Raw genomic sequence first — 72089 nt, forward strand, 5'->3', positions numbered from 1 at the left:
CAGAGGCCTTTTCCAGGTACAACACTGAGGTCTCCACCGAGGAACCCATGCAGGTTGACATGACCCGGGGTAATCTTCGTCACAGATGCGGAGAGTGCTTCTACTGTGGAGATCCTGACCATTGGATCAACAAGTGTCCTAAGAGGGTCCTATCTGACAAGTCTAAAGACCAAGTACCCAGATTTTTCTAAATGTAAGCTTTTGGTACCCATAACAATTTCTCTGGGGGTTAATAATTGGCCGGGTAAGGCCTTTATTGATTCCGGTTCAGGGGCCAGCTTTATTGACTTTGAATATGCTAGTAAATTGGGTATTCCAATGTTTGCTTTCCCTACACCTATCCATGTCATGGCTATTGATGGTACTCCCCTGATTGGTGGTATGGTGAGGTCATGTACCTCTGAAATTTCTCTAACCGTGGGTGTGTGCCACTCTGAGAGATGTTCTCTTTTAGCCCTGGAGAAGCTACCAGTTGAGGTGGTACTAGGATTGCCTTGACTCCGTTTACATAACCCCACAATAGATTGGTCCAAAGGAGAGTTGGTGAAATGGGGACCTAAGTGTGACTCATGCTTGTCCGTGGTCCAGGCTGGGGTTTCAGTAAGGTCTAATACATTACCCTCAGTTATTAAGGGATATTCTGATGTATTCTCATCCCCTACTCCAGAGTTCTACCCCTTCCCCATAGACCTTATGATTGCGCCATAGAGCTAATAAATGGTGCCAAATTTCCTAAAGGGCAAATTTTAATCTTTCTAAGCCCGAACGCAGGGCTATGGAAGATTATATTAAGGAGAGCCTTGCTAAAGGGCATATTAGACCTTCAGTCTCTCCAATGGGAGCAGGGTTTTTCTTTGGGGGCAACCTGGTTTTCCAAGATTGACCTGAAAGGGGCATACAATCTAATCCGAATCAAGGAGGGAGACGAATGGAAGACAGCGTTCAATACTCCGATAGGACACTTTGAATATCAGGTGATGCCTTTTGGACTCATCAATGCCCCAGCTGTGTTCCAAAACTTAATGAACGATATTCTTAGTGAGTTCTTAGGTAAATTTATTATTGTCTATCTTGACGACATTTTGATATTCTCTACTGATTTCGAATCTAATGTGTCTCATGTCAAACAAGTATTAGAGGTGTTGAGGGAGAACCAGCTATCCGCTAAGCAAGAGAAATGTGTCTTTGGTGTACAGGAGATACTGATTCTAGGGCATGTTTTGACTCCTCACGCCTTTAACCACTTAAGGACCACAGGTTTATACCCCCCTAGTGACCAGGCCCTTTTTTACAAATCGGCACTCCACAACTTTAGCGGTTTATTGCTCGGTCATGCAACTTACCACCCAAATGAATTTTACCTCCTTTTCTTCTCACTAATAGAGCTTTCATTTGGTGGTATTTCATTGCTGCTGACATTTTTACTTTTTTTGTTATTAATCGAAATTTAACGATTTTTTTGCAAAAAAATGACATTTTTCACTTTCAGTTGTAAAATTTTGCAAAAAAAACAACATCCATATATCCATTTTTCACTAAATTTATTGTTCTACATGTCTTTGATAAAAAAAAAATGTTTGGGTAAAAAAAAAATGGTTTGGGTCAAAGTTATAGCGTTTACAAACTATGGTACAAAAATGTGAATTTCCGCTTTTTGAAGCAGCTCTGACTTTCTGAGCACCTGTCATGTTTCCTGAGGTTCTACAATGCCCAAACAGTAGAAAAACCCCACAAATGACCCCATTTCGGAAAGTAGACACCCTAAGTTATTCGCTGATGGGCATAGTGAGTTCATAGAACTTTTTATTTTTTGTCACAAGTTAGCAGAAAATGCTGAATTTTTTTTTAATTTTTTTTTTTCTTACTATGTCTCATATTCCACTAACTTGCGACAAAAAATAAAAAATTCTAGGAACTCGCCATGCCCCTCACGGAATACCTTGGGGTGTCTTCTTTCCAAAATGGGGTCACTTGTGGCGTAGTTATACTGCCCTGGCAATTTAGGGGCCCAAATGTGTGAGAAGTACTTTGCAATCAAAAGCTGTAAAAAATGACCGGTGAAATCCGAAAGGTGCACTTTGGAATGTGGGTCCCTTTGCCCACCTAGGCTGCAAAAAAGTGTCACACATCTGGTATCGCCGTACTCAGGAGAAGTTGGGGAATGTGTTTTGGGGTGTCATTTTACATATACCCATGCTGGGTGAGAGTAATATCTTGGCAAAAGACAACTTTTCCCATTTTTCTATACAAAGTTGGCATTTGACCAAGATATTTCTCTCACCCAGCATGGGTATATGTAAAATGACACCCCAAAACACATTCCCCAACTTCTCCTGAGTATGGCGATACCAGATGTGTCACACTTTATTGCAGCCAAGGTGGGCAAAGGGGCACATATTCCAAAGTCCACCTTTCGGATTTCGCAGGCCATTTTTTACACATTTTGATTGCAAAGTTCTTCTCACACATTTGGGCCCCTAAATTGCCAGGGCAGTATAACTACGCCACAAGTGACCCCATTTTGGAAAGAAGACACCCCAAGGTATTCCGTGAGGGGCACGGCGAGTTCCTAGAATTTTTTATTTTTTGTCACAAGTTAGCGGAAAATGATGATTTTTTTCTTTTTTTCTTTTTTTTCTTTCAAAGTCTCATATTCCACTAACTTGCGACAAAAAATAAAAAATTCTAGGAACTCGCCATGCCCCTCACAGAATACCTTGGGGTGTCTTCTTTCCAAAATGGGGTCACTTGTGGCGTAGTTATACTGCCCTGGCAATTTAGGGGCCCAAATGTGTGAGAAGTACTTTGCAATCAAAATCTGTAAAAAATGACCGGTGAAATCCGAAAGGTGCACTTTGGAATGTGTGCCCCTTTGCCCACCTTGGCTGCAAAAAAGTGTCACACATCTGGTATCAACGTACTCAGGAGAAGTTGGGGAATGTGTTTTGTGGTGTCATTTTACATATACCCATGCTGGGTGAGAGAAATATCTTGGCAAAAGACAACTTTTCCCATTTGTTTTATACAAAGTTGGCATTTGACCAATATATTTATCTCACCCAGCATGGGTATATGTAAAATGACACCCCAAAACACATTCCCCAACTTCTCCTGAGTACGGCGATACCAGATGTGTGACACTTTTTTGCAGCCTAGATGCGCAAAGCGTCCCAAATTCCTTTTAGGAGGGCATTTTTAGACATTTGGATCCCAGACTTCTTCTGGCTCTTTAGGGCCCCTAAAAAGCCAGGGCAGTATAAATACCCCACATGTGACCCCACTTTGGAAAGAAGACACCCGAAGGTATTCAATGAGGGGCCTGGCGAGTTCATCGAAATTTTTTTTTGGGCATAATTTAGCAAAAATTATTATTTTTTTGTTTTTTTTCTCACAAAGTGTCACTTTCCGCTAACTTAGGACAAAAATTTAAATCTTTCATGGACTCAATATGCCCCTCAGCAAATACCTTGGGGTGTCTTCTTTCCAAAATTGGGTCATTTGTGGGGTGTTTGTACTGCCCTGGCATTTGAGGGTCTCCGCAATCATTACATGTATGGCCAGCATTAGAGTTTCTGCTATTCTCCTTATATTGAGCATACAGGTAATGAGATTTTTTTTTCCGTTCAGCCTCTGGGCTGAAAGAAAAAAATGAACGGCACAGATTTCTTCATTCGCATCGATCAATGTGGATGAAAAAATCTCTGCCCAAAAAAAAAAAGGAGGGGAAAGGCGTCTGCCAGGACATAGGAGCTCCGCCCTACATCCATACCCACTTAGCTCGTATGCCCTGGCAAACCCGATTTCTCCATTCACATCAATCGATGTGGATGAATAAATCATTGCCGGGATTTTTTTTTTTTTACATACAAAGTGTTTGCCAAAGCATAGGAACGCCGCCTCCTCCTCAGCTCGTATGCCTCGGCAAACGTATCTGTTACTGCAGAGTAGAAATCTCGTCTTGCAGCGCCGCATACACCGACTTGCGTGTAATCTGACAGCAGCGCAATGCTTCTGTCAGAATGCACATCAGTGCTGCAGCTGCTTGATCGCTTGGTCCACCTGGAAGGTAAAAAACAAAAAACAAAAAAGAAAAAACCAGGCCGCAACGCAATAATTTTATTAACATTAACTTTAGAGAACATTAACTTTTCTAAACTTTTGAAACAGAACAATAACTTTTTTGCTTACCGGTGATTTTTTTTTTTTTTTTTTTTTTTTTACCTTTATTGGACAAACCTCTCCTTCCCCATGGGACAATGTGCAAAGCGCAAATCGCCCAAACATGTGGCGAAGTGCATTATGCACTTTGTCCCAGGTGAAAGGAGAGGTTTGTGGCAGCTCTGTGTGAAAGGGGCCTAAGACCCCTATGTGCCTGTCCTGTGTACGCAATCCCTATGCTAATAGTGTACCTGAGTGTGGAACTTGCGGAAACACTCCCTATGCATAGGGCAGGCTGGTCAGGACAGTCAGGACAAAAAAAGGTGGTGTCACGCCTTATTCCACCCCTGCTACAGACACGACATCTTTTTCTTGTGGAACGTTGAGTTGGGGTACCAGGATAGACAGACGGGAAGTGTCTGCCATGTAGCCGGCTCACTACATCAGGGCCTTGGGGCACGGACCCTCCTGGATACAGGATTTCCGAAATGATCTCTTCCTGGAATTTTAGGAAGGATCCTGTTCTCCCAGCCTTACTGTAGAGAACAAAACTATTGTACATCGCCAATTGGATCAAATAAACAGACACCTTCTTATACCAGCGTCTGGTTCTGCGGGAAACTAAATAGGGAGCCAACATCTGGTCATTGAAGTCCACCCCTCCCATGTGAAGGTTATAGTCGTGGACAGAGAGGGGTTTCACAATGACTCCAGTTGCCCGTTCAATTTGGACAGTCGTGTCTGCGTGAATGGTGGACAGAAGGTAAACGTCCCTCTTGTCCCTCCACTTCACCGCGAGCAGTTCTTGGTCACACAAGGCAGCCCTCTCCCCCCGTGCAAGTCGGGTACTAACGAGCCGTTGGGGGAAGCCCCGGCGACTAGGTCGCGCGGTACCACAGCATTGAATTCCGACTATATGTAAGTGCCGAAAGAGGGCCACGCTTGAGTAAAAATTGTCCACGTATAAGTGGTACCCCTTGTGGAATAAGGGTGACACCAAGTCCCAGACAATCTTGCCACTGCTCCCCAGGTAGTCAGGACATCCGACCGGCTCCAGTTTTGAGTCTTTTCCCTCATAGACCCTAAAACGATATGTATAGCCTGTGGCCCTTTCACAGAGCTTATACAGTTTGACCCCATACCGGGCGCGCTTGCTGGGGATGTACTGTTTTATGCCAAGGCGCCCGGTAAAATGTACTAGGGACTCGTCTATGCAGATGTTTTGATTAGGGGTATACGCATCTGCAAATCTGGATGACAAATGGTCTATGAGGGGCCGAATTTTGTGGAGCCGGTCATAAGCAGGGTGGCCTCTTGGATGACAGGTGCTATTGTCCGCGAAATGCATAAAGCACATGATGACCTCAAAACGTGCCCTAGACATTGCAGCAGAGAACATGGGCATGAAATGTATTGGGTCTTTAGACCAATATGACCGCAATACATTTTTTTTTGTTAGACCCATGCTGAGGATAAGGCCCAAAAAAATTTTAAACTCGGAAACTGTGACTGGTTTCCACCGGTAAGGCTGGGCATAGAAGCTTTCCGGATTGGCGGTAATAAACTGTGTGGCGTAGCGGTTGGTTTCAGCCACAACTAGGTCATAGAGATCCGCTGTGAAGAACAGCTCAAAAAACTGAAGGGCCGATCCTAAATGAGCCGTCTCCACGCGAACTCCAGACTGGGCGGTGAAAGGGGGCAGTACGGGTGCGGCGGAATCAGGGGATTGCCAATTAGGATTTGCCAGCACCTCTGGGAGACTAAGGGTTCTACGGACCTGTGAACGCGGTGGCTGTGACGGGGGAGTTATTGCACGTGCCACCGTACCAGCTGGAACTGCCCTTCTGGTGCTCGCCACTTCACCAGGGACTACGGCAGTGCTGGTAGAAGGTCCAGGCTGTGCTGCGCTGCTGGTGTATGCCGCACCATAAACAAGATCAGCGCTAGCACCACTCTGCTGCAAATGAGGATCATCATGCAGGGTAGGCAGAACTCTTACATGGGATCGGGTACGTCTGGCCGTAGCAGGGACCTCTACCTCGTCATCCTCACTAGCCGTTAGAGTGCCACTGCTGTCTACAGGTTCATATTCTGAACCACTGGATTCAGCGGATAAGGCGTCCCCATCGCTTTCATCCATCACGGTCAGAATCCTGTAGGCCTCTTCAGCGGAATACCCCTTGTTTGACATTTTGGGTTCACTAAATTTAGGGGGTATTCCTCTGAGACTACCCAGGAAAAAGAGCAAACCTGCTTAGTAAAAAGGAGTGCTTGCGAAGTAAAGCTGCGATCGCTAATAAAGATCCAAAAAGCTCAAAAGTGATCTTTTATAGCTGGCGCAGCGATTTTACGGTTTTTGCAGTGATCAGAAAAAAAAAAATTCTGTCACTGCGGTGGGGCGGACTGAACGCAAGTGTGCGCACAAGATCAGGCCTGATCGGGCGAACACTGCGTTTTTTGTAGAACCTAAGGTGACCCTAATGTACTTATATAGATCTGATTGCGATCAGTATTGATCACTTACAGATACTATATAGTACTAGTGCTGATTAGCGACAGCGATGACGCTAATCAGCGACTAATCGGTGACTGCGGTGCGGTGGGCGCTAACTACCTAACAAGTAGCTAACTACCTGGCGGTGATAAGGGACCCTAACAGGGGGGGTGATCAATGACAGGGGGGTGGATAAGGGGGTGATCAGGGTGATCAGGGTGTCTAATATGGGTGATCAGGAGCTAAATAAGGGGTTAAATAAATGACAGGGTAATATCTAATGTGTAGTGTGGTGTTTGGTGCTACTTACTGAGCTGCCTGTATCCTCTGGTGGTCGATCCAAGCAAAAGGGACCACCAGAGGACCAGGCAGGAGTTATATCAGACGCTATTTTCAAAATAGCGTCTGACATAACCATTTCATTGGCCGATTCAAAAATCCACAGCCTGCCAGCCAATGATCGCGGCCGGCAGGCTGCAGATGAACTTGTGAACTGCGCAATCCTGTGAACGCACGCTCCTGTGAGCGCGCGTTCACAGGAAATCTCGGCTCACGCGAGATGACGCCAATCGGCGTTAGTGTGACCTGGGAGCGCCGCAGAGATGACGCCTTTCGGCGTTAGTGTGACGGGAGGAGGTTAAGATGGATCCTGGTAAGGTTTTGGCAATTAAGGCATGGGTAAGGCCTTCATCCTTAAAGGCCTTACAACGGTTTTTGGGTTTCGTTAATTGCTATCGTAAATGTATCATTAATTTTTCTGTAATTGCTAAACCATTGACCGATCTTACAAAGAAAGGGGCGGATTTGGAGAATTGGTCTACCAAGGCCATTTCTTCATTTGAAACATTAAAAAAGGCATTTAGTAGCGCTCCCATTCTGATCCAGCCTGATCAGGAGAGACCCTTTATTGTGGAGGTGGATGTGTTCGAGGACGGCGCAGGAGCAGTCCTTTCACAGGGTCCTGCTAGCCTCACTAAACTGAGACCGTGTGCCTTCTTCTCCAGGAAATTCTCTCCCACAGAGAGAAACTACAACATAGGGAATAGGGAGCTGCTGGCTATTAAATGGGCATTTGAGGAGTGGAGGCATTTTTTTGGAGGGGCAAGGCACCGGGTAACAGTTGTCACTGACCATAAAAACCTAATGTTTCTTGAGTCTGCTAAGAGGTTGAATCCCCGGAAAGCCTGTTTTTTACCCGTTTTGATTTCTCCATTACGTTACAGCCGGGAAGTAAAAATGTCAAGGCAGATGCATTATCTCAGAGTTTCCATGCTTTTCAACCCACTGAGGCACCGCCTGAATCCATCCTACCAGCAAACATCTTCTTAGCAGCTCTAACCCAGGATATCTCGGCTCGCATTAAGGCTGAACAATATCTGGCACCGGCATCCACCCCAACAGATAAGTTGTTTGTTCTCGTACAATTTCGTCTCCAGCTGTTGGGTGAATGTCACGATTCTGTCTTTTGTGGACATCCGGGTTTTGAGGGCACTAAGGATCTGGTTTCTAGATCTTATTGGTGGCCCACTCTGACCAGGGATGTGAAGTCCTACGTGTCAGCCTGTGAAGTTTGTGCCAGGTCTAAGACACCTAGGACTCGCCCTGCTGGTAACCTACGACCCCTACCCATTCCCAGTAGACCCTGGTCCCATATCTCGATGGACTTTATAACTGAACTACCGCTGGTGGAGGGTAAGACTGTGGTTTGGGTAGTGGTCGATAGATTTAGCAAGATGGTTCATTTCATTCCCCTGTCTAAATTTCCGAATGCAAAAACCCTGGCGTCTATTTCTGTGAGAGAGATTGTTCGTTTACATGGCATCCCAGAAAATATTGTTTCTGACAGGGGTGTGCAGTTTGTGTCCAAATTCTGGAGGGCCTTCTGTCAAAGATGTAAAATGTCATTGTCTTTTTCTTCCACCTACCATCCTGAGAGTAATGGGCAAACTGAACGCCTTAATCAGTCTGTGGAACAATTCTTGAGGTTGTATGTTGCTGATGACCAGCAATTATGGGTCAAATTCCTTCCGTTGGCTGAATTTGCTTTGAATAACCGTGTCAATTCTTCTGCTGGGGTCTCCCCTTTCTTTTGTGACCATGGTTTTCATCCCCGTTTTCATTCTGGGTCGTTCGTCTCCTCCTCTAACCCTGAAGCGGATAAACTCTCCTCCGAACTGTGCACAGTTTGGGCCTGGGTTCAATCGAACCTAGAAAAGGCTCAAAGTTCTCAAAAACTCAAGGCCGATAGGAGACGTTACAAGGGGATGAACTTTCAGGTTGGGGATAAAGTGTAGTTGTCCTCCAAGAATCTATCTCTCAAGGTAGCTTCTAGAAAATTTGCTCCTCGCTTTATTGGACCGTATAAGGTCACGGAGGTGATTAATCCGGTATCGTTTAAGTTGGAGCTGCCCGAGTCATTCCACATTCATAATGTATTTCATAAATCTCTACTTAAATACAGGCAGCCTGCTGGCCACAGGTTGCCTGTTAATTCTAGGTTCCTGGCTATTTGTTGGACTACTAAATACTCACCTGATCCTGTTCCCTGACGATCCTTTGCCTGCTCCTCCTGTACTGCGCATCCCTCCTGGTATTGTGACCTCGACTCCCACCTGACTACTCTTTGCGGACTCCTGTGGTACTTCTCTACTCTCCTGGTATTTGTCCCTGGCTTTTCCTGACCATTCTTTGCTTAACCCTTTGTACTGTATAGCTCCCTTGGTTTTGACCCGGTCTGTTCACGTTCCGTATTTTATCTTGTCTGTCTTCCCTGGACATATCCTAAGTAATGGACTGTCGTCCAGTTGTTCCAGTTGTTCCCTGTCATCAGGACTCGTGAGGGAAGTAGGCAGGTCCAGGGGTGAGGGTGGAGCGCAGTGGTCACTATCCTTTCCCCTGTGTGTGTGTGGACGTGACCGTTACATATACTTGTCAGTCGAACAGATTGGTTGGATGGAAGGTAATAGAATGTCTGTAAAGTTCTGAATTACCATGGTAGAGTCCAGTAAAAGGCAAAGTCTTTGTAAGGAATAATCCAAGATGGCGGTGTGCCCGTGTCCAGCGGGTGGTCGTGATGTTAGTCGATGTCAGATGGTAGATGAAGGACGCAGGACCCGAGTGTGTCACTGTTTTTACCCACTCTGAAGCGGGGAGTGGTTATGACACTTCCAGGTCATAGAAACATAGAAACATAGAATGTGTCGGCAGATAAGAACCATTTGGCCCATCTAGTCTGCCCAATATATCTGAATCCTATGAATAGTCCCTGGCCCTATCTTATATGAAGGATAGCCTTATGCCTATCCCATGCATGCTTAAACTCCTTCACTGTATTTGCAGCTACCACTTCTGCAGGAAGGCTATTCCATGCATCCACTACTCTCTCAGTAAAGTAATACTTCCTTATATTACTTTTAAACCTTTGCCCCTCTAATTTAAAACTGTGTCCTCTTGTGGTAGTTTTTCTTCTTTTAAATATGCTCTCCTCCTTTACCGAGTTGATTCCCTTTATGTATTTAAAAGTTTCTATCATATCCCCTCTGTCTCTTCTTTCTTCCAAGCTATACATATTAAGGTCTTTTAACCTTTCCTGGTAAGTTTTATCCTGCAATCCATGTACTAGTTTAGTAGCTCTTCTCTGAACTCTCTCTAGAGTATCAGTATCCTTCTGGAGATATGGCCTCCAGTACTGCGCACAATACTCCAAGTGAGGTCTCACCAGTGATCTGTACAGCGGCATAAGCACTTCACTCTTTCTACTGCTTATACCTCTCCCTATGCATCCAAGCATTCTGCTGGCATTTCGTGCTGCTCTATTACATTGTCTTCCCACCTTTAAGTCTTCTGAAATAATTACTCCTAAATCCCTTTCCTCAGATACTGAGGTCAGGACTGTGTCAAATATTCTATATTCTGCCCTTGGGTTTTTACGCCCCAGGTGCATTATCTTGCACTTATCCACATTAAATTTCAGTTGCCAGTTCAGTTCTGACCATTCTTCTAGTTTTCCTAAATCCTTTTCCATCACACAAGGTCCAGCCTTGTGTGATTGGAACAGGTGCAGTCCTTTGCCCCATAGGTACAATCTTTGCTTTGCCAGTTTCTCCGTACCCGTAAGTCAAATTAAGAAGTAGAGTTCATATTGATAATCAGTACAATTTTACACATCATCTGATACCAAATACGACTGGATGACAATACAGTGTGCCTGAGAACCTTTATATCTCAGAGCGGAAATCTCTGATTTGCCCGCGGGTTTCCTGTCAGGTGGGTTAGAATAACTTGAACAATCTCTGAAGAGATGGTTCGTTTCCTATTTTCCTAACCCATTAAATATGAGGAAATATGGGAAGAATTATGAAATCGATGGAATGGAGGGTGCAAGGTCACCTTTCTCCCTGTATCATCCAGCTGTCTGATACAGATCTTTATTTATAGATTTGTGACAGCCCGAGGCGCTGTAACTCCACCTTTTGTATGTTTGATAAGCTGCTCCAGCAGCAATGTGTTATTAACGACAACCTTTACGAACTCTTGGGGGCTTGGTTTCTTTTCACCGCGCCAGTGGCTGCTCATGCGCGACGCATGCAGACTGCTGCGACCATTTGATGAGATCACCAAACTGGTCAATCGCAGCCAGGGCACCATCAGTGACATTGTACCTTACGCCTTTTTTCTGGAGCGTGCATTGCGTTGTGTGATTGATCAAGATGTCGAGGAGCAGGAACTGGAAGATGAGGAAGTCACAATGCTAAATGAATTCCCGGGGGGGGGGGGGGGCTACTCCATCTGAGACAAGTCAGCAGGAGTCTGAAGAGGAGTCAGTGGAGGATGGTTGCTGGGGGAGGAGGAGCAAGAAGAGCAGTCTTTGAGGGGGACTTTAAACTTTTCGGGGATCCCTGGTGTTGTCCGTGTCTGGAGGGAGGAGACCGAGGACGACATTATCCTGGGTGATAAGTAGGAGCCAGGGCGCTCCACCACTACCAATTTAGTGCAAATGGGGGCCTTCATGCTCCAGTGTTTGAAGGGGCCCCCATATAAAAAGCATAAAGGGCAAGAGACAAACACAAAATGGCAGACATGTTACCAGCATCACAGAGGGCTGGCAGAATGCAGCATTTCCAGGCCTTGCTGCAAGAGATTCTGCATTCTGCTGTTGCGGGCGATGGCAGAGGAATTTCCACCCACAGCGAAACAGGTGCGGGTACCAATCCTATCATGTCTACAAGAAGAGGGCGGTTTGAAGATTTGTTGGTCACTTCGGATATGAGAGCATTCTTGCAGAAAACCCATCGACAGCCGCCCTCCGGATCCAACCTCGGGAAACGCCTAGACCCACAGGTGTCCGAGTACATCAGGTTAACGGCCGATGTGGAACCTCTGAGAAGGGAGAAACCCCTGGACTGCTGGGTGTGCAGGCTTGACCTGTGGCCAGAGCTGGCACAATTTGCCATGGAATTCTTGGCTTGCCCCTCGTCTCGTCATCTGTCCGAAAGGACGTTCAGCGCAGCAGGGGGGATCTTGACCTATAAGCACACTCGCCTAGCTCACGAGAGTGTGGACTACCTCACATTTTTTAAAATGAATGAGGCATGCATCTCGGAGGAATTCAACACCTGTGGCGACCACGTGTAATTGAATTTCCTCATGCCAGCCCACACATATCCGCCACCACTAGAACAAAGAATGGTCCTTGTCTTATGTATATACAGCAGCATAAAAAGCCTTTTCTGTCAGGTGAATGCCTAATTTTTGTGGCCTCTACTCCAGTGGCCTACAGTAAAATTTTTATCCAGTGACCGCCTAATGTATCTCCAGCACATAATCACAAGTTCTTTTCTGTCAGATGAATGCCTCATTTTTGGGACCTGTACTGGCCTACAGTAAAATTTTTATCCAGTGACCGCCTAATGTACCTCCAGCCACATCATCACAAGTTATTTTCTGTCAGGTGAATACCGAATTTTTGGGGCCTGTACTCCCGTGGCCTAAAATAAAATTCTTCTAGGCTCCAGCAGGGCACATTTTTGAGAGTTTCCCTTTAAGACGCATAAAAATGGCCCCTGATTAAAATACATATTTTTTGTGGGAATTTTTGCCAATGGTTCCCCTCTGGTATGTTACTGTCCATGTTGTGGGACTATTTATGCACTTCTAGTAAGTATTTGGTGGCTGCAAATATGACCTGAAGGTTTTTCAGCTTCGTCTGCCATTAAAGTCAATGGGGCCCGCTGCAAAAGCACGGTTCGCAAACACTTGATCGCAAACGCGCCTTCGCAAACCGTCCCGGCCGGTGTTCGTCCATCACTATCGGCCATATCTTCCATAGAGAAAGCATACAAAATAAAAATTACTTATTTGATTTTGGTCAAACCCATACTTTCATATACATTACAAATCATATATAAATACTTACGGGCGCATGTCTATTATCTCACAAAGGAACATTAGTTGTTTCTTATAAATATAGGGCCTTTTTTTAAGTGGGCCTGACCCACTTCGGCTATGATGGGTCATTTCTTTTTGAAATTTGTCCCTGCAGCATCTCCATCTATTCTTGACTTCCTCAACTACAAAGAAATGTAAATAAACAATTTTTTAATACATTACATACAGTATCACTACCTTGTGCTAACCTAGGGGTGTCGTCTGTAGCATAGCACATGTCAAACAATGGCCTCTCTAGCATAGCACATGTCAAACAATGGCCTCTCTAGCATAGCACATGTCAAACAATGTCGTCAGTTAACATGTGCTATGTAATGGAGGACAACGTTAGTCATGTGCTATGCTACTTTACATAAACTAAATATCACACATATATATATATATATATATATATATATATATATATATATATATATATATCTCAACGGTGCACTTACTTAACCGCCTCCGGACCGCCCAACGCAGATTTGCGGTCCGGAGGCGGCAGCCCTGCGCAGAGTGACGCATATACGCGTCATCTCGCGAGGGCCGAGATTTCCTGTGAACGCGCGCACACAGGCGCGCGCGCTCACAGGAACTGAAGGTAAGCGAGTGGATCTCCAGCCTGCCAGCGGCGATCGCTCACTGGCAGGCTGGAGATGTGATTTTTTTTAACCCCTAACAGGTATATTAGATGCTGTTATCAAAACACCTGCTACCTGGTCCTCTGGTGGTCTCTTTTGTTTGGATCGACCACCAGAGGACACAGGTAGCTCAGTAAAGTCGCACCAAACACCACACTACACTACACCCCCCCCCTGTCACTTATTAACCCCTTATGAACCCCTGATCACCCATGATCACCCCATATAAACTTCCTGATCACTTCCCTGTCATTGATCACCCCCCTGTCATTGATCACCACCCTGTAAGGCTCCATTCAGACGTCCGTATGATTTTTACAGATCCACGGATACATGGATTGGATCCGCAAAACGCATATGGACGTCTGAATGCAGCCTTACAGGGGGGTGATCAATGACAGGCGGGTGAACACCCATATAGATTCCCTGATCACCCCCTGTCATTGATCAACCCCCTGTAAGACTCCATTCAGACGTCCGTATGCATTTTGCGGATCCGATCCATGTATCCGTGGATCCGTAAAAATCATACAGACGTCTGAATGGAGCCTTACAGGGGGGTGATCAATGACAGGGGGGTGATCAATGACAGGGGGGTGATCACCCCATATAGACTCCCTGATCACCCCCCTGTCATTGATCACCCCCTGTAAGGCTCCATTCAGACATTTTTTTTGGCCCAAGTTAGCGGAAATTTTTTTTTTTTTTTTTTTTTTTTTTTTCTTACTAAGTCTCATATTCCACTAACTTGTGTCAAAAAATAAAATCTCACATGGACGCACCATACCCCTCATGGAATCCAAATGCGTAACATTTTTTAGATATTTATATTCCAGACTTCTCACGCTTTCGGGCCCCTAACATGCCAGGGCAGTATAAATACCCCACAAGTGACCCCATTTCGGAAAGAAGACACCCCAAGGTATTCCGTGAGGGGCATATTGAGTCCATGAAAGATTGAAATTTTTGTCCCAAGTTAGCGGAAAGGGAGACTTTGTGAGAAAATACAAAAAAAAAAAAATCAATTTCCGCTAACTTGTGCCCAAAAAAAAAAATTCTATGAACTCTCCATGCCCCTCATTGAATACCTTGGGGTGTCTTCTTTCCAAAATGGGGTCACATGTGGGGTATTTATACTGCCCTGGCTTTTTAGGGGCCCGAAAGCGTGAGAAGAAGTCTGGGATCTAAATGGCTAAAAATGCCCTCCTAAAAGGAATTTGGGCCGCTTTGCGCATCTAGGCTGCAAAAAAGTGTCACACATCTGGTATTGCCGTACTCAGGAGAAGTTGGGGAATGTGTTTTGGGGTGTCATTTTACATATACCCATGCTGGGTGAGAGAAATATCTTGCCAAATTCCAACTTTGTATAAAAAAAATTGGAAAAGTTGTCTTTTGCCAAGATATTTCTCTCACCCAGCATGGGTATATGTAAAATGACACCCCAAAACACATTCCCCAACTTCTCCTGAGTACGGCGATACCAGATGTGTGACACTTTTTTGCAGCCTAGGTGGGCAAAGGGGCACATATTCCAAAGTGCACCTTTCGGATTTCACCGGACATTTTTTTACAGATTTTGATTGCAAACTACTTCTCACGCATTTGGGCCCCTAAATTGCCAGGGCAGTATAACTACGCCACAAGTGACCCCATTTTGGAAAGAAGACACCCCAAGGTATTCCCTGAGGGGCATGGCGAGTTCCTAGAATTTTTTATTTTTTGTCGCAAGTTAGTGGAATATGAGACTTTGTAAGAAAAAAAAAATAATAAAAATCATCATTTTCCGCTAACTTGTGACAAAAAATAAAAAGTTCTATGAACTCACTATGCCCATCAGTGAATACCTTAGGGTGTCTACTTTCTGAAATGGGGTCATTTGTGGGGTTTTTCTACTGTCTGGGCATTGTAGGACCTCAGGAAACATGACAGGTGCTCAGAAAGTCAGAGCTGCTTCAAAAAGTTGAAATTCACATTTTTGTACCATAGTTTGTAAACGCTATAACTTTTACACAAACATTTTTTTTTAATCAAAGACATGTAGAACAATAAATTTAGCGAAATTTTTTTATATGGATTTTTTTTTTTGCAAAATTTTACAGCTGAAAGTGAAAAATGTCATTTTTTTGCAAAAAAATCGTTACATTTCGATTAATAACAAAAAAAGTATGTCAGCAGCAATGAAATGCCACCAAATGAAAGCTCTATTAGTGAGAAGAAAAGGAGGTAAAATTCATTTGCAATAAGAAAGAGAAGAAAATCCAGCTCTCTCCGGCGAAAAAATGCAAAACTTTATTCCAGCGAGTTAAAATCCATACAGGTGTACAAACACAGTCAACATGTTTCAGACCTCAAAGGAATATGGGTCCTTCCTCATGACAAACGTGTTAATGAAATGGGAGCTCTCCCTTAAGACAAAAAATTCATTTGGGTGGTAAGTTGCATGACCGAGCAATAAACGGTGAAAGTAGTGTAGTGCAGAAGTGTAAAAAGTGGCCTGGTCATTAAAGGGGTTTCAGCTAGCGGGGCTGAAGTGGTTAAAGTCATGCGCTTTGGTTCAGGAGTTTTGGACCACACACTTGAAAACACCTCCTGTGTTACTTCCACATAGGCAGCATCCTTCTTGTATCTGTCATGATAGTCCCCTGACCTGGTGTCTCAAAGGCAGGGCCTCTCCTGGACCATCACGATCTTCTTCTCGACATCCATAGGCTTAGGCCTCTTTCACACTACCGTTTTTTTTTTTTCCGTCTTGCGGTCCGTTTTTTGCGGTCCGTATACGGAACCATTCATTTCAATGGTTCCGCAAAAATGGAATGTGTTCCGTATGCATTCCGTTTCCGTATTTCCGTTTTTCCGTTCCGTTGAAAGATAGAACATGTCCTATTATTGCCCGCAAATCACGGTCCGTGGCTCCATTCAAGTCAATGGGTCCGCAAAAAAACCGAATGCATACGGAAGGCATCCGTATGTCATCCGTTTTTTGCGGATCCGTCACTAACAAATGCTAGGCCCAGCCCACTGTGGCCATGTGTTTCTTGTTGCCAAACTTTTGCTGAGAACAAGTACAGGTGCTGAAACCGGTTTGAACCTGTCTGGCTTGGCTGCAAACCAAGAGAAAAGATGGATGTTGGAAAGCTTCTGGCCCTGATCCAAGAGCGCCCCCAGCTCTGGGACACCTGATGTGATCAATATCATGATAAAATGTTGAAGGAGCGTGGCTGGGATGAGGTCACCCAGGAGATGTTGGCCCGAGAGTGGGAGAAGGGCAATTCTGCCAAACGCAGAAAATTAGGTAAGGTAATAGTATGAAGAAAACAGAAGTATTGAGCAGCTCTCACCTGCCAGGGATTCCACTGGTATAGCACGGAACAGCTCCTTCACCCGAATCAGGAGAAATACGGAAGTATAGAGGAAAAGAGATTTTGTCCAGCTTGTAGTTGTGGTAATCCAAGGCTTCTTTATTGAAAATTCAGTATAAAATCCAGGTACAGAAAGCAGAGTCTACATGTTTCGGGCACAATGCAATCTTAGCCCTTACTTAAGACTGTTTCAGATACACTGTGAGTTACTTTTGTAGAGAGGAGGGGGAGGGTCTCTCACCTGAGATAATCAGGCTGAAAATTCAGCTGAAAATTCAACCCCTCCCTTCTACAAACGTGTACATAGGTAAAAACATGCCAAAAAGACAATTCATATGGTCCATAAAAAAATACACATAAGGCTACTTTCACACCAGCGCTTGATCGGATCCGTTCTGAACGGATCCGATCATATTAATGCAGACGGAGGCTCCGTTCAGTACGGATCCGTCTGCATTAATAACTTAGAAAAATTTCTAAGTGCGCAAGATGCCTGAGCGGATCCGTTCAGACTCCCAACGCAAAGTCAATGGGGGACGGATCCGCCCGAAGATTGAGCCATATGGTGTCATCCTCAAGCGGATCCGTTCACACCGACCTACACTGCAAGTCCGAACGGATCCGCTCGCCTCCGCACGGCCAGGCGGACAGCCGAACGCTGCAAGCAGCGACCACATTTATAGTTTCCTGTTGTTGACAGCCATGTGTTTTGTGTTGTTCGAGATTTGTCATTTTTGAAGAGAGATGGGCTGACGGAGCTAGCTATGGTGGGTGCCTTTCGGGCTGCACATTTAATGCCATTGTGTACCATAGATGCCCATGTTTTGTCACACGCTAGCACTGGGAAGTGTTTTCTGACAATGTCACAAATTTGAGTGTATTCCTTACTATATTGTGTGACAAAAATATTTTTTCTTTCTTGGTTAGATATCTCTCTAGTTTTTTGTCTCTTTGTTTCTATATGTGTGTTCAATAATGTATTCCTATTCATGTATTGAATGTCTCTGCTGCATTTCTTCATCTTTTTTTCCGAATATGCTCTATGTGTTAGTCTACTTATGATGTTTTGCGCCTCTGTTTCGTATGTCGACTCGTCACTGCAGTTTCTTCTAGCCCTAATTAGTTCTCCTTTTGGTATATTTCTGATGGTATGCATGGGATGGCATGATTGTGCATGTAGTATTGTATTGCCTGATGTTGGTTTTCTGTAGGTGCTAGTGTAAATGGAGGCTGAGGCGGAGTCTCCCCTGAGGCGGAGATCCAGGAACTCGATGCTCCTGGCGCTATGTTGAACGGTAAATTGGATACCTTTCACACATGTGTTCAGATAATCTGCAAATGATGGTATGGCCGCCACATCACCAGACCAGATAAAGATCAGGTCATCGATGTAACGGCCATACCATCTTATGCTATCCGAAAATGGGTTGGTGTCGATGAGGAGAAAGCCCCTCTCCCACCATGCCATAAATATATTGGCTATGGAGGGAGAGAACTTAGCCCCCATCGACACACCCGATGTCTGCAGGAAAAACTTTCCATCAAACATAAAATAATTCCGCCTCAGGAGGAAGTCCACCACGGCCACCACATACTCCATTAGCACCACAGAAAAATTTCCAAAATTCTCCAAAAACCATACCAGGGAGATATTCACCAATTTATGGGGAATGCTAGGGTAAAGTGCGACTACATCAGCTGTCACCCATAGATAATCTTGGGACCATTCCAGGTTTTGTACAGCCTGTAAAACTGATTTAGTGTCTCTGCGGCAAGTCTCCATTTTGCCATGGTACATGGTGGTGATGTCTCCTATATGTCAGTACAAGGCATTGAAAAGGTTAAAAAACCAACACGAGGTGGTGACAGAAAGAGGAAACTCTTAAACAGAGAATCATACTGGATTTTCCGACTTGAAAGTCGCCAGCCTCAAGGTTTAAATAAGAAACTGGATCTAATTCTGCAGTATTAACCAATGGCTTATTTCTCCTCCTTTCTTCCTCTATTTCCCATTTCCTTTAGGCTATTTTCACACTAGCGTTCGTCGGTCCGCTCGTGAGCTCCGTTCAAAGGAGCTCACGAGTGGACCCGAACGCCTCCGTCCAGCCCTGATGCAGTCTGAATGGAGCGGATCCGCTCGGACTGCATCAGTCTGGCGGCGTTCAGCCTCCACTCCGCTCGCCTCCGCACTGCCGGGCGGACAGCTGAACGCTGCTTGCAGCGTTCGGCTGTCCGCCTGGCCGTGCGGAGGCGAGCGGATCCGTTCGGACTTGCAGTGTAGGTCGGTGTGAACAGATCCGCTTGAGGATGACACCATATGGCTCAATCTTCGGGCGGATCCGTCCCCCATTGACTTTGCGTTGGGAGTCTGAACGGATCCGCTCAGGCATCTTGCGCACTTAGAAATTTTTCTAAGTTATTAATGCAGACGGATCCGTACTGAACTGAGCCTCCGTCTGCATTAATATGATCGGATCCGTTCAGAACGGATCCGATCAAGCGCTGGTGTGAAAGTAGCCTTATATGTATTATTTTATGGACCATATGAATTGTCTTTTTGGCATGTTTTTACCTATGTACACGTTTGTAGAAGGGAGGGGTTGAATTTTCAGCCTGATTATCTCAGGTGAGAGACCCTCCCCCTCCTCTCTACAAAAGTAACTCACAGTGTATCTGAAACAGTCATGAGTAAGGGCTAAGATTGCATTGTGCCCGAAACATGTAGACTCTGCTTTCTGTACCTGGATTTTATACTGAATTTTCAATAAAGAAGCCTTGGATTACCACAAGGTAATAGTATGTATTAAGTTTCAAACAATCGGTTTTAATCACCGTCCTTGTATGCGTTATTAGTAATCTTTTGGGTGACTACGGATATATTTGAATGCATTGTAAAATGCACATGTAAATGATTGATGCAATAACTGTTTTTTCCATCTATAAAAGCAACCTTTGTTTCTGTATGGAATGAAAAGGCTTTATTGCTGGTCACTTAGTGATTGATGACAGCAGCCTTGACCACTGTGGTATGTCCTGCTGTAGGGATAGTATAATTTCCATCATGACCTGCTGTAAGCCGGTAGCTATATTATGTCTGGACATGCTTTGAGTTGTAGATTCTTAATAAACAGCAGTATATCTGCATATATTTAGTCCCTGTATGTAAACATAAAACACTTTTTAAACATTTAAATCCCTGTCACGTGTCCGTGGTTACACCAACCCTGCGAGACATCAGTAGTGCACATGCTTTGTTAGTATTGTGAAAACGTGTGACGCGATCATTTGGCTGGTAACAGTATAGCTTGGATCCATCCGCTATTGTACCTGTACTGTGCAAGCATGGTCACTGCAGATGGGTTGCATGGTTTTATTGTAACCATTGAGACAATAACAGTATGACGCTAGATAAAAAAGTGTGGGTAACAAGATTATGGCGTCATTTATTTTAAACAACAGATATTATAAAAACTGTTTTTATGAATGTCCCATACTTTAATAAATGATACCGAACGACTTTTGGCCTAAAGCCCTTTATATTCAAATGCATTGCTAATATATGTTTTAGTATTTTGTCTTTTCTATGTGCCGTTATCATTGCGTATCTATATAATAATCCTATTGAAAGGTTGTTATGTCATATTTCTACAGTCCAACGTGTGAAGACCCGCTGACAGTCCTGCCGAGACCAGTACCGGCGGGAACGCGTGCAGGGCCTTGGACATAGTGGCGAGGGTGGGCGCGAAAGAAGCCCTATATATACACCCAGCAACTGCACTTTTTGAGGCCAGTGCTGGATGTGAGGACGTGAGTATATTTATATTTTGTCATGTTTGTAATTTCTACTGTACACGAACAATTAAACCTAGCTTCTGGCTTAGATTTTAGTTATAAATTTATAACATGCGAGAAAATAATGTATTTTATAAAGTGGTTTTCCCATCTTAGACAATGGGGGCATATCGCAAGGATATGCCCCCATTGTCTGATATGTGTGGGTCCCCCCCGCTGGGACCCGCACCTATATCGATAAGGATCGGGGAGCGCTGGGAATGCAGGAGCCCAGATTTCATGGCCACCGTCTACCACCAAGGGCTAATCCCCTCCTCTCCCATATAGAAGTTGAATGGGAGTGTGCCGCCCATGTGCGCCTCATGCTCCCATTCATTTCTATGGGGCAGACGGCAATAGCTGAGCCAGCGCACACACATAGAAATGAATGGAGGGTGGCTGCGCATGTGCAGTGTGATGTCGTTCAATTTCAGGGCTCTGTTCTCTGGATAGGTCTAGGTCCCAGCATTGGGACCACACACCTATAAGACAATGCCCCCATTGTTTGAGATGGGAAAATACCTGTTTATTAAAAGGCTATGCAGAAACTTTACCTGGTTTGCACATGCCTGGTACACTTTGGTATGTGTAAAGTACTATACTGCCCTTGTCCACACCATGCTACACTAATATTACCATCTTGCATTGCTAAAATACTGACATGACCTGCAGAAATAGAAGACATTCTTTAAACAGCTGAGAAGTGCGCTAAGGAGCATCTATAAGTGTCGGGCCATTTGCCAGGTGGTCACAATTTCTCAGAGGAAAGGCACTGTCTACCATATTGTTGACAAGGACAGTACATCACTGGCAGTACCAAAACAGAGCTTGACGTATGCAAATTAGCATCTGGCTATTGGAAACCGTGTACCAATACATGTTCAAATTATATAATGTCTTTATCCTCCACTAAACATTCATGGCCCATATAACAGTAGTGCATACATATTATTATATATAGTAGGAATAGTCTATATTAAAGGTCAAGGGGACAGCTAGCCATGAGTGGTGGTGCTAAGACTGCTGACTAGCGGATGCTCTCTGTGGCTGAGAGTGCTGGGAATATGTTTTATAATTATTAGACACTTCATATATGCACATGGTTTGTTTCAAATTATCTCTCTTTCCACAGCACTGTTGACAGCCTGGAGCCACAGAGGGAAACTGGCAACACCAGCAGTGAGTCGGACCAGGCAGCGTATGGCCAGGACTCCCCTCGTCCTGGGGAGCAGGAGGTGGAACCTGTCCAGCAGCTTCCAGATGAAGAGAGGGAGGAGTCCTCAGCTCTGGAAGGACCATCTAGACCCCTCGAATCCAGTCCACAGCCCCGAAGGAGACAGACAAGCAGGAGAAGGGTGGCACCTCCGAACCCTGATTCTGCCGCAAATACTCAGGCACAGGTACAGACTCAGGTGCTTGAGTATTTGCGGCAGAGACATTTAGAAGGGAGTGAGGAGAGGATGCTAAGCGGGCTTGCTCATCTTTTTAAAGAGCTGCCCGCTTATAAGCAAACCCTCTTTGTGGATGTAATGACATCGGTTTTCACAATATTCAAAACCCCTTTAGATCCACATGAGGTTGTGTGTTGTGTGGATAACCTCAAAAACCGAGCTTTCAGGTTATGCCCACAACCACAACCAGGGCACAGCATGGTCCCTCAACATGCTAGGCCCAGCTCAGCTTCCCAGCCCCTTTTTTCCCAGGAGCAGCTATTTAGGCCCCAACAAAGTTTACCTGGCCCAGTCACCTACCCACCCCAAAGTCATGTGGCTGCCCCTCATCACCAGGGGCAAGGTCCTTTTACCCAGGAACTTTTCAACCTATAATTTGTTTGTGTTATTATTTCTACATTTTGTTGTTTTAAAAAGATGAATGGAAAGCCATATTTTTGTTGGTTATGTTTTAATTACCAAAAAAAAAAAAAAAAACCTTCGATGTGTCGACTTTTATTCAATCATTCACTATAATCTCTAAGGTTAGACTTTTAAGGTATTTGATCACATGCATACAGTGAAAATATTGTACAAAGTCTTTATTTGAATATACACATACATACAACAAGGACAGGGCATATATTCTTTGACATCTAGGCTCAACCTGATGGGCTCCAACTTTATTACTATACAAACTATTCATCCCGGCATGTAATAATTTTATAAACTGTAGGATGTGCAGCCATGCTGGCCAATGAAGTTTGCAAACAGCCGGAGGGCCGCAGGGCGATCCTTTCAGCTGCAATCCAAACATACATATAGGTCATGGATTGCTAGCCAATTGTAGTAAAAAAAGGTGCGGACATCAACTGAAATGGTAGGACCTTGGACAGCGGTGGGAAATCCTCTGCCTGCGTAAAGAAAGAAAAGATGTGTTACGATTTTAATTAAGATCATTGCATGTCTGATAACTCTACTGTACAAACCTATTACAACATTACATATTTTAGAGGTATTAGAGGGTTATTGTAGTACACCAAAAATAATATTTGGATCACTAACATGTTATCATTGAACTTGATTGACAACATAGAGAATTTTGTGTAATGGGCCTACATTTTAACCCCAGCCCACAAGCCCACGTCAAGGGTCCTCTTTGTCTTGTGAGTCCCTACACTATCTACATAGAACACCCCCCCCCCCCCAAATAACTCAAAAAAATTACTAGAAAACAAAAAATACTACGATGACCAGAGTCCAGACATTTCATAGTCTTCCATGAACTACGTCCATCTGCCACGGCAATGCTCCCTCAGAACTTGAAAAATATTGCTCATAGAGAGCCCGAACTGCAAGCCCTGCTGTTCCAGGTCGTCCATGTAGGGTCTGGTCCAACACTCCAGATGATGAAGAAGTACCAGGTGCAAATTCATCAACTTCTGATGGAGCATCATGAATCCTGACGAAGTTATGCAGGATCACACATGCTTTAATAACCAGGGTGGCATTGTCCGGCGACATCTGTATGGATGACAGTAATACTCTCCATTTGTGTGAGAGTATTCCAAATGCACATTCAACATACCGACGTGCTCGACTCAGCCAATAGTTAAATATACGTCTGCTGTCATCCAGGTTGCGTCTGGCGAAAGGCCACATGACATGTGGTGACAAAGCAAACCCTTCATCAGCCACAATAACAAATGGAGCCGGTGGTCCCGCAGAACCTGGCAGCAATCTGGGCTCTGGTAGGGCAAGCTGGTTGTCTCTCACACATTCTAGAAGTACTGAAAATGCGCGCATCTGCAGTGCTCCCATAGGCCCCAATATCCACAATGATAAACTTGTATGTACTGTCAGCCAAGGCCATTAGCACAACCGAAAAATACTGTTTATAATTGTAGTACCGGGACCCTGAGTGAGGAGGCTTCTTAACACGTATGTGTTTGCCATCCAGTGCCCCAATACAGTTAGGAAAATGAGCATTGACATGAAAACCCGCTTCCCGAAGTCGCTTCCCGAAGTCGCTGCCAAATCAAATCACTGGTTTGACTAACGATCCCAGAAATTGTTGAGACTCCCAGCAGGAACTCATAATGCAGAGATGAAAATGAATTCCCAGTTGCCAAAAATCTGAAAGACACAATCCAAAAAAGCGTCATGCAACACACATAATATACTGTAACTCCCCACATTTGACATTTATTATCGTTAGATGCACATGATCACATTGCATCTACACTATCACATAAATTTATAAATAATTATAAATATACATACCTCAACGTGACAATGAGCCGTTCCTCAGGAGAAATGCAGCGCCTCAGATGTGTGTCCTGGTAGGTGAGGCCAGGGCGCAGAGACGCTAACAACAAGTCAAAGCTGCTCACAGACATACGACAATACCCATAAAATTTCTCGGGATGCTGTCGCAGGTCCATGTACAGCGTGTGAAAATGACCCTTCCTGCGCCGCTGAGAGACAATTGGGTGAACCCAATGCCTCCTCCACGGTTCCACGTTCACCATAGTAGGCTGATGTCCGTGTTCCTGAGAAATTAGCCAGCACAAGAGAACCATTTCCTCCTCAGCCATGATGCAACAGAAAATTGTAGCCAGAAACCAATGTCTGCCAAACACAGGATTCCAAGTACACTCTCAATGCTGCACAAAGCTGAAGCTAATGGAGTCACAACGATCACATGACCAAGTTAAATAGGGGGAGTGAAAAAAGGGGATGTGTTCTAAATGATGATGTCACATCTTTTTGGCTTCCGTTTTTGATCCGTGAAAAACGGATCGTATACGGGAACCATACGGAAACCATACTGAAAGGTTTTTGCGGACATACGGAACGGAAACGGAGACACAACGGAACAAAAAAACGGAACAACGGTTCCGTTAAAAACGGACCGAAAAACACTGAAATCAACATACTGTAGTGTGAAAGAGGCCTTACTCGGTGGCCTTGGCATCTTATCTGGGGCTCAGCAAGGGCTGCAGTATCTCAAATAGAAAGCAGCTCCACACAGGTAGTAGCAGCCAGACACAGAAAATGCTCATTTCCTGTGGATTCTATCTTCAACTGTTGCTAAGTAACATGCGTTAAAAAACGGAACGCAACGTATTGCATCCGGATGCGATGCGTTATTCACGCAGCTCCCATTCATTTCTATGGGGCTAGGGCTGCGTGAAAAACGCAGAATATAGAACATGCTGCGCTCTTCATGCGACGCAGAAGTGATGCACGCAAAACAACGCTCATGTACACAGAACCATTGAAATTAATGGGTTGGAATTCAGTGCGGGTGCAATGCGTTCACGTCACGCACAATGATGTTCAGTTTGCAGTGTTCACCAGCGAACACATGCGGGCTGGCATCTTTGGTAAGGTAGACTCACCTGTCCGGCGATGCACAGGTAAGCCCTTAGCTGTGCATCGCCGGACGGGTGAGTCTACCTTACTAAAGATAGCAGCCCGCATGTGTTCGCTGGCGAACACTGCGAACTGACCATCACTGGTCACGCATTGCACCCGCGCGGAAAACTCGCTTGTGTGAAAGGGACCTTATATAAGAAAACTTATATGTCCCTTTCCAGTGCTCTCTAAATGAAGGTTGGTAAAGCATCTCCATCTACACAGTACAGAGCAGCACTCACTGTGAAAACGGCTGGGGTTAATTTTTTCTCTCTCCTTGCTGCCCCCTGTAGATTTCTAGAAAATTACCATCTGTACTATGTGTATGTATTTGCTCTGCCCTCCTACTACATTGACACTGATCTGGTGGACAATGGCCATTACTGAGTAACTAACCAGCCACTGGGAAATGCAGGGCAGATTGTACAGTCAGCACTGGCTATTGAAGAGGGGAGGGAGTAGCTGATTTATAGTATCTACTGTTCCTATATGTTGTAAATCAGCTACTTCCTCCCTCTCCTCCTCAATAGCCAGTGCTAACTGCACGATCTGCCCTGCATCTCCCAGCGGCTGGTTAGTTGCTCAGAAGAATTATTCACAGTCAGTGCTGGCCACGCTAATCAGTGTCAATATACCAGGAGAGCAGATCAAATATGTATGCATAGTACAGATGTTAATTTTTTTAAAATATATTGGAGCCAGGAGGGAAGGAAAAAGAATTGACCCCAGCCATCTTTACAGTGAGAATATTCAATTGATGGCTGGCTTTGCGCCAAAAAGAACAACACAAAAAACATATATCAATTTATTCTTACTATTACCTTAAAAATTGATATACTCTACATCACAAATAACCCTATTTTTTTTATACAAATCCTTAAAAAAGCTTTTAAAAATAAAATATAAATGGCCAATATAATGATTACTCGTGTAGCCCTTACATTGAAATAGTATACAGTCACGGCCCCTCTATTAGTTCCCGATGCGGAGTTCACACACTATTTGGAACAATTTTATATTCCACAGCGATATTACAAATATCTGCAGGATATCCTGTTGTTATTATCTTGCTGCATGCAGTATATTAATTGCTAAGCAATAGTCTTGTTATTGCTACTTTGTGTGTTATAATTTCCTCTTCACAACACAGTTCCATAGATGGTGTATTCATTCAGTGTTCAAATCAGCATTTAAATTAGGTACAGTATGATATTTCTCCGCTTACCAGACTCCATTGTTTGGTATAGCTGCAGGGGCGGACATATCGCAGGTGCAGTCGGTTCAGCTGCATAGGGGCCCGGCGTGTGAGGGGGCCCATTCATACTAGTGAGCGATTCTAGAAGCACTCACTAGTATGCAAGAGATCGGCGCTTGCTTACTTACCCCTCCGGCGCTGGTCTCCTCCAGCCTGACTGCGTACAGCACGCACTATGACCTGACGCTGTACGCAGTCAGGTCACGTGTGCAGCGCGGGCTGTTGGAGACAGGACAGGGAGAGCAGGAGGGGTAAGTTTTAATTATTTATTTTAGTCTGATCTGAGCTCTGATATCATGGGGCCCTGGGGTCTGTCACATCATGGGGGGCCTGAAATAAGCATATGGGGGTGCCTGACTCTGGGGGTCTGACTCCTGACTGAGCAAGGGGGGGACTGAATGAGCATATGTGGGGGGGGGGGGGGCTGAGCAACTGACATATGGGGGGGCTGAGCAACTGACATATGGGGGGCTGAATAAATAAACAACTGATATTGGGGGGGTTCCTCCTGAGTAACTGATATGGGGGGGTCCTGGGCAACTGGCATATGGGGGGGTCTGAGAAACAGATATGGGGGTCTATATGAGCAAGTGACATATGGGGGGGGTCTGCCTATTTTATATACTGTAATATGCAAAATAGCAGTTTTATATACTGGCAGACATGGGGGGCACTATGGGGGGGGGAGCAATATGGGGGGCCCTATGTTGTATAATGGCACACATGGGGGGCACTATAGAGAAGGGAGGAGAGGAGCACTATTGGGGTCATTATATAGGGAAATTATACTGGCACACATTATGGGGGCATTTTATTCTGGCACATTGTCAGGCACCATGGGGATAAGGGGAGCCGCAATATTGGGGCATGATATAGGAGTATTTTATACTGGCACAAATTATAGGGCACTATGGGGACCTTGTCTCAACTGGGGGCACTAAAAGTTTTTTTGGGCACACAGTAAGGGGCATTTGCATACATTATGAGGGTACTATGAGGACATTGGCTCTACAGGGGGCACTAAGAGAAGGTATTTTTTATACTGCCACACAACAGGGCACTTTTATTTTTACTGTAACACATTATAAAAATTATTATTACTGGGGGCATTATGGTGGGCTTTATTACAGTTTAGGGCCTATAAGGAACTTGAATACTAGTATAAGCACTATGGGAGTATTATTACTTCTGGGACACAGTGGGGAAATTATTACTGTAGGGGCACTAGTATTACTATGTGCTGTCTGGTAGATAATTATTTCTATTGGTGGGACTTTGGGGAGAAGTATTACTGTGGGGGCACCCTGGCACGATATCAGCTTAGCACAATTATTTTTGGGGAACATTATGTTTACACTATTAGTGTCAGGAACACTGTTTCCTGGGCACAGTTATTTTTTAGGACACTGTGTGCCAATAACTATTGAAAGCGAACTATCTGTCTGTAACCTGTATAGGGAGCACAGCGGGCACAGTATTGGGGGTGGCAGTTTGGGGTGTTCAGAAGGTGGGAGAATGATGGAAAAGTAGGAAACTAAGATATCTGTCTTTCAAACTCTGCAGAGAGAAGAGATGGCTGAAAAATCATCATGGCGGTCTGGTCTGAAAGGAGAAGATGAGGACAGAGAACATCTACATCAAAGGAGACGTCACTGGATTTACGAGGTATGTGGCGCTGTATTAGGCTACTTTCACATCTGCATTAGTGATTCTGGCAGTCTGTTCCAGCAGAGAACAGCCTGCTGGAATTCACTGGATCCGGCACTGCTGGATGCAGACAGAATGCCCGCCGGCCCCATTGACTATAATGGGGTACGGCAGAGATCTGGCCACAATCTTGCAAAAATGCAGAGAATCAGCGGGACTGCATGTTGCGGTTTGTGTCCGGCCGATTCCTTGCATTTTCAGCCGGATCAGGTGGCCCGAGGGTAGTGTCGCAGGTGTGAAAGTAGCCTTACCCGGTATGTTTTGTATTGCTCTAAGTAAAGTTAAGACGGAATAGGTTAGGTTGCGAATTTAGCTTGGGGAAGGGGGGGCCCAGGCACATTCTTTGCACAGGCACCCTTTGCTGTCTGTGTCCGCCCCTGTATAGCTGGTAGTTAAAATGCATACGTGTTTCCCTCTCTCCTATACACCTGCTAGTCTCTTGCGCTGCTGATTCCTACAATTTATCTGCGCGCTAGTGCCGGCCCTTCATTCACTGCGCATGCGGGTTGAGGGCTTTAAGACGCTGACTGTGTTGGAGGTTTTGAAGCACTGATTGTGTTCCATAGCCAGGGCCGGTTTTAGACAAAATGTGGCCCTGGGTGAAATTAAAAGCGGGGCCCCAAATTCTGAAGTACTGTATCAACGCAGGCAGAGAAGTCACCGCCACGGCCCACGATTGGTTGCAGGCAGCATCAAAATGGATGATGACATCCAGGGACCTGAGCAGATGTCGGAGAGCACCGGAGCCGAGAGCCAGTGTCAGGAAGCAGGGTAAGTCCCAGTTCACACTTCAGCTGTTTGGTCAGTTATTTCCATCAGTTATTGTGAGCCCAAACCAGTAGTCAAGGCTACTCAGAGATAAGGTATAAGGCAAATATTTCCTCCTGTTTTGTGTTTTTGACCCAACCTGGTTTTGGCTCGCAATAATTGATGGAAATAACTGAAGTGTGAACTCAGCCTTAGGCCCCATGCACACGGCCGTTGTTCACAGCCGTGTGCGGGCCGTGGAACCGCGGCCTGGATCCCTCCTGAGAGAAGGAGCGCACGGCGTCATTGGTTGCTATGACGCCGTGCGCCCCCTGCTGCCGGCACAGTACAGTAATACACTGGTATAGATCATACCAGTGTATTACTGTATAGCGGCGGCAGCAGGGAGCGCACGGCGTCATAGCAACCAGTGACGCCGTGCGCTCCAGCTCACAGGAAGGGATCCAGGCCGCGGTTCCACGGCCCGCACACGGCTGTGAACAACGGCCGTGTGCATGGGGCCTAAGGGCTCATGCAGACGGCCATTGCTTGTCTGCAATATGTGGCCACCAACCGTCTGCTCTCCATATCAAGGATGTGGACCCATTCACTTGAATTGTGAAGTGCGGAATGGAGGCACGGAACCCCACAGAAGAACTATTGAGCGCTGCCGTGGGGTTTCTCTCCGTGCCTCCGCACCACAAAAAAATAGAACATGTTCTATTTTTTTGCAGTGCGGATAGATCACGGACCCTTTCAAGTTGAATGGGTCTGTTTCGGTCTGCGGCAACCGCATGGATGGTTCTGTGCATTGGGGACAGCAAATTGCGGTCCCCAATGCACGGAACGGGCGGTTTGTGTGCAAAAGCCAGATTTATACCAAGATTCAATAAAAAAAAAAATGCAATGGCTCAGTAATAAGGAATGCAAATGATACACACTGGAGCTAAGCAATCTATGGACTACCAACAGGAGGGAGCTGGGAGGGTTGGGGGAATAAAGGAATCCACTTGTTTCACTGAAGTCAAATGCTGCCTTTCTTCCATAATTTTAGATAGATAGATAGATACAGGTGAAAGTTCATTTTTTTCAGTAATGCAACTTAAAAGTTGAAACTAATATATGTGATAAAATATGGGAGATTCAGCCCGCACAACCCCTAGCAGGTGCAGATTGCTATGGCGAGATACAGATACAAACGTAAAAACACAAAATGCAATCGCACACTGCAACCAGCACTCTGCCCTGCCTTTATGCTGGATGTTGAATAAGGCATTGGTGTACATTTTGGCCAAAGCGTATCTCGCCATAGCAATCTGCACCTGCTAGGGGTTGTGCGGGCTGAATCTTCCATATTTTTTCTTTGTAGTACGTATTGGAGGCGTGGCGATCTCCAAGCAGTCAAGCACACCTGTCCAGTTAATCTGCCCCCTGGAGGCTGGTTTTAAATTCAGTATAAAACATAGCACCTACCAGTAGCCATTAGGCTCCAGGAGGTGTATAGTGGGCTCAGCATGCATGTTGGTACTTGCATCCCTGGATCCGATGAAAGCTGTAATGGCACCGGACGGGGTTAAAAGCAGAGTGTGCTTGGCGTGCATGCTGTACCTGCGCTCCCTGGACTTTATGTGGCTGTCATGGCCCATAAAAGGTAGGAACTAGTGTTAGGGACCACTCATGAAGGCGACCTTGACGTGGTGAGTGGCTTATTACGCTTTGGCCAAAATGTACACCAATGCCTCATTTAACATCCAGCTTAAAGGCAGGGCAGAGTGCTGGTTGCAGTGTGCGATTGCATTTTGTGTTTTTACGTTAATATATGTGATAGACTCATTACATGCAAAGCAAGATATTTTTTATTTGTTATAATTTGGATGATTATGGCTTACAGCTTATGAAACCCCAAAGTCACAATTTTGAGGTACCCTTTGCTCAGGGGGTACGGACTAATTAGCTGACTGGAGTGTGACACTTTGAGCCTAGAATATTGAACCTTTTCGCAAAATTCTAATTTTAGGCTGCATTAAAGCAATTCCTTTTAATTTGCATTACTGAAATAAATGGAATTTTGCACGATATTCAAATTTTTCGAGTTTTACCTGTAGATATGACATACATACCTTATATTCCGGCATATAAGACAACTGGACGTATAAGACGACCCCCAACTTTTCTAGTTGAAATATAGTGTTTGGGCTATACTCGCCGTATAAGACTACCCCTCCAACAACATTTACTTTGGCATCAAGATCTGCAGGTAATTGTTGTGCAATTTCCGTCTTTTGCCTCAGTACCATACTATGCCTTTCCAAGAATCTAGTACACCAGGATGCAGTGGCCTTAAATCTGTTGCTGTGATCTGGGTTAGATTTGGCTCACTGAAGTGCAAACAAACGTATTTTATTTTGTGTCACTACAAAACCGTTTTGGCGATGCTCATTCACCATGACTGCTACATGTTTTTCGAGTTCTGGCCAATGTGGGGTGCCTCTCCTTAATGCACACTTACCCCTTGGCATACTCTTTAATGCTTTTAATTTGCTTTCCAGTCGCAAACCATCTTTTCTGTTACTCCATATTGTCTTGCAGCAGCGCAGTTATTATGTTCCATGGCAAAGTTTACAACTTTAAGTTTGAAACTGGCTTCATATTTCTTTCTTCTTGCTGGTAGAGCCGTGATGGGGTCTTGACTGTTTGCCATTTGTATACTGTACTGTATGTACTGGTGCTATACTGTATGAACCGGTACAGATACTGGTGCTGTACTGTATGAACCGGTACAGATATGGTGCTGTACCGTATGAACCGGTACAGATACTGGTGCTGTACTGTATGAACCGGTACAGATACTGGTGCTGTACCGTATGAACCGGTACAGATACTGGTGCTATACTGTATGAACCGATGCAGATACTGGTGCTATACTGTATGAACCGGTACAGATACTGGTGCTGTACTGTATGAACCGGTACAGATATGGTGCTGTACTGTATGAACCGATGCAGATACTGGTGCTATACTGTATGAACCGATGCAGATACTGGTGCTGTACTGTATGTACAGGTACAGATACTGGTGCTATACTGTATGAACCGATGCAGATACTGGTGCTGTACTGTATGAACCGGTACAGATACTGGTGCTGTACTGTATGAACCGATGCAGATACTGGTGCTATACTGTATGAACCGGTACAGATACTGGTGCTGTACTGTATGAACCGGTACAGATACTGGTGCTGTACTGTATTCACCACCACATGTATCTGCTCCCCAGACAGACTCTGTTTTTTCACCACAGATAAGATGCACACCAAACTTCATTAGAGATCCGCCAACATTAGAATTGGCTGAAGTGCAGATGCTCCTGCTTCCCCCCGCCTTCCCTTAGAATCGCCAATCCAACCCAGTATACAACAACCAGCCAATCACAGCAAGCGATGTACCGGTATTTTCTGTGCACACTGCATACAAAGCCTGCTTGGATTGGGTGGGTCAGCTCTCCCTGCCTGCCCAGCCCTCCCTGTCTTCAAGACGATCTGAGCGGTAGTACGCAATGTGATACTGCCGGCATGAGAAAACCACTGAGAGCAGGAAGAGGGGGCTGCTTCAGGAGCGGCTGGCCGGGATGCAGTGCACGGTGGCTCAGCTAGAGGGCGCCTGTCCCTGAAGCTGGAGAAGGACCGCTTCTCCAGTCTTGCTAGGAAGTAAGTTTCAGCACGCTGTATACCGGCATATGAGACGACAACCGGCGTATAAGATGACCCCCGACTTTTGAGAAGATTTTCATGCGTTAAAAATAATAAAACACAAGCGGCACAGCAGGAGCAATGTGAATGATGCTGTGCCAGCAGCTATGGAAGTGATCCAGCATCCAAGTAACTAGAAAAGAAAATTCCACGCTGCTCCCAAAAGATGTTCAAAGGTCGTGTTCTTTAATCGCCAATGCGACGTTTCAGTCGTCTTACCAAGACTTTTCTCACACAGTATTTTTTATAATGCTCAAGAAAAGTCCTGGTAAGAGGACTAAAATATCGCATTGGTGATTAACGAACACAACCTTTGAACAACTTTTGGGATCAGTGTGGAATTTTCTTTTCTAGATAGATAGATAATGAGATAGATTATAGATAGATACATAATGAGATAGATTATAGATAGATATGAGATTGATTACATTTTATTTAGACAATTGTGTTCCAAGCAGCAAATAGTTAAACAAAAAACAGCTACAGTGTGAGTGTGTGTGTGTGTGGGGTCCTGTATATTCTCTGCAGGCTGCCTCCCCTCCTGTACATATCAGGTCATGCTGCCAACAAGCAGCCCTTGTCATTTACTGCAGCACAGAGAGGAGAGAGGGGCCGGCAGCAAATATGTCAGGTCATTAGAGGGTGACATTTTGAACTCACCAGTAAACCTCAGGACCAGAGGAGGCCATTGCCTTCACAGTGCAGGGCCTCCGGTGAGAGAGAGGAAGGGGGCGTAACCAAGGTCTGCCTGACGGCTGTGGAGACGGTGCTATGGGAGCAGCTCCTCACTACAGCATAATGACCCTGCGGGCTACAGTGGGCGGGGGACCAGGGACCAGCGCTCCTTGCTGTGCTGTCTGTGCTCTTCTCAGGTGCGGCCACCAGCTCTCTTCCACTTCTGTCTGGGCATCTCAGTGGGGGGCCCCATTTAGGGATGGGGGCCCTGGGCAATTGCCTTGTTTGTACCCACCTAATGCCGGCCCTGTCCGCAGCTGTGTAATTTTTCTTATTGCCCCAAGTTCTTGTATATCTCTTATATCACTGTGCTCCAATCTTTCACCATTCACCAAGTGCGTTTCGAAACCTTACTGGTTTCTTCCTCAGTGGTTAAAAAGTCATAACATAACATGACTTGTAATACTGTTTCTTATCCTTACAGTGAGCACTGCTCTGTACTGTGTAGATGGACATGCTGTCACGATAGGGAGCAGTGAACCCTGAACAACCCACCCCACTGTCCCTACCTACTTGCACGATCCACCCTAGGCAGTGGCTCATAACTGGTCGATAGTTCCTTCCCAGATAAGAGCAAGGGCCTATAAGGAAGGACTGATCGACGACAACACTAAGAAACAAGTGGAACAAACTGGTCAAACCAGGAGTGACCAAAATAAACCATATCAGAACCAAAATGACAAAGTAAAAAAAACGATGCAGGAGTCAAAACCATAAGAGCAACAGAGAAAACCAATATCAAAACTATATCAAGCCAGAAGTCAGAACCAGGATCAAAATCATCAGGCAAGAATCACAGGTCAAGGTCGAAGCAGGGTCAGAATACCAGGAGGGTCAGAATAAGAAGAAAAAATGCTAGTGAGAAACGTCAGAAGTCACCAATGACAGGGAACTTGAGGCCGGCAGGCTGCCTATTTAAATAGGCTGCATTTCCTCGCCATGTGACTGGTCCGGCGTCATATGACTGGTGATGTCAGCACCAACTTTAATCGGCTGATGTTTCTTCTACCAGGAAGCCTGGCCCTGTCACCCTGGCAACTGAGTTCTGACAGTGCTGCCTGCTAAGGGGCAGGACTACCGGCCAGACGTGACTCAGGCCTTAGCAACTGTAAGAACTGTAAATCTGTGGCATAGTCCACCCCAGGACGTGGTCACACCAGGAACAGTGGGTAGTTTTTAAAAAAAACGTCAGATTAATACTTAAAATTAAACATTAATGCTTATGAAAATGTGTAGAAATCTGGGTCTCTCTCCTTTTTTCTAAAATTCACATTCCCACCGACTGCTTGGTTGAACTTGATCGACGTATGTCATTTACTCATTTTTAGGCTGGTTTCACACGGGCGTGTCCGGATTAGGTTTGTATTGCGGCAAACCCGGTGCAATGTGTTTTGCACGCGCGTGATAAAAAACCGACTGTGGTACCCAGACCCGAACTTCTTCACAGAAGTTCAGGTTTGGGTTCGGTGCTGTGTAGATGTTATTATTTTCCCTTATAACATGGTTATAAGGGAAAATAATAGCATTCTGAATACAGAATGCTTAGTAGGTGATCAATTGAGGGTTAAAAAAAATTAACTCACCTTCTTCTCTTGATCGCGTAGTTCCCGGTCTCTTCTTTACTTCTTTAATGATGAACTACCGGCTAGGACCTGTGGTGACGTCATATGTATTATGAATGCTATTATTTTCCCTTATTCCCTTAGGCCTCTTTCACACGAGCGTGATGGATTGGCTCCTGATGCGTTCAGGGTGCATTCAATGAAACTCGCACCATTTTGCAAGCAAGTTTTGTCTGCGATCGCGTTCAGTTGTTGAGTTTTTTCCGCGCAGGTGCAATGCGTTTTAATGCTTTTTTCACGCGCGTGATTAAAAAACTGAAAGTTTACAAACATCTCTTAGCAACCATCAGTGAAAAATGCATCGCACCCGCACTTGCTTGCGGAAGCAATGCGTTTTTCACTCAGGTCCCGTTCACTTCTATGGGGCCAGGGCTGCGTGAAAAACGCAGAATATAGAACATGCTGCGTTTTTCACGCACACAGACCCTTTGAAATTAATGGGTCAGGATTCAGTGCGGGTGCTATGCATTCACGTCACGTATTGCACCCACGCGGAAAACTCGCTCATGTGAAAGGGGCCTTAACCATGTAACTAGCTAATAGAGAACATATGTACACTAGAGGGGAGATGTAAAAGGGGTACAGTGATGGAAGCTTTTGCAAAAATAAAATCCAAGGCTGCCAGCCTTAATACTTTGAACAGTAAGGTAAATCAGCCTGGTAGCTGCAATCAACACTGATTATAATAGAGCACAATGAATCAGAAAAAGGTCATTAAATATCATTTTACTATAGCTGAGGATGATGAATGTTAGAATTTTTTTATTTTAGGTGGATCAGTAAGGTGAAGGTTAAAGAGTTATTCCCATCACACAAAATGATTGCTCGGATACGCCATCACTTTGTAATAGTGGTTGTTCACTGCCAGCACCTCCATTGATCAATCCGCAGTGTCCCCTGTATTCTCACATATTACTACTACAAGAAATTTATACTTTCAAATTCATAGTCACAGGTGCATATCCATAAAGCAAACATGGTTGATAAAAAAAATGGCTGCACAAATTTACACATACAAAAATAGAGCTGAGAAATGGGGATCATTCTAAATTAAAGTGGTATTATACCTACTATAAATGGAAAAATGGAAGCTCTTAGCGCACATTTTGATCAAACTTGTGTCGGGGCCATCTACCCGGCGTCAAGGTGTCCTTCCGCAGATGGGTACCTAACACTAATATACCGCCTCTCTTGGACTTATCTAAGCCTACAATATTCAGGGCGGTGTAGGAACCAGCTACATTTATACTCTGCTCAGGAGCCCCAGGCAGATGGGTGTTGCTTAGTCTAAAAGAGGTGCTGCCCTCAATATATACTACAATTAATTTAGAATGATCCCCATTTTTCAGCTCTATTGTTTGTTGCACAGCCATTTTTTTTATCAACCATGTTTTCTTTATGGATATGCACCTGTGACTATGAATATGAATGTGCTAGTCTAATTTTCTTGTAGTATATATTGAGGGTAGCACCTCTTTTAGACTGAGCAACGCCCATCTGCCTGGGGATTCTGAGCAGAGTACAAATGTAGCTGGTTCCTACACTGCCCTGAAAATGTAGGCTTAGATAAGTCCAAGAGAGGTGGTAAATTAGTGTTAGGTACCCATCTGCGGAAGCCACCTTGACGTCTGGTAGATGGGCCCGACATAAGTTTGATCAAAATGTGCTCTAAGAGCTTCCATTTTTCCATTTATAGTAGGTATTATACCACTTTAATTTAGAATGATCCCCATTTCTCAGCTCTATTCTTTGTATGTGTAAAGTCGTGCAGCCATTTTTTTTTTTATCAACCGTTTTCTCGCATATATTAGTGCAGTGTTGTGGTTTTTTGGTGGCAGGCTTTGCTTTAATCCTTTCTACCCTGGAGGTTTTTTTTTTTGTTTCTACCTTTTCATTTTGAACTCCCTGCTTTTCCAGAGGCATAACTTTTTTTTTATTTTTCCATTCACATAGTCAATGAGAACTTGTTTTTATGGGACAAGTTGCACTTTCCAAAGCCACCATTTAATTTTGCATATGATGTAGTGGGAAGCGGGAAAAAAATTCCAAATGCGATGTAATTGGAAAAAAAAAAAAATCGCCATAGCTTTATAGTTTTTTTTATTTACAACGGTCAATGTGCGATAAAACTGACCAGTTAATTTAATTCTACAGGTCAGTATGAATCTGGCGATACCCTTTTTGTATAGTTTTTCTTGCATTTTGATACTGATAATTATCATATTATCGCCGATCGCAGACATGAGCCGCTGGTGTCTGCACACTGCATTTATGGCTCCCGCTCCACTCAGGATCGGGCGCCATCTTTAAAGACCCAGTACTAGTATGGCACTGGTTGGGAAGGGATTAAAGTGAACCTGTCACCACAAAATGCAAAGTAATCTGCAGGCAGCATGTTATAGAGCAGAAGGAGCTGAGAAGATTGATATATGGTTTTATGGAATGAGATTTAATAAAACTTGTAATTTATACATTAATATTTCTGCTTTCTGAACCTGACGGCCCCATATACAACTACCAGAGACTGACAGCTATCTAAGTCAACAGTTTTTCTTCTACAGCTTTCAGTTTCTGCTTCACACTAAATCCATCAGGGAGCTGTTCTGACAGCTCAATCTTTAGCCCTTTCCTCTGAACTCCTGAAGGCTCCTAAATACTAATTTAAATGAAATTGTTAACAAACAAATGAGTGCTTTTAAACTGCTAGGAAAGTATAGATAAGAGAGGGCAGTTCTCTGACAAATTCACTGTGAAGAGTGTGAGAGTCGGTATATTACTGAAACTAAAAGCTGTAGAAGAAAATAAATTTTTATGCCCCAAAGGAGTAGAATTTAACAATAAAAATGCCCCAAAGGTGTCCATAGCCTTTAAATGTATAAATTGCAAGTTATACAGAATCTTTTCATACAGAACTATACATCTATCTGCTTAGCATCTCCTGCTATATGACAAGCTGCCTGCAGATTGGATGGATTTAGTGGGGACAGGTTCTCTTTGATAATGTGTAAAAAGTAGAATGTTAAAGTTATAACATAGGAGGAATGAGCAATAAGATAATTTATGTATGAATCTAAAATCCCATGGATTGAAAGATGAAAAACAGCATAGGTTTACTTCAGGGAGATCATGTCAAACTAATCTTATAGATTTTTTTGATTGGGTGACTAAAATAATAGATGGAGGAGGTGCAGTAGACATCACTTATCTAGACTTTAGTAAGGCTTTTGATACTGTCCAACATAGAAGGCTTATCAATAAAGTTCAGTCTTTGGGCTTGGACTCCCATATTGTTGAATGGATTAGGCAGTGGCTGAGGGACAGAGAACAGAGGGTTGTAGTCAATGGAGTATATTCAGACCAAGGTCTTGTTACCAGTGGGGTACCTCAGGGATCTGTTCTGGGACCCATATAGTTTAATATCTTTATCAACGAAATTGCAGAAGGCCTCAATGGTAAGGTGTGTCTTTTTGCTGATGACACAAAGATTTGTAACAGGGTTGATGTTCCTGGAGGAATACACCAAATGGAAAAGGACTTAGGAAAACTAGAGGAATGGTCAAAAATCTGGCAACTAAAATGTAATGTTGATAAGTGCAAGATAATGCACCTGGGACGTAAAAACCCAAGAGCAGAATATAAAATCAGTGATACAGTCCTAACCTCAGTATCTGAGGAAAGGGATTTAGGGGTCATTATTTCAGAAGACTTAAAGGTAGGCAGACCATGTCATAGAGCAGCAGGAAATGCTAGCAGAATGCTTGGGTGTATAGGGAGAGGCATTACCAGTAGAAAGAGGGAGGTGCTCATGCCGCTCTACAGAGCACTAGTGAGACCTCATTTGGAGTATTGTGCTCAGTACTGGAGACCATATCTCCAGAAGGATATTGATACTTTGGAGAGAGTTCAGAGAAGAGCTACTAAACTGGTACATGGATTGCAGGATAAAACTTACCAGGAAAGATTAAAGGACCTTAACATGTATAGCTTGGAAGAAAGACGAGACAGAGGGGATATGATAGAAACTTTTAAATATATAAAGGGAATCAACAAGGTAAAAGAGGAAAGAATATTTAAAAGAAGAAAAACTGCTACAAGAGGACATCGTTTTAAATTAGAGGGGCAAAAGTTTAAAAGTAATATCAGGAAGTATTTCTTTACTGAGAGAGTAGTGGATGCATGGAATAGCCTTCCTGCAGAAGTGGTAGCTGCAAATACAGTGAAGGAGTTTAAGCATTCATGGGATAGGCAGAAGGCCATCCTTCATATAAGATAGGGCCAGGGGCTATCCATAGGATTCAGTATATTGGGCAGACTAGATGGGCCAAATGGTTCTTATCTGCCGACACATTCTATGTTTCTATGAATGGACAAATAACCTGAATGGATCATGTCTAAAGTAAGAAATTAAGGGGGATGCTAATTTATTCAGATATTAACAAGTAAATACAAGTAAAAAGCGTAATTTACTCTAAAATACCATTAAAAAGTTCAAGTCATCCCGCAAAAATCAAGACCTCACACAACTCCATAGAAATAAAAATTAAAAAGTTATGGGTCTTGGGAAGCGGTGATGCAAAAAGATTTTTTTCCTTTCAGAAAAAGGGGTTTTATTGCATAAAAAGTAGCAAAGCGTAAAAAAAATAAAAAAAAAATAAAAAAAAAAAAAATAGATCCGGACCCATTCTGCGGATGTGTGAATGGACCCTAAAATGTATCATGTAAAAACTCAGTGGCAGTATTGCTGTTTTTCCCATCTCCCTTCCAGAAAGAGTTAATAAAAGTTAATCAGAAATTCATGTAACCTAAAATGGTGCCATTAAAACTACAACTTGGCCAGCAAAAATAAGCCCTCATACAGCTATATAGATGGAAAAATAAAAAACTTAGAGCTCTTGGAACGAGACGATGAAAAAGGGAATAAAAGGGGGGCGGAGCTAGCGCCTGAGCTGAATGGCAGCGTCCGGCTGAAGCTCCTGCTTATAACCTGCTGTGGGGACGGCAATCTTTAGCCTAAAGAGCAGAAAAATGGTCAAATACGGCGGACAGAAGCATGGTGATGCTACCCTACAAGCTAAACCTTCTCCTGCTGTGTCAGACATGACAAAATATTTGAAGAAACAGCAAGCAACCGGACCGGCCAAGGAATCCAAGATGGCCACGGCTCCCTGCAGCACTACACGCGGCTGTGCATCGAGCCAATCCGAGGGGGAAGATGACATGGAGGAAGCTGGTGAGTCACAAAACCTCCCGATCTCACGCCGCTTTATTAAACAAGCTTTAGAATAAGCTATTCACCCTATCTCAGTGATGGCGAACCTATGGCACGGGTGCCAGAGGCGGCACTCAGAGCCCTCTCTGTGGGCACCCGCACTGTGAAAAAAGTCTATGGTGTACCAATATGCCTTAGACTTTTCCTGACATTCATCAGCGCAGGCGCACTATGAACAGCACAGGCAGCGCACTGAATGTAGGCAGGATATTGTAAATAAATGATAAAGTACATGGAAGATATACTATATTGGACTGTAGTATTCAGGTTAAATAGCCGTGTTGGCACTTTACGATAAATAAGTGGGTTTTGGGTTGCAGTTTGGGCACTCAGCCTCTAAAAGGTTCGACATCACTGCCCTATCTACTCCAAGCTACAGGAGGTAGCGCAAGATATCCAACAGATAGGCCACAGAGTGGACTCGCTGGAGAATATCCAGGCAGTGGCCTTGGGTCATAGTGCTGCAGTCACACAATCTCTGTCAGCCTGCCAATTTCATGTGAACCAGCTATATGCATCCCTGGAAGACCAGGAAAACCGAAGCAGGCAGAATAATCTCCGGTTCAGAGGGATCCCAGAATCGGTCTCAATCCCGAGTGCTATCATGAAGATAGTTGCCTCTTTGCTAGGGGACTTTGACCCGGCCATGCTTATAATTGAACGGGCCCATAGAGCTTTACGCCCGCGTCCTAAGGACAGTGACCCTCCCAGAGACGTTATTTGCCGATTCCTGAATTTTCAGGATAAAGAAGCGATTTTGAAAGCTGCTAGAATCGCACCCACGATTCTCCTGGAGGAGGCCCCCATACAAATATTCCAGGACTTATCTCCGTCTACTTTGCAAAAAAGGAGACTTCTGAGACCTCTCACTTCACATCACTGCTCAAGGAGAGAAAGATCTTATACAGATGGACATTCCCGTTTGGGCTTTCTTTTCTGGTGGATGGTAATAGGATTACTATTTCCTCCTTCTCAGATCTCGAAGAAGCATATAATGCTCTGGACTCTCCTCCACTGGATATTCCAGACTGGGATAATGCACAAGATATTTAATCTCTGCCTCCTCTACCTGTTCTACAGCCCTGGGAAGTTTCTGCAACACCAAAGAAGCAAAGATCCAAGAAGTCTAAGGACCTAACAACACCTAAGAAGACTCTCTTCTCCCAAGATGGTTTCAGAGGACTATGTATCTGCTCTAACATCTTATATTGAAAATACAGTGTAAACTGCCCTACATTTTTCTCAACTTTCTTCCCCTATGTATCTGATTTTGATATGTTCGGGATCTACCTATCACAATCTTTATTTCCCTTTATATCTTATTATTTCATACCTCCTCTTTCATCTTTCTCTCCCCCATGTACTCCCACTTTCTGGCAATTCTGTCCAATTGATGTCTCCTCTATGCAGGTTACTAGTGAATGGCAATTCACTTTTCCCCTACCCATTACTGATTGTTGGTTGTACAACCACACAATATGTTACTTTACTACTTAGTATGGTTTCAAGTTTTAGTTCTTTCTTTAACATGTTATAATGTGGGGCTTTTTGATCTTGTTATGCTATCTGCTCACAGCTACACTCCATGTCTTATTGTACTAGAACCATGTCAGACTTAAACATAGTTTCCTACAATGTAAAGGGTTTGAGGTCCCCCTCTAAGCGAAGTCAAATCTTTTCTCTTCTTTGGAAGGAAAGAGGTTCTGTGGTTTTTCTACAGGAGACCCACTTCAAACATAACAAGTACCCTGATCTCTCATTTTCTAGATTCCCCACATGGTATCACTGTGGCGCTAACGGGGCGGCCTCTAGGGGGGGTCAGCATTGGTTTCCGCAGAGGCATCCCTTTCACTTACATAAGTCATATCCAAGACCCAGAGGGCGGCTTCATTATTTTAAAAGGTAAAATTGGCCAAACGCTTTACACCTTTGTAAACGCCTATGCTCCCAATGCTGACCAACCTAGATGGCTTGCTGAACTTCTTTCCTTAGTGGAGACGCATCGAGAGGGCATTCTTATTCTAGCGGGTGATCTAAATATGGCCTTTAACCCCCTGATAGATACTTCCTCGAAAAAATCAGCTCTATCTGCAAGGGCAATCCGCGCTACTCTGGCTAGATTGTTTAATCTAGGGCTTACTGATGTTTGGAGGTGTCTAAATCCTAATGTTATTGACTATTCCTTTTTCTCCTCAGCCAACAATTCTTATAGCAGAATCGACTACATACTGATCTCAAAGGAATACTTGCAACTCTGCTCCGCTGCAAGAATAGGGTCCATGACGCTTTCGGATCATTCACCAATCTTCTGCTCTCTCCGCCCTCCTCAGGGACTGGGTAAGAAAACCAGTTGGAGGTTCAATGAGTCTATTCTGAACAATGCGACGCACAAGAATCGTATACTGACCCTTCTTAGTGAATACTTCCACATAAACCAAACCCCGGACACCTCTCCTAGTACCTTGTGGGATGCTCACAAAGCGTATATCAGAGGACAATTAATAAGTCTTGGCTCTTATTTGAGGAAAGAATCAGATAAGAAGGTAAACTCCCTCCTCTCCAGGATTAATACCTTAGAAAAGACCCATAAAATATCCCTACTCCAATCACATTTATCAGAATTATTACTCCTTAAACCGAGCTAAATCTGCTTAACGAACGCTCTGCTAAATTTGTCTTAGCCTCCCAACAAAAAATCTTTGCCCACGGGGATAAAGCTACAAAATACCAAATTCAGAGGATTAAACGCAGAAAAATGGCGAGCTACGTGCAAAGCATGACCTCTCCTCTTGGTTCCTCATTTTTGAAAACTGAGGAAATTGCAGAACAATTTAAACTATATTACGAATCCCTCTATAACCTTCCCTCCCCATTACTCCCAAATCCTAAACTAGACAAAATCCAAAATATTTCCTCCTTCCTCAGCACATTAGAACTCCCAGCTCTTTCAGATGAACAACGTGACCACATCGCTGCCCCCTTCACCCTATCAGATATTCAAGCAGCACTAAATTCCTCCCCTACAGGGAAGAGCCCAGGCCCTAATGGCCTTCCCCTGTCCTATTATAGAGCTTTTTCAGATATACTACTTCCTCAACTTCTCCCAATTTTTAATAATGCCCTTCTTAATACCCCTGTATCCTCTGACATGTCCAGAGCTACAATCACGATTATCCCCAAACCAGGTAAAGACCCTTCACTATGTTCAAATTACCGCCCCATATCGCTACTCAATGCTGACTTAAAATTATTGGCTAAAATGTTAGCAAATAGACTACAAACATTCCTTCCCTCTTTAATCCACCCAGATCAGGTAGGATTTATAAAAGGGAGAGAGGGGAAGGATAATGTTATGAAAATACTGAATGCTATGTTTTTCACCTCTCTAAAAAAGATTCCTATAGTCCTTCTAGGTACTGATGCTGAGAAAGCATTTGATAGAATAGACTGGGTATTTATAAACCTCACACTTTCTAAATTCAACATTCCGGAACAATTCTCCAACGCGATTGCAGCTATGTATCACTCTTCCTCAGCATCAGTATCAGTTAATGGTACTTTATCCCCCAGCTTCCGTATACAAAATGGTACTAGGCAGGGATGCCCCCTTTCCCCCCTTATATTTGTGCTAGTTATGGAAACACTTCTACAAGCTTTAAGACAGCAAAAAGATATCTTGGGACTTAGAGTTGGGGAACAAGAAATCAAATTGGCTGCCTTTGCAGACGATCTCTTGACCCTCACAACTAATCCGAAAAAATCCCTCCCATCCATCCTATCACTGTTAGAACTATTTGGTTCATTATCTAACTTTAAAGTCAACCCTGCCAAATCCCAACTCCTACATAGAGGCTTTCCTCCTTCAGGAATCAAATCTCTTGCACTTCAATCACCATTTAATTGGTCCACACAACTACTTACCTACCTAGGGATACAAATTTCTCCTAATACTGTAGACCTATATTTAATTTTACTTTGTCCCACTCCTACATTCTATTATTGCTCAGATGGACTCATTGGACCTCCCTTACCTCTCATGGTTTGGCAGAAAAAATTTGGTATCTGCATTGATCTTACCCAGATTAACATATGTCATGCAGACCCTCCCTATCAAACTTCCGAAATCCTTTTTCAATAAGTTTAATAAAGCGGTACGCAAGTTTGTCTGGAAGGGTCGTAGATTCAGAATCTCTTTTGACACTCTCACCAAGCCCAAACACCTAGGTGGTATAAATCTCCCTGATCCTGAAAAGTACTTGAAAGCTATACATCTAGCCAGAGTAGTGGACTGGATTAGAGCTCCTCCCCATAAGGTTTGGGTACATATGGAAAAAAGTTTCCTCCCCTCCTCTCCTAGAGCTTTACTGCTATCTGGGAAACCCTTCCCCTTACCGCACCAAATCCAAAACCCATTGATAAGGTGTACGTTAGCTGTATGGGACTGGTTTTCATCCCATGACAATGTATTAACCATCCCTTCACCGCTTCTCACCCTTAAAGATATTATGGACCTGGCTCCTCCAGATTTGAAAGAGACATGCCACCCCCAGATTAGACGCTCAGATTTACCTATCTCTGAGATTCTAAGCATTGATGGTAAAGTCCATCCCCTATCATCTCTCTTTGTAAATCTGAAGGACTCCTTGGCTCTTTGCTTCACACAAATCTTCCTCAAGACTGAGGTCTCATCTATACTCAACTCCTCCCCTCTGCAGCAATTTTCTTCCTGGTTTGACACTACAATTGGGTCAAAATCACCACCTCAAAGAATCATTTCATCCCTATACAAACGGTTGAAAACTCCCACATCTCTTACCAAACCAGCAATTGTTGGTACATGGGAAAAAGATCTAGATCGCTCCTTAACACCTACAGAAATCAAGTTGATGTTTACTATACCTCACAAAATTTCTAGATGTGTCCAAATACAAGAAAATGGCTATAAAGTTATGATGAGATGGTATAAAACTCCAGAAAATATTGCTTTATACTTCCCTAATGTTTCTAACGTTTGTTAAAGATACAAAGCCTCTAAGGGCACCTTTTATCATATATGGTGGAGCTGTCAAATCATCAATGACTGGTGGATTAACATAATCAATAAGTGTAATAGCATTTGTAATACCGCCCTACTGTGTTCCCCTGACCTAACCCTTCTCAGTTTGGGGTTAAATAGAGTTAGCAAAAAGGTTAGATCTTTGTTTCTTATACTCTTAGCTGCTGACAGAATCCTAGTTGCGGCTGCTTGGCTCTCTACTGAGGCCCTGGTAGAAGCCAAATGGGTCCAAAAAGTTGACCAGATATATAGATTGGAGGAACTCTCCCACTGGGAAGCACGTACACGCCCCGTCTTCTTGGATATATGGTCTCCATAGAAGAGTTTCAGGGGTTATTCCCTCATTCCCCCCCAAAACCCCCTTCCTCCACCTGCCTTCCCTTTATATCTCGAGGAATACATTGGCTATCTGTACAATGTTGATCTATAATGATAGCTAGTAATTATATCTAGGAGTAAAAAAGCCCACATTTATGGTTTATTTGTTGTTAATTTTTTTTCCTTAAGTTATTCTTTGACTTTATGTAAACCATATCTCAGAAATGTGCCTATGAGTACGATGTAATAACATTTGCCTTCATCTGTCTGTACTAAGATTGTATTCATTCATTGCTGATATATGTATACCATTTGAATGCAATACCTTATTACTGAAAACAATAAAAATTGTTAATAAAAAAAAGAAAAAGGGAATAAAAATGCTTGGTCAGTAGTTCTGCAAGTTCTGCTGCCGTACCAGAAAGCAGAATATGATAGCCACATCCCAAACAAGGCAGAAAAAGTTTCTAAAATTGTCTAGTTAATAAATGTGATGCAAGACCTGTATGGCAGTATTTGGTGCTAGTGCACCAAAATTCTGGAACATTTTCAATAGGAAATTTGCCCCAGTGTGTATGAATAGAAGATTGTCAATCATCCTGTGTGGGCGGAATAATAAGGACTCTGTTTCTGCTAGGAGTTCTATACATCACAAAGCTCATCTTCTCTCCCTTTTTTTTTTTATATCGTAGGGCAGTAAAAATCACTTGGTTTCAGCATTGATGTACTTGTACTGTGGTCAATTACATATAAAAAAAACGGTTAAAGATTTCAGAATGCAAAGTGGTGCTCCTCTTCTATATACCTGTGCTAGGGTACTGGAAGTAGAATATAAACTTACAGCCATATATACAATATACAATCATCATATACTTCAATGAACTGATTCACTGAAATGTTTTTCGGGTTGTCTGCCTGTGTCATTTTTTCTATGGTTCATATAAGTTATGTTAACCTCCACAAGATTATCAGCCTGCGTTATTCCGAATCTCATAAAGGCAAATGCAAATGAGCTCAGTGAAGTCAAGTGTCTGTGACTAAATTACTGCCTTGTGTACTTCATTAGCCCAGGCTTTGCCGGCTGGTGAAGCAGACAGATATAGCTCTGCCACTTTTCTTTAACTCCTCTCTGTATTTCCTTTTCATCTATGCATCGCTCGTAGCTCAGGGACAGCACAGCACCTAATATTTGTTGTTCCAGCACATTTCTCGCATCAATACCTTGTTCTGCATTAGGCCTCATTCATACCTCAGTAAATCACATATCCATTGACCATGGGTCAGCAGAAAAACAATGGAAACATGCACTACCTTGGTCCATGATGTACACCAAATACACCCATTGGAGTCTATGGATCTGTAAAAAACCATCGGCAGAGCAGGGATGGCATTGTGTTCTGTCAGTGGTTTTCACTGACCATTGGTAGGAGATGTTCTGTAAATCCCATTTCAGCCTACCAGTGCACATGGAGTATGGATGATACATGGAGGGCGCAAAACAGCCATACAGACCAAACATGAATTCATCACAGACATTGTCATACAGAGATGAAACTCTGACAGCCTTGTCACCGACATGAAATCGAAACAAATCCAGCCGGCACTTGCTGTTACCTGGCGTTTCAGCGGGAAGGAGCGTCGCTCCACGAGGAACAGGTACGAAATCCCAGCAACCGCCAATATGCTTCAAAATATACTTCTTCTTTATTTCAGTTATCATTGAGATATGAAATAAAGAAGAAGTATATTTTGAAGCATATTGGCGGTTGCTGGGATTTCTTACCTGCTTGTCATTGACATGGACATGTGCTCTACTTTGCTTATCCCTAGTTCTCGGGTTCCCTTTTTTACTGCCTGGAGCAGTGCTGATCACCTCCTTCGCAGGCTGAGCTCTGCTTCTTGCACTTCACCTCTTTGCCTATAGGGCAAGCATTTCCTTTGGCTCTTAAAGGGCCAGTGTGCGCACCTTGATCTCCCCCAGCTAGGGAGGCCTGGTGTAGTTAAGGCACCTTCACTCATGATACATTTGACTGCCCGTGTACCGACTTCTGTCTGTTTCCTGGATTTGACCCTGTGCCGCCTGACCTTATCTCTTCTTGATCTCGATTTTAACCTTGAGCTGCTCGCCATGACTCTTTATCGGATTGCACAATGTCTGCCTGCCCTAACCTTGGTCTATCCCTGTCAATCCCTGCCTTATCCCTCGGTGCTCCGCAAGGATTTCTCTTAACAGTTACTAAATAGAGACTACTCTAAGGTGTACCAGCCTGGTGGTTCCCATGCAGCAAAGTCGAGGGGTTAAAGAGTGAAGACCATGGGACCACTTAGATAATGCTCCTAGGAGTAGCCCCAAGTCAAATCGGTTCAAGTGACACAGAGGATCCACATTTGCTTCATAGCATATGAATAAGGAATTATTTAAGAAGTTTAAAGAGGACCTGTCACCACTCCTGACATTGATGTTTTAGTAGCTATTTGCATTCTTTATGTAACAACAATTCTGGAGCATGTTTTCTTATGACCCTATGTTGTGCCATTATTCTGCTATTCTTGCTAGAAGTCTATGGATAGAGGTACAGAAGGGAGTTACCAGTTGGGGGTGTGTTCCTGCACAGTCTGACACTAGCAGCACTGATTGGATAGTGTCAGACTGTGCAAGGACACTCCCTGGCTGGTAACAACTATCTATACCTCTATCCATAAACTAGCAGGAATAGCAGAATAATGGCACAACATAGGGTCATAAAAAAACATGCTCCAGAATTGTTATTACATAAAGAATGCAAGTAGCTAATAAAACAGACATGTCATGAGCGGTGACAGGTCCTCTGTAAGTTGTGGTGAATAGTATAGTTCATATAGTACTGAACTTGCTGGACTACATTACCAACCTGTGGAATATTTATGTCTCCCTTAGTTTACCATAGAGTGCCCAAATAATGCAACCAAACACTGCTGTAAGACCCCCCAACAGTTGACTAAATAGCAGCGCCCTTTTGATATATTGGGAAATGCTGCATCTAACTCTATAAAGTTTTGGGCAAAAAGTTCAGGATTGGTGGTAAACACTCTGTGTGCCCAGGCCAAAAGGGTTAACCACCTTCAGTTGTCATGCATCCTCAAGGGGGTTGTCCCCCCCAAAAATATTTTACAGTTTACAACCAGCCCCTGGATATGAATACTTTTGTAATAGCATGTAATAAAAAATGTTGTATAGTAACGGAGTTATTCAATAAAATGTATCTGTATAGCGCTACCTGCTGTTTTATTTCTAATTTCTTTGTCCTGCTCACTTTTCAGCCTTCAACTGCCTCCTGAGCTGTGATAGGGAGAGCTGAGACACGCCCCCTTAGCCTTAAGCAGAAAGGACACTCCCCTTGAGCTGTCAGCTTGATATAAATCTAGCAGAGCAATGAATGTGGAGATCTCTGGATCCATGGGAGGTACAGGACTGGTTCTAGTTTTGTTAGAAAGAGGTTCTATTATCCTATATGATGTCTGATTTTCATGTTTTACATTATTCATGGTATAAACCCTTTAAAGATTATGAATTGTAGTATGCTACGTAGCAAGCAATGGAGAATAGGTTGCTTGCCATGTTGCCTGTACTTTAGCAGAGAGTCTGCATTCGTGTCTCTTCATTCATAAGTATAATGTCAGCAATGTATTTTTTTCATCACCTATCGTGCAGCAATATCAAATGCCTAAATGAGGTTAAATCACTGATAGATGCAGATCTGTATACCCCCAGCTAAAAGCAATGTACTGTATATTTACTACTGCAGAATGTGTCTATTACCAATAAGCAGAGAATTCTCCAGGCTATTAATTATCCGAAAGGCAGTAAAGACCACAGAGCGGAGGACAACAGTCATTAGTGCGAGAGACCGATGTATTCAAATTAAATGGCTCCAGAGGATATACCGAATGACTCCAGTACAGTTGGTTCAGAAGCTTACTAGTGAATTTTATATTTGACAGTTTATGAGAGGGGCAATGCTAATGGTCCTTTAGCCCAATTAACTATGTACTTAGGAACCCACATATACTCCAGAAGAATAAGGATACAAGACGGGGTAAGGAATATAAGGCCACAGCTTTATTGGAAAAATAACAAAGAATGCTATTGTGCCAACTGCAATGCTATGTTATAGACATAACAGAAGTTAAAGGGGTTGTCTGGCAGGATAAAGCTTTCGAGGGGGCATAATTGACAAACCTTTAAGCCAGGGTTTCTCAACTCTGGTCCTCGGGACCCACCTACCAGTCATGTTTTTAGGGTTTCCTTAGTATTGAGCAGGTAATATAATCAGTGTCCATGTATCAGGACTTACCACAGGTATTTATTCTGTGGGATTATCTTAAATCCTGACCGGTAGGTGGGTCCCGAGGACCTGAGTTGAGAAACCCTGTTTTAAAACCTAGTAGCAAGAGTAGCCCCTGTTATGACAATGAAATGGTGGCATGTAAAAACAGGAGACCAAAACAGGAGTCCATTTGAGTGTGAAGAGGCCACCGCAGCCATAGTTTTTGAAGATCCCACGCAAAATCTCGTGTACAGTGACGTATGACGTCACCTCGTGAGATTTCACATGGAATCTTCAATCAAGATCTATGTTCCAGGTCAGAGATCCCTCAATATTCATGTCATGGGCGTCACTAGGTCAATTATGTCTGGAGTACTACAATTACAACTATTATGGGCACTACAGGGGACATTATAACTACTGAGGACACTAAAGGGGGGAATTATAATTACTGGACTCACTATACGAAGAATTATAACTACTGGGTGCACTAAAGGGGGCACCGGTGGTACTAGATGGGGCAGTATGCCTACTGGGGGTACTGAAGAGGGCATCATAACTACAGGGGGCACTTCATGGGACATTAGAACTACTAGTGGCACTGTAGGGTATATAATAAATACCAGGGCAATATAGGGGCATTATAACTAATGGGGTACTAGAATAAGTATTATCACTATTGATGGCACTAGAGGGGGCATTATAACTACTGGGAGCACTAAAGGGGCATTATAGCTACTGGGGACACTATAGGGGGGATTATTACTACTGGGAACACTTTGGGGAACTGTATCAATAGTGGCGGCACAATGGGGCATTTTTAATACTAGGGGTTCTGTGGGGGCATTATTGTTATTGGGCAATATATGGAGGGAATACTCTTGGGGGGACTCTCAGGGAGTATTTTCACTGTAGGAGTCACTGTTACTAATGAGGGCACTTTGGTAAAGAAAGATTATTATTGGTGGGACTTTTGGGAACACTTTGGGGAATATCTGCATGGCACTGTTATTTCCTAAGTGTTGTATTTGTGGACAGTGGGCACAGTATTGGGGGTGGCAGGATGAGAAGGTGAGAAAAGGTGGGGAAAATGATGAAAAAGTAAGAACCTAAGAAATTTGTGTGGTAAGTTCTATAGAGATAAGATATGGCTGAAATAAATTTTTGATGTGTTATCTGGGGCCGAAAGGAGTAGATAAGGGAATAAAACGTCTATAGCAGAGGAGACTTTACTGGATATAATAGGTATATAGTTCTATATTTTCCTGTATCTCTGATAGCACTGAATATAAGATTCATCCAAATATACCTGTAGCACTAAGGCTAGGATATGCATTGCGGCTTGGACCCCAAATCATTTGAGACTCTAACAATCCCCCTGATTCATGTGCAATCGAATGATCTTGTAAATTCTTGAGTCCACAGGGGGAAGTGGGGGAAAGTGGTAGTTGTGGCACGGATAGGAGTGCTGATGGTTCACAGTGGATGTCCTCTCTCTAATGCTCCCTGGGGCCATGCAGTGACTGAAGGGCACAACCCTTTTTTCCCTTGGGGCACATCCTTGTATTGGGGCTCCTTCCTGATGGTGGCTGGGGTCCCCTTGGTGTTTGAAGTTTGTGGTGATGGGGTACAAGGTAGGAGGCTGATAGTACCTAGACCAGACAACCCAGTACTCCTAACCCAAAACAGGCAGGGCCTTCCTCCCACTGAGTAGGGCCAGAAACCTGTTTTACCTATATTCAGCTCTTGGACTCATAGGCATGACAGAAAAATACATCAACCATTAACAGTGATCCAACACTTTAGCAGTGATCCACTGGGTCACTGCACATGCACTTGCTCAAAAGTCTAGCACAGTAGAAAGACCAGCTACATAACAATGTTCATGACATTTGGATGAGATGTTCGGCAAGCAGTTGTACAGCCATATACTATATATCTCTCAGGAAAATGTAACATGTAATTTCATGAGTATGTGTAATGTTCTGTGTATGATCATGTAATTACTTTCCACATGGTAGGTTTGTACTTGGGCATTTTCTGTACAAGGAATTCTGTCATTGGCCTCTGTAAAGTGTGAATGGATGATCTACATTATGGAACTGACACTCCAATATTTAATTTATTCTTGACACATTATTTGTAGCAATATCGTGTATCTGGGACATTACATGTGGACTAAGCGACTTTATGCAATGACTAGGAATTTCTGTTGCACTTGAGTTGATGGCCCCAGCTAAGCTCTATAGCATCTGTTATCTACAGATGTGTCCATCCTTACCAAACTCGAATTTCACCAATGTTCTAATGAAACCAATTCAATATAATATCGTGACATGCTGGCAAAACCTTGACAGAATGAAGATCTATAGATACAAAATCACTACATCCTGTTGTTTAGAAAAGCAGGTCATCTTGTGACAGACATATCATGACAAGTCCATCCAAAAGGGAAATGTATGAAACTACAGCAAGTACCAACCCGACTTTGGATTCCTATTTTAAAATGTTTTTAAATTAGCAGATAGGAATACTGTAGTCATTCACCCCGGCAGCCCCCCTGAGCCTAGCATCGGAGCATCTCATGCTCCGATGCGCTCCAGTGCCCTGCGCTAGATCACGCAGGGCACGGGCTCTTTTGTTTTTAATAACACACTGCTGGGCGGTAACTTCCGCCCAGCGGTGTGTTCGGTGACGTCACCGGCTCTGAGGGGCGGGCTTTAGCTCTGCCCTAGCCGTTTTACTGGCTAGTGCAGAGCCAAATCCCGCCCATCAGTGCCGGTGACGTCACCGGGGTTCCTGTCAGCCCCATAGAGAGCCCCGGTACGTCACCGGAACTCTGAAAAATGCCTTTGCCCTGCGCGATTTAGCGCAGGGCAAAGGAGAGCATCAGAGCATGAACTGCTCCGATGCTCATGTCAGGGGGGCTGCCTGGGTGAAAATGGAGGGCTGTCCAGGTTCAGCTCTAAACCTGGACAACCCCTTTAAGGACCAGGCAATTTTTTGAAAATCTGACATTTTAAAACGCTTTTACTTATCCAGGCCATTCTGAGATTGTTTTCTAGTCACATATTATACTTCATGACAGGGGTATAACTGAGTCAAAAAATGTCATTTTTATTTATAAAAATGTACCAAATTGACAAAAAATTCGAAAAATTTACAAATTTGTAAATTTCTATTTCTCTACTTTTATAATAGATAGTAATACCTCCAAAAATAGTTATTACTTTACATTCCCCATATGTCTACTTCATGTTTGGATCATTTTGTGAATGCCATTTTATTTTTTGGGGGACGTTAGAAGGCTTAGAAGTTTAGAAGTTAAAAGCAAATCTTGAAAACTTTCCGAAAATTTCCAAAACCTACCTTTTAAGGACCATTTCAGGTCTGAAGTCACTTTGTGAGGCTTACATAATCAAAACCACCCCAAAATGACCCCATTTAAGAAACTACACCCCTCAAGGTATTCAAAACTGATTTTTACAAACTTTGTTTACTCTTTAGGTGTTCCACAAGAATTAAAGGAAAATGGAGATGAAATTTCCAAATTTCACTTTGGCCTCATGCACACGACCGCTGTGTTCCGTGTCCGTTGTTCTGTTTTCTGTGAATTTCTGCGGACCCATTGACTTTCAATGGGTCCGTTGAAAACTCGGATAATGCACCATTTGTCATCCGCGTCCGTGATCCGTGTTTCCAGTCCGACCTGTCCTATTTTTTTTCACGGACAACTGTTTGCGGACCCATTCAAATCAATGAGTCCGTGAAAAAACACGGAGGCACACAAGATTGTCCTTTTTTTCCTATCATTTGCAAGGTAAAACTTGACTTAGATTCATGTCTGGTGATCCTCCAAAAATCAAGGAGGACACACGGAAACAAAAACGGAAACGGATCACGGGAACAACGGAACTCCGTTTTGTGGACCGTGAAAAAATACTGTCGTGTGCATGAGGCCTTTTTTGGCAGATTTTCCATTTTAATCAATTTTTTCCAGTAATAAAGCAAGGGTTAACAGCCAAACACAACTCAATATTTATTGCCCTGATTCTGTAGTTTACAGAAACACCCCATTTGTGGTTGTAAACTGCTGTATAGGCACATGGCAGGGGGCAGAAAGAAAGGAACGCCATATGGTTTTTGGAAGGTAAATTTCACTGGGATAATTTTAAGCTGCCATGTCACATTTGAAGACCCCCTTATGCACCCCTAGAGTAGAAACTCGAAAAAAGTGACCTCATTTTAAAAACTATACCCTTCAAGGTATTCAAAACTGATTTTACAAACTTTGTTAACCTGTTAGGTGTCATTCTGTGGAGTGGGTCAGAAGTGGACTTCAAGAGGTTGGTGGAGGAGCTCAACCACAATACCATTAACCTCAGGTTCACCTCGCTAATTGTGCGTAATAATCTCCCCTTTCTGGATATCTCAATATCTAGGGACATTAAGTGGGGTTTACAGACCACAATTTACTGGAAGGAGACATCAACAAATTCACCGCTTAAATGGGACAGCTGCCACTTTATCCCACTAAAATGGGGTATCCCCGTGGGTCAATATCTGAGGTTAAAACGCAACTGCTCGGAACAAGGGGAGTTTAAACATCAGGCAAATGAGCTGAGAAGATGCTTCCGGGAACGTGGCTACCCAGATAACACACTGAGACAGGCCTACCAGAGAGCACACACCTGAGACACGCACTATACTTCTGCATCCTACCCAGGGTTCTAAAAATGAGCCACAAAAAATACTATGAGTCATAGGCACATTAGACTCAGCGGCCACTCAAATTAAAGAAATCCTCGGACGCAACTGGGATAGCCTCCTGATGGACCCTGTTCTGGCCGATGTCAGTCCTTACCCTTCGGTGACCTTCAGGAGAGGCACCAATCTCAGAGATCAATTTGTCCATAGTTATTATAGTCCACCAAAAAAACGGACATGGATGGACAAACCAGTCAAGGGATGTTTTAAGTGTGGTCACTGTAGTTTTTGTAAATTTGTCACCCAGGGTAAATCATTGGTATTGGACTCTACGGGCCATACCCACTTCATACGTGATTTGCCTTACCTGCTGGTACGCATGCGCCAATTTTCACGGAGTGCGCCGCACCACGTGACGTATCCTCAGTCACTTGGACGGCGGCGCCCGACTATGCGCCTGCGCAGACCAGCGACCTCCCTCCCCTTCCTTTTAAATCACATCAGCGCGCTCAGTCACGCTGTCAGACGCCAGCAGACCGGCAGCAAATTTATTTTGCTCTGCCGAATTCCCTGGAAACAGGCCATATGCTCTCCAAGGAAACTGTAAGTACCTGCTTTGACATGCTATTGTAATTTGCCATAGGTAGTCCTTTGCCCTGATCGGATTCCTCTTTGACGTCTCCACTCTACAGATGCCAATATGGAATAGGGCCACACGTCCTTCACAGTCTGCGCCATTACAATCTCTCTCCCCCCACCTCCCCTCCATCCAGCCACATAGCTGTTGTAGGAGTGGGGGTACTCTACCTAAGACCCTTGTCCCCTGATGAGTTATGGGGTCTTTATAGTCACAGGTATCCTCCTGTAGATGTAGATATATTCTCATATGAAACGTGTAGGAACATTGAGTATATCACCACTTAAGCTTATATTTACTATCATTATAATTTAGGATACACCCCATGCCTTTTTTTCTTGCCCCTGGCAGGGTCACCTAGCGTTATCAGTTTAGGGTCAGGTTCCGGACGGGGCCACCCCTTGCAGGGATAGGACCCCGTGTTAGGAGGCTTTTTCAGGGCATAACAGGTCAAGTAGGGCCTAAACAGGGATAGATCCTCTCCCTGAGGCCCTCCATCACCGAGTTTACCGTCTACCTGAGGACTTTCTCAAGGTTTAAGAATCACCTCTGTTTGTGCACCCTGGGTGCGGGTCCAGACTGTCCTCCACCGGTAAGACCAACCCTTTTCTTCTGCCTGATTGGCATGTCCATAGACCTATTGGTGTACCACGAGTTACTTCAGGTACAGCGCTGTGGTCTTACACTTATTTTACATTCGATTGGTCCATCAGCCCCACTCCTACCCTACCCAGGGGTGGCACTGTGGACTTGATCTAAGGCGACATGGTACACCAGGTCCTCCGTTGTTGTCTGTGTTGTATGTCCATAAGGGGTTCATATTCCTGTTACAGGGATCTTAATTTATAAAATTAAAAGTTAGGTTTTAACACGTCGCTGCCCCCTTTGGTTTCACACACCGTTAGGTGTTGCACAAGAATTCATGGAAAATTGGAGATGAAATTTCTAAATTTCACTGTTTTGGCCGATTTTCCATTTTCATCCATTTTTTTCCGCTAACAAAGCAGGGGTTAACAGCCAAACAAAACTTCAATATTTATTGCCCTGATTCTGTAGTTTACAGAAACACCCCATATGTGGTTGTAAACTGCTGTATGGGCACACGTCAGGGAGCAGAAGGAAAGGAACGCCATGATGGTTTTTGGAAGGCAGATTTTGCTAGACTGGTTTTTTACACTATGTCCCATTTGAAGCCCCCTGATGCACCACTAGAAAAGAAACTCCAAAAAAGTGACACCATTTTGGAAACTATGGGATAAAGTGGCAGTTTTGTTGGTACTATTTTAGAGTACATATGATTTTTGGTTGCTCTATATTGCACTTTTTGTGAGGCAAAGTAACAAAAAATAACTGTTTTGGCACCTTTTAAATTTTTTGTTATTTACAACGTTCATCTGACAGGTTAGATCATGTGGTATTTTTATAGAGCAGGTTGTTACGGATGCGACAATCCCAAATATTGTTTCAGTTTTACATAATAAATCATTTTTGAAAAATAATTATATTTAAGTGTCTCCACATTCTGAAAGCCATAGTTTTTTGAATTTTTGGGCGACTGTCTTACGTAGGGGCTCATTTTTTTCGTTATGAGATGACGGTTTGATTGGTGCTATTGTGGGGTGCGTATGACGTTTTGATTGCTTGGTATTACACTTTTTGTGATGTAAGGTGACCACAAATAGCTTTTTTGACACACTCTTTTTTTTTTTTTTTTTTTTTTTTTACGGTGTTCACCTGATTGGTTAGGTCATGTGATATTTTTATACAGCAGGTTCTTACAGATGTCGCGATATCTAATATTTTTACTTTTTTTATTTAAGTTTAACACAATAATATCATTTTTAAACAAAAAAAAACATTTTAGTGTCTCCTTAGTCTGAGAGCCATATTTTTAGTATTTTTTGGGTGATTGTTTTAGGTAGGGTATCATTTTTGTGTGATGAGATTACGGTTTAATTGGCACTATTTTGGGGTGCAGATGACTTTTTGATCGCTAGCTTTTACACTTTTTGTGATGTAAGGTGAAAAAAATGGCTTTTTTAACATCGTTTTTATTTATATATTTTTTACGGTGTTCACCTGAGGGGTTAGGTAATGTGATATTTCTATACAGCAGGTTCTTCCTGACGTGGCGATACCTAATATGTATACTTTTTATATTTACTTAAGTTTTACGCAATAACAGCATTTTTTAAACCAAAAAAATTATGTTTTAGTGTCTCCATATTCTCAGAGCCATAGTTTTTTTTTATTTTTGGGGAGATTGTCTTAGGTAGGGGCTCATTTTTTTATGGATCAGGTGATGGTTAGATTGGTACTATTTTGGGGGGCATACGCCTTTTTGATAGCTTGGTGTTGCACTTTTAGTGATGTAAGGGGACAAAAAAAATTTTTTTAGCACAGTTTTTATTTTTCTATTTTTTTACGGTGTCAACCTGAGGGGTTAGGTCATGTGATATTTTTATAGAGCAGGTCGTTACGGACGTGGAAATACCTAACATGTCTACTTTTTTTAATGTAAGTTTTACACAATAATATCATTTTTAAAACAAAAAAAAAAATATGTTTTAAGTGTCTCCATATTCTGAGAGCCATAGTTTTTTTTAATGTTTTGGGCGATTGTCTTAGGTAGGGTATCATTTTTGTGGGATGGGATGACAGTTTGATTGGTACTATTTTGGGTGTAGATTTTATTATTTTTCCTTATAACATGGTTATAAGGGAAAATAATAGCATTCTGTATTAAGAATGCTATTATTTTCCCTTATAACCATGTTATAAGGAAAAATAATAAAATCTACACGCCAAAATAGTACCAATCAAACTGTCATCTCATCCCACAAAAATGATACCCTGCCTAAGACAATCGCCCAAAACATTAAAAAAAAAACTATGGCTCTCAGAATATGGAGACACTTAAAACATATTTTTTTTTTGTTTTAAAAATGATATTATTGTGTAAAACTTACATTTAAAAAAGTAGACATATTAGTAGGGATGAGCGAACTCGAACTGTATAGTTCGGGTTCGTACCGAATTTTGGGGTGTCCGTGACACGGACCCGAACCCGGACATTTTCGTAAAAGTCCGGGTTCGGGTTCGGTGTTCGTCGCTTTCTTCGCGCTTTTGTGACGCTTTCTTGGCGCTTTTTGAAAGGCTGCAAAGCAGCCAATCAACAAGCGTCATACTACTTGCCCCAAGAGGCCATCACAGCCATGCCTACTATTGGCATGGCTGTGATTGGCCAGAGCACCATGTGACCCAGCCTCTATTTAAGCTGGAGTCACATAGCGCCGCCCGTCACTCTGCTCTGATTAGCGTAGGGAGAGGTTGCGGCTGCGACAGTAGGGCGAGATTAGGCAGATTAACTCCTCCAAAGGACTTGATTAACTGATCGATCTGCAGCTGTGGATCATTGAGCTGCTGATCCTCAATTGCTCACTGTTTTTAGGCTGCACAGACCGTTTGTCAGTCTCATTTTTCTGGGGTGATCGGCGGCCATTTTGTGTCTTGTGGTGCGCCAGCACAAGCTGCGACCAAGTGCATTTAACCCTCAATGGTGTGGTTGTTTTTTGGCTAAAGCCTACATCAGGGTGAAGCTGTCACACCAAGTGCATTTAACCAGCAATAGTCTGTTCATTTTTTGGCCATATACAAAATCAGGGGCAAGCTGCGCCTGTCACCAAGTGCATTTAACCCTCAATGGTGTGGTTGTTTTTTGGCTAAAGCCTACATCAGGGTGAAGCTGTGACACCAAGTGCATTTAACCAGCAATAGTCTGTTCATTTTTTGGCCATATACAAAATCAGGGGCAAGCTGCGCCTGTCACCAAGTGCATTTAACCCTCAATGGTGTGGTTGTTTTTTGGCTAAAGCCTACATCAGGGTGAAGCTGTCACACCAAGTGCATTTAACCAGCAATAGTCTGTTCATTTTTTGGCCATATACAAAATCAGGGGCAAGCTGCGCCTGTCACCAAGTGCATTTAACCCTCAATGGTGTGGTTGTTTTTTGGCTAAAGCCTACATCAGGGTGAAGCTGTCACACCAAGTGCATTTAACCAGCAATAGTCTGTTTATTTTTTGGCCATATCCCAGTCTAATTCTGTCACTAAATCCATACCGGTCACCCAGCGCCTAAATACTAGGCCTCAAATTTATATCCAGCTAAATCTGTCCCTAGTGCTGTAGCTGGGCGAGTTATTTAGTGTCCGTTCAAGCACATTTCTTGTTCTGGGTTGAAATACAATTCCCAATTTAGCAATTTCATAATTTAGTGGTTCCTGCTATATCAGAGCTATTTGAAATCTATCCCAAAAAGGGTATATAATATTGAAGGTGCACATTGGGTCATTCAGAATAACTTCACACACACCCGCTACTGTGTATTTCCAAGTCTAATTCTGTCACTAAACCCATACCTGTCACCCAGCGCCTAAATACTAGGCCTCAAATTTAAATCCCTCTAAATCTCTCGTTACCGCTGTACTGTTGTTGCTGGGCAAGATATTTAGTGTCCGTCAAAGCACATTTTTTGTTCTGGGTTGAAGTACAATTCCCAATTTAGCAATTTCATAATTTAGTGGTTTCTGCTATATCAGAGCTATTTGAAATCTATCCCTAAAAGGGTATATAATATTGAAGGTGCACATAGGGTCATTCAGAATAACTTCACACACACGCTTCTGTGCATTTCCAAGTCTAATTCTGTCACTAAATCCATACCGGTGACCCAGCGCCTAAATACTAGGCCTCAAATTTAAATCCCTCTAAATCTCTCGTTACCCACCGCTGTACTGTTGTTGCTGGGCAAGATATTTAGTGTCCGTCAAAGCACATTTTTTGTTCTGGGTTGAAGTACAATTCCCAGTTTAGCAATTTCATAATTTAGTGGTTTCTGCTATATCAGAGCTATTTGAAATCTATCCCTAAAAGGGTATATAATATTGAAGGTGCACATTGGGTCATTCAGAATAACTTCACACACACGCTTCTGTGCATTTCCAAGTCTAATTCTGTCACTAAATCCATACCGGTGACCCAGCGCCTAAATACTAGGCCTCAAATTTAAATCCCTCTAAATCTCTCGTTACCCACCGCTGTACTGTTGTTGCTGGGCAAGATATTTAGTGTCCGTCAAAGCACATTTTTTGTTCTGGGTTGAAGTACAATTCCCAATTTAGCAATTTCATAATTTAGTGGTTTCTGCTATATCAGAGCTATTTGAAATCTATCCCTAAAAGGGTATATAATATTGAAGGTGCACATTGGGTCATTCAGAATAACTTCACACACACGCTTCTGTGCATTTCCAAGTCTAATTCTGTCACTAAATCCATACCGGTGACCCAGCGCCTAAATACTAGGCCTCAAATTTAAATCCCTCTAAATCTCTCGTTACCCACCGCTGTACTGTTGTTGCTGGGCAAGATATTTAGTGTCCGTCAAAGCACATTTTTTGTTCTGGGTTGAAGTACAATTCCCAATTTAGCAATTTCATAATTTAGTGGTTTCTGCTATATCAGAGCTATTTGAAATCTATCCCTAAAAGGGTATATAATATTGAAGGTGCACATAGGGTCATTCAGAATAACTTCACACACACGCTTCTGTGCATTTCCAAGTCTAATTCTGTCACTAAATCCATACCGGTGACCCAGCGCCTAAATACTAGGCCTCAAATTTAAATCCCTCTAAATCTCTCGTTACCGCTGTCCTGTTGTAGCTGGGAAAGTTATTTAGTGCCCGTCAAAGCACATTTTTTGTTCTGGGTTGAAGTACAATTCCCAATTTAGCAATTTCATAATTTAGTGGTTCCTGCTATATCAGAGCTATTTGAAATCTATCCCAAAAAGGGTATATAATATTCAAGGTGCACATTGGGTCATTCAGAATAACTTCACACACACGCTTCTGTGCATTTCCAAGTCTAATTCTGTCACTAAATCCATACCGGTCACCCAGCGCCTAAATACTAGGCCTCAAATTTAAATCCCTCTAAATCTCTCGTTACCCACCGCTGTACTGTTGTTGCTGGGCAAGATATTTAGTGTCCGTCAAAGCACATTTTTTGTTCTGGGTTGAAGTACAATTCCCAATTTAGCAATTTCATAATTTAGTGGTTTCTGCTATATCAGAGCTATTTGAAATCTATCCCTAAAAGGGTATATAATATTGAAGGTGCACATAGGGTCATTCAGAATAACTTCACACACACGCTTCTGTGCATTTCCAAGTCTAATTCTGTCACTAAATCCATACCGGTGACCCAGCGCCTAAATACTAGGCCTCAAATTTAAATCCCTCTAAATCTCTCGTTACCGCTGTCCTGTTGTAGCTGGGAAAGTTATTTAGTGCCCGTCAAAGCACATTTTTTGTTCTGGGTTGAAGTACAATTCCCAATTTAGCAATTTCATAATTTAGTGGTTCCTGCTATATCAGAGCTATTTGAAATCTATCCCAAAAAGGGTATATAATATTCAAGGTGCACATTGGGTCATTCAGAATAACTTCACACACACGCTTCTGTGCATTTCCAAGTCTAATTCTGTCACTAAATCCATACCCGTCACCCAGCGCCTAAATACTAGGCCTCAAATTTAAATCCCTCTAAATCTCTCGTTACCCACCGCTGTACTGTTGTTGCTGGGCAAGATATTTAGTGTCCGTCAAAGCACATTTTTTGTTCTGGGTTGAAGTACAATTCCCAATTTAGCAATTTCATAATTTAGTGGTTTCTGCTATATCAGAGCTATTTGAAATCTATCCCTAAAAGGGTATATAATATTGAAGGTGCACATAGGGTCATTCAGAATAACTTCACACACACGCTTCTGTGCATTTCCAAGTCTAATTCTGTCACTAAATCCATACCGGTGACCCAGCGCCTAAATACTAGGCCTCAAATTTAAATCCCTCTAAATCTCTCGTTACCGCTGTCCTGTTGTAGCTGGGAAAGTTATTTAGTGCCCGTCAAAGCACATTTTTTGTTCTGGGTTGAAGTACAATTCCCAATTTAGCAATTTCATAATTTAGTGGTTCCTGCTATATCAGAGCTATTTGAAATCTATCCCAAAAAGGGTATATAATATTCAAGGTGCACATTGGGTCATTCAGAATAACTTCACACACACGCTTCTGTGCATTTCCAAGTCTAATTCTGTCACTAAATCCATACCGGTCACCCAGCGCCTAAATACTAGGCCTCAAATTTATATCCCGCTGAATTTGAATACAATACATTGGGCCAAATAATATATTTGTTGTTGTGGTGAACCATAACAATGAGAAAAACATCTAGTAAGGGACGCGGACGTGGACATGGTCGTGGTGGTGTTAGTGGACCCTCTGGTGCTGGGAGAGGACGTGGCCGTTCTGCCACATCCACACGTCCTAGTGTACCAACTACCTCAGGTCCCAGTAGCCGCCAGAATTTACAGCGATATATGGTGGGGCCCAATGCCGTTCTAAGGATGGTAAGGCCTGAGCAGGTACAGGCATTAGTCAATTGGGTGGCCGACAGTGGATCCAGCACGTTCACATTATCTCCCACCCAGTCTTCTGCAGAAAGCGCACAGATGGCGCCTGAAAACCAACCCCATCAGTCTGTCACATCACCCCCATGCATACCAGGGAAACTGTCTCAGCCTCAAGTTATGCAGCAGTCTCTTATGCTGTTTGAAGACTCCGCTGGCAGGGTTTCCCAAGGGCATCCACCTAGCCCTTCCCCAGCGGTGAAAGACATAGAATGCACTGACGCACAACCACTTATGTTTCCTGATGATGAGGACATGGGAATACCACCTCAGCATGTCTCTGATGATGACGAAACACAGGTGCCAACTGCTGCGTCTTTCTGCAGTGTGCAGACTGAACAGGAGGTCAGGGATCAAGACTGGGTGGAAGACGATGCAGGGGACGATGAGGTCCTAGACCCCACATGGAATGAAGGTCGTGCCACTGACTTTCACAGTTCGGAGGAAGAGGCAGTGGTGAGACCGAGCCAACAGCGTAGCAAAAGAGGGAGCAGTGGGCAAAAGCAGAACACCCGCCGCCAAGAGACTCCGCCTGCTACTGACCGCCGCCATCTGGGACCGAGCACCCCAAAGGCAGCTTCAAGGAGTTCCCTGGCATGGCACTTCTTCAAACAATGTGCTGACGACAAGACCCGAGTGGTTTGCACGCTGTGCCATCAGAGCCTGAAGCGAGGCATTAACGTTCTGAACCTGAGCACAACCTGCATGACCAGGCACCTGCATGCAAAGCATGAACTGCAGTGGAGTAAACACCTTAAAACCAAGGAAGTCACTCAGGCTCCCCCTGCTACCTCTTCTGCTGCTGCCGCCTCGGCCTATTCTGCTGCTGCCGCCTCGGCCTCTTCCTCCGCCTCTGGAGGAACGTTGGCACCTGCCGCCCAGCAAACAGGGGATGTACCACCAACACCACCACCACCACCTCCGTCACCAAGCGTCTCAACCATGTCACACGCCAGCGTTCAGCTCTCCATCTCACAAACATTTGATAGAAAGCGTAAATTCCCACCTAGCCACCCTCGATCCCTGGCCCTGAATGCCAGCATTTCTAAACTACTGGCCTATGAAATGCTGTCATTTAGGCTGGTGGACACAGACAGCTTCAAACAGCTCATGTCGCTTGCTGTCCCACAGTATGTTGTTCCCAGCCGGCACTACTTCTCCAAGAGAGCCGTGCCTTCCCTGCACAACCAAGTATCCGATAAAATCAAGTGTGCACTGCGCAACGCCATCTGTAGCAAGGTCCACCTAACCACAGATACGTGGACCAGTAAGCACGGCCAGGGACGCTATATCTCCCTAACTGCACACTGGGTAAATGTAGTGGCAGCTGGGCCCCAGGCGGAGAGCTGTTTGGCGCACGTCCTGCCGCCGCCAAGGATCGCAGGGCAACATTCTTTGCCTCCTGTTGCCACCTCCTCCTTCTCGGCTTCCTCCTCCTCTTCTTCCACCTGCTCATCCAGTCAGCCACACACCTTCACCACCAACTTCAGCACAGCCCGGGGTAAACGTCAGCAGGCCATTCTGAAACTCATATGTTTGGGGGACAGGCCCCACACCGCACAGGAGTTGTGGCGGGGTATTGAACAACAGACCGACGAGTGGTTGCTGCCGGTGAGCCTCAAGCCCGGCCTGGTGGTGTGTGATAATGGGCGAAATCTCGTTGCAGCTCTGGGACTAGCCAATTTGACGCACATCCCTTGCTTGGCGCATGTGCTGAATTTGGTGGTGCAGAAGTTCATTCACAACTACCCCGACATGTCAGAGCTGCTGCATAAAGTGCGGGCCGTCTGTTCGCGCTTCCGGCGTTCACATCCTGCCGCTGCTCGCCTGTCTGCGCTACAGCGTAACTTCGGCCTTCCCGCTCACCGCCTCATATGCGACGTGCCCACCAGGTGGAACTCCACCTTGCACATGCTGGACAGACTGTGCGAGCAGCAGCAGGCCATAGTGGAGTTTCAGCTGCAGCACGCACGGGTCAGTCGCACTACAGAACAGCACCACTTCACCACCAATGACTGGGCCTCCATGCGAGACCTGTGTGCCCTGTTGCGCTGTTTCGAGTACTCCACCAACATGGCCAGTGGCGATGACACCGTTATCAGCGTTACAATACCACTTCTATGTCTCCTTGAGAAAACACTTAGGGCGATGATGGAAGAGGAGGTGGCCCAGGAGGAGGAGGAGGAGGAGGAGGAAGAGGGGTCATTTTTAGCACTTTCAGGCCAGTCTCTTCGAAGTGACTCAGAGGGAGGTTTTTGGCAACAGCAGAGGCCAGGTACAAATGTGGCCAGCCAGGGCCCACTACTGGAGGACGAGGAGGACGAGGATGAGGAGGAGGTGGAGGAGGATGAGGATGAAGCATGGTCACAGCGGGGTGGCACCCAACGCAGCTCGGGTCCATCACTGGTGCGTGGCTGGGGGGAAAGGCAGGACGATGACGATACGCCTCCCACAGAGGACAGCTTGTCCTTACCCCTGGGCAGCCTGGCACACATGAGCGACTACATGCTGCAGTGCCTGCGCAACGACAGCAGAGTTGCCCACATTTTAACCTGTGCGGACTACTGGGTTGCCACCCTGCTGGATCCACGCTACAAAGACAATGTGCCCACCTTACTTCCTGCACTGGAGCGTGATAGGAAGATGCGCGAGTACAAGCGCACGTTGGTAGACGCGCTACTGAGAGCATTCCCAAATGTCACAGGGGAACAAGTGGAAGCCCAAGGCCAAGGCAGAGGAGGAGCAAGAGGTCGCCAAGGCAGCTGTGTCACGGCCAGCTCCTCTGAGGGCAGGGTTAGCATGGCAGAGATGTGGAAAACTTTTGTCAACACGCCACAGCTAACTGCACCACCACCTGATACGCAACGTGTTAGCAGGAGGCAACATTTCACTAACATGGTGGAACAGTACGTGTGCACACCCCTCCACGTACTGACTGATGGTTCGGCCCCATTCAACTTCTGGGTCTCTAAATTGTCCACGTGGCCAGAGCTAGCCTTTTATGCCTTGGAGGTGCTGGCCTGCCCGGCAGCCAGCGTTTTGTCTGAACGTGTATTCAGCACGGCAGGGGGCGTCATTACAGACAAACGCAGCCGCCTGTCTACAGCCAATGTGGACAAGCTGACGTTCATAAAAATGAACCAGGCATGGATCCCACAGGACCTGTCCGTCCCTTGTCCAGATTAGACATTAACTACCTCCCCATAACCATATATTATTGGACTCCAGGGCACTTCCTCATTCAATCCTATTTTTATTTTCATTTTACCATTATATTGCAAGGCTACCCAAAGTTGAATGAACCTCTCCTCTGCCTGTGTGCTAGGCCTAAATATATGCCAATGGATTGTTGCAGTGGTGGCTGACGTGAAGCCTCATTCTCTGCTATGACATGCAGACTGATTCTCTGGTGACATGAAGCCAGATCCTCTGTTACGGGACCTCTCTCCTCTGCCTGGGTGCTGGGCCTAAATTTATGAAAATGGACTGTTGCAGTGGTGGGTGACGTGAAGCCTGATTCTCTGCTATGACATGCAGACTGATTCTCTGGTGACATGAAGCCAGATCCTCTGTTACGGGACCTCTCTCCTCTGCCTGGGTGCTGGGCCTAAATTTATGAAAATGGACTGTTGCAGTGGTGGGTGACGTGAAGCCTCATTCTCTGCTATGACATGCAGACTGATTCTCTGCTGACATGAAGCCAGATTGTCTGTTACGGGACCTCTCTCCTCTGCCTGGGTGCTGGGCCTGAATTTATGACAATGGACTGTTGCAGTGGTGGCTGACGTGAAGCCTGATTCTCTGCTATGATATGAAGACTGATTCTCTGCTGACATGAAGCCAGATTGTCTGTTACGGGACCTCTCTCCTCTGCCTGGGTGCCGGGGCCTAAATATCTGAGAATGGACTGTTCCAGTGGTGGGTAACGGGAAGCCAGATTCTCTGCTATGATATGAAGACTGATTCTCTGCTGACATGAAGCCAGATTGTCTGTTACGGGACCTCTCTCCTCTGCCTGGGTGCTGGGCCTAAATTTATGAAAATGGACTATTACAGTGGTGGGTGACGTGAAGCCTGATTCTCTGCTATGACATGAAGACTGATTCTCTGCTGACATGAAGCCAGATTGTCTGTTACGGGACCTCTCTCCTCTGCCTGGGTGCCGGGGCCTAAATATCTGAGAATGGACTGTTCCAGTGGTGGGTGACGGGAAGCCAGATTCTCTGCTATGGAACCTCTCTCCAATTGATTTTGGTTAATTTTTATTTATTTAATTTTTATTTTAATTAATTTCCCTATCCACATTTGTTTGCAGGGGATTTACCTACATGTTGCTGCCTTTTGCAGCCCTCTAGCCCTTTCCTGGGCTGTTTTACAGCCGTTTTAGTGCCGAAAAGTTCGGGTCCCCATTGACTTCAATGGGGTTCGGGTTCGGGACGAAGTTCGGATCGGGTTCGGATCCCGAACCCGAACATTTCCGGGATGTTCGGCCGAACTTCTCGAACCCGAACATCCAGGTGTTCGCTCAACTCTACATATTAGGTATTTCCACGTCCGTAACGATGTAGTATGTTAAAAAATAGGGATGTAGTTAAAAAATAAAAAAAATAAACTCACCTCATCCACTTGTTAGCAAATCCCGGCTCGTCGTCTTTCTTCTTCTTTGTCACTGCGCTCATCACATGGTCCATCACATGATCTATCACCATAGTGATGGACCATGTGATGAGCGCAGTGACGTCACCAAAGGTCCTATTCCTCCCAGGTCCTCAAAAAAGAAGAATGAAGACGAGCCGGACTTCGCGAACAAGTGGATGAGGTGAGTTTAATTTAAATTTTATTTTTTTAACCCCTACATCCCTAATTTATTTAGCATTCTGTATTAAGAATGCTATTATTTCCCCTTATAACCAAGTTATAAGGGAAAATAATAAAGATTAGGTCCCCATCCCGATCGTCAACTAGCAACCATGCGTGAAAATCACACCGCATCCGCACTTGCTTGCGGATGCTTGTGATTTTTTCACGCACCCCCTTTCACTTCTATGTGGCCAGCGTTGCGTGAAAAAATAAAGAGCATGCTGCGATTTTCACGCAAGGCACAAGTGATGGGTGAAAATCACCGCTCATGTGCACAGCCCCATTGGAGTGAATGGGTCCGGATTCAGTGCGGATGCAATGCGTTCACCTCACGCATTGCACCCGCACGGAATTCTCTCTTGTGTGAAAGGGGCCTTAGTCACCACTCTGCATTGAACAAGATACCATACGTGTAGTTGCAAAATAACTGAAGCAGTATTTGGCAGTAATCTGTCTCTAGGGGAAATTAATAAAAGGGTTTTCTGGGACCAGCCCACTCCTACCAAGAGATAAGGAACCTTCACCGTATCTTCCTTGCTGGTAGTAATAGCCAGGAAGCAAACAGTGAAATACAATGCTTTGCAATAAACAATTTGGAGTACCCCCAGGTCTAGGGTACTACACAGCCACTATACAGTGTACAGCATTGTGCTTGGTAAACTGTGAGGAGGGAATGATGCTCCTGTGCCTTTTCAAGCACTTGGTTGTTGGGGATCCCAGGAGTCATACCCCATTGATCAAATATTAATGAACTATCCTGAGGACAGGTCATCAATATTGTATTCCCAGAAAACACCTTTAATTGGATACTTTACATCAAATAACTATGACGCTAACAAAGTATTTATGTGACATAGAAAAACAATAGGAGACCTACTTATTAGTACATAGGTTTGAAGCTTAAATCTAAATCAAACATTGCACACCTATGCTAAAAAAAATAATTCTGTATGGAATATCATGCGTAGGAACATTTCTTAGTAGTACAGACTTTTTTTTCTGCAAAAATTTAAGAACCCAAGAGGAATTTATGAATTATTTAAATAGCAATTAACTTCTTTACTCTTAGCTATGTTTATTAAATCCAAACGAACATTATGATTATCACAGCTGAAGGAAAATGCATTGCTGTGTTAAGGATAAATGTATTAATTTAATGAAAACTTTTTGTAAACAATATCTTCATATATAAAGCATGAAATCATGCAATAAAAAGATATTGTGAAATGGAGACAGAAGGACATTTATTGTCTTTATTGTTTAAAATGATAGACTTAAGGAGAATGGTATTCAAAACTGAGAATTCCCACACTGTCACAATCTGTATTCACTGTAGCTATCTAACCTCACTTGAAGTAGGAGGAAATTAGGGTTGTCATCAGGGTTTCACAAGCTTTACCATTTATGTAGTCTATTTTCCATCACATGGGTTTCAAAGACTTTAATAAAGCATCTTTTCAGACAGTGCCCTTCTTCAGGATGCATGGAGAAAAAACTCATGACCTGTCTGCATCAGCTGAGAGTTAGATGTAAAGCCATGATGCCAGAATATGGTAGCATATCTGTACATCTAGCACTACATTAATGTAGCCAGGCAGGGGCGACCACGACTGAGCCCAGTGGGGGGTGGGGACCCGCTGCACTCACTTGTAATGGGAGCGCTTTGACGGGGGCCGGCATGAAGTACAGTGATAATGATGGGCCCCATCAGAACACTCTTCAAATGTGTGTAATATGCTCCCCGGGCGCAGAGGCAGAGGGAGCGCAGCGGTAAGGAAGGATGATGGGGAGGCCCATCAGGTACTTACTCACTCACCCAGCAGTTCTTGTCACTGCCGGGCTCTCGTCTCCAGAGAGAAGCAGGGAGCACTCTCCGCTCCCTGCTTCACTATTCTTCTGAGTGCTCCCCCTGCTGGCCGCACATGTGAGTGTGGGAGCGTGTCATCAGGGAAAAAGGTAAGTATGTGTTTTTTGTGTTTTTTTGTGTTTTTTTTTTTATAAAGCTGCAGACTGGGGGCAACATCTACTGTGAGGGGGCTGTGGGCATAACTACTGTGAGGGGGCACATATCTGGCATAACTACTATGAGGGGGCACATATCTGGCATAACTACTATGAGGGGGCACATATCTAGCCATAATCACTGTGAGGGGGCACATAATCTGGCATAACCACTGTGAGGGGGCACATATCTGGGCATATCTACTGTGAGGGGCACATAATCTCGCATATCCACTGTGAGGGGGCACATATCTGGGCATATCTACTGTGAGGGGGCACATAATCTGGCATAACCACTGTGAGGGGGCACATATTTGGGCATATTTACTGTGAGGGGGCACGTAATCTGTCATAACTTCTGTGAAGGGGCACATATCTGGGCATATCTATTGTGAGGGGGACATAATCTGGCATAACTACTGTGAGGGAGGCACATATCTGGGCATAACTAGAGTGAGGGGGCACAAAAGTGGGCATAACTACTGTGACAGGAACAAAGGTGGGAATAACTGCTGTGAGGGGCCACAAGGAGGACATAACTAATTTTGAAGGGACCACAAGGTTGGTTTAATTACTGTGAGGGACCACAAGGTGGGCATTAGTACTGTGAGGGGCCACAACATGGCATTAGTACTGTGTGGTAGAATTTAGGGGAAATGCACTAAATTACCCTGCTATACATTGGCATGACTCAGTCTTACAGGCCAACACAGCGCCCCCTGCTGGTGATTTCACAGGGGCAGTCACCATCCCTTCCTTATGTGATTATTCTTTTTTTATCCCCACAGGGACCTTGTTTTGGATCCAGTGGATTTTATTAGTTAGGACTGAGTGAGTGTAGCCATGCATTGGGCTTAGTGTAAAGAAAATCTGCTGCCTCTTTGTAAAAAAAAGGAGGGGTCCCGATCCAAAGTTTGCATTGCCATTGCCATAACCAGTGTTCCCTCTAAGCTGCACAGGTGCACCGCCGTGCAGCAATTATTGTGCCCTCGCTCACAAGTTTATAATGTCCGCTCAGCGCACTGCTCACCCTGGTTACCAGTATTTTTTATTTTTTTTGTACCGGCAATGATAATTGCTAGTATTTTCTAGCCTGTGCTATCTGGCCAGATCCCACAGTGGGCCGCCCGTGTCAGCCCCATGAAGAAAGCTGTCTATTTGCATATCTGTCTGGACTCACTCAGGAGTGCAGGCTCAGGAGGACCGCAGGGCTGCAGCATTACACATCAGCAAGCTGAGCCAATGAGGAGCCGCCTCTACACATGTGCCTGCTGACGCTGATTGATGCTGCCCAGCGGTCTGCGCTCAGAAGGAAGCATGAAGAGGTCAGGAAGAAAAAACCTCTCTGCTATCAGTGGTGCTTCCTTTCCTCTTCCATGCCTCCTGACTGCTCCTCTCCTGCAACCTCCAAGTAGAAAGATAAGTGACCAATCTGTGTTTGTTATGTGTGTGTATATATATCTATATCATATATATATATATATATATCTATGTATGCATGTATGTATATATGTGTCTATATATATCTCTAGGTATGCATGTGTGTATATGTGTCCATATTTATCTATGCATACATGTGTGTGCCTATTTTTATATATATATATATATATATATATATATATATAAATGCGTAAAATGGCGGCACTGACTGCAAATAGAAAAAATGGGTGCGCGTTCCAGGGGAATCAACCTCTTACCCCAATCAGAAAGAAAGGCTCAGTATTGGAGCCGAAACGTTGTACCGGAAGGTTGATTAAAGAATATTTTACTTTTTCAAGACCGGAGTGCCGTCCTTTTTCTGGATCTATATATATATATATATATA

The sequence above is a fragment of the Bufo gargarizans genome, chromosome 5 (genome assembly GCF_014858855.1).
Source record: "Bufo gargarizans isolate SCDJY-AF-19 chromosome 5, ASM1485885v1, whole genome shotgun sequence".
Lineage (NCBI taxonomy): Eukaryota > Metazoa > Chordata > Amphibia > Anura > Bufonidae > Bufo > Bufo gargarizans.